The sequence below is a fragment of the Eurytemora carolleeae genome, unplaced genomic scaffold (assembly GCF_000591075.1).
Source record: "Eurytemora carolleeae unplaced genomic scaffold, Eaff_2.0 scaffold166, whole genome shotgun sequence".
Taxonomy (NCBI): Eukaryota; Metazoa; Arthropoda; class Copepoda; order Calanoida; family Temoridae; genus Eurytemora; species Eurytemora carolleeae.
The window spans coordinates 107,841-179,647 of record NW_019396125.1 but is presented as its reverse complement, the minus strand read 5'-3'; the positions used below and the strand labels follow the sequence as shown (position 1 = coordinate 179,647).

The 71,807-nt window shown below is 33.2% G+C and overlaps 5 protein-coding genes and 2 long non-coding RNA genes across 15 annotated transcripts; 4 read left to right on the top strand and 3 right to left on the bottom strand.

Moving 5' to 3' along the window:
* The first annotated feature begins 1,274 nt into the window (after positions 1-1,274).
* LOC111695688 (protein neuralized) lies at positions 1,275-3,323 on the top strand. The gene is made up of 2 exons (XM_023465092.1): positions 1,275-1,498; positions 1,805-3,323. Exons 1-2 carry the CDS (start codon positions 1,356-1,358, stop codon positions 3,141-3,143), a joined length of 1,482 nt encoding a protein of 493 aa, XP_023320860.1. The 5' UTR covers positions 1,275-1,355; the 3' UTR covers positions 3,144-3,323.
* Positions 3,324-15,103: 11,780 nt separating this feature from the next.
* LOC111695676 (uncharacterized) lies at positions 15,104-19,056 on the bottom strand. 3 transcript variants are annotated; one of them, XM_023465080.1, is made up of 7 exons: positions 19,032-19,056; positions 18,388-18,428; positions 17,101-18,187; positions 16,463-16,628; positions 16,277-16,381; positions 15,739-16,170; positions 15,104-15,486 (listed from the first exon to the last, which is right to left on the bottom strand). In XM_023465080.1, exons 2-7 carry the CDS (start codon positions 18,426-18,428, stop codon positions 15,140-15,142), a joined length of 2,178 nt encoding a protein of 725 aa, XP_023320848.1. In that variant the 5' UTR covers positions 19,032-19,056; the 3' UTR covers positions 15,104-15,139. The 3 variants fall into 3 exon arrangements, with proteins under 3 accessions (XP_023320848.1, XP_023320847.1, XP_023320850.1); XM_023465079.1 differs by having other exon boundaries at positions 18,984-19,039; XM_023465082.1 differs by lacking the exon at positions 19,032-19,056 and having other exon boundaries at positions 18,388-18,453.
* Positions 19,057-22,294: 3,238 nt separating this feature from the next.
* Positions 22,295-23,016, bottom strand: LOC111695677 (uncharacterized). The gene is made up of 2 exons (XR_002763923.1): positions 22,680-23,016; positions 22,295-22,419 (listed from the first exon to the last, which is right to left on the bottom strand). It is a non-coding gene; the product is annotated as an uncharacterized LOC111695677 (long non-coding RNA).
* An 8,510-nt stretch (positions 23,017-31,526) lies between these two features.
* Positions 31,527-35,600, top strand: LOC111695682 (uncharacterized). Its single transcript, XR_002763925.1, has 3 exons — positions 31,527-32,002; positions 35,001-35,058; positions 35,268-35,600. It is a non-coding gene; the product is annotated as an uncharacterized LOC111695682 (long non-coding RNA).
* A 3,299-nt stretch (positions 35,601-38,899) lies between these two features.
* LOC111695672 (sodium/potassium-transporting ATPase subunit beta) lies at positions 38,900-46,589 on the top strand. Of its 2 annotated transcripts, none has more exons than XM_023465072.1 (10): positions 38,900-39,100; positions 39,661-39,801; positions 40,059-40,180; positions 41,533-41,633; positions 42,833-42,958; positions 45,115-45,196; positions 45,557-45,640; positions 45,826-45,910; positions 46,082-46,170; positions 46,231-46,589. In XM_023465072.1, the coding sequence occupies exons 1-10, from the start codon at positions 38,947-38,949 to the stop codon at positions 46,243-46,245; spliced, it is 999 nt and encodes a 332-aa protein (XP_023320840.1). In that variant the 5' UTR covers positions 38,900-38,946; the 3' UTR covers positions 46,246-46,589. The 2 variants fall into 2 exon arrangements, with proteins under 2 accessions (XP_023320840.1, XP_023320839.1); XM_023465071.1 differs by having other exon boundaries at positions 38,901-39,100; positions 41,533-41,636; positions 42,836-42,958.
* LOC111695673 (leucine-rich repeat extensin-like protein 3) lies at positions 46,587-56,375 on the bottom strand. 6 transcript variants are annotated; one of them, XM_023465074.1, is made up of 8 exons: positions 56,098-56,375; positions 54,406-54,603; positions 53,938-53,988; positions 52,975-53,086; positions 49,696-49,857; positions 49,288-49,374; positions 48,058-48,176; positions 46,587-46,775 (listed from the first exon to the last, which is right to left on the bottom strand). In XM_023465074.1, exons 1-8 carry the CDS (start codon positions 56,110-56,112, stop codon positions 46,755-46,757), a joined length of 765 nt encoding a protein of 254 aa, XP_023320842.1. In that variant the 5' UTR covers positions 56,113-56,375; the 3' UTR covers positions 46,587-46,754. The 6 variants fall into 6 exon arrangements, 5 of the variants coding, with proteins under 5 accessions (XP_023320842.1, XP_023320844.1, XP_023320845.1 ...); XM_023465076.1 differs by lacking the exon at positions 49,288-49,374; XM_023465077.1 differs by lacking the exon at positions 49,288-49,374 and having other exon boundaries at positions 49,696-49,770.
* An 8,551-nt stretch (positions 56,376-64,926) lies between these two features.
* On the top strand, positions 64,927-68,813 carry LOC111695668 (protein atonal homolog 7). Its single transcript, XM_023465066.1, has 6 exons — positions 64,927-64,931; positions 65,084-65,093; positions 65,758-65,847; positions 66,658-66,785; positions 67,314-67,407; positions 68,069-68,813. The coding sequence occupies exons 1-6, from the start codon at positions 64,927-64,929 to the stop codon at positions 68,186-68,188; spliced, it is 447 nt and encodes a 148-aa protein (XP_023320834.1). The 3' UTR covers positions 68,189-68,813.
* Positions 68,814-71,807: the final 2,994 nt, after the last annotated feature.

Here is a 71,807-nt window from a genome sequence, read left to right as displayed (position 1 = left end):
CAGGGTTAGATGTTAAGTAGAATAGAGTAAGTAACAATGACGGATTCAGAAGGATTAGGGTTAGATACTGAGTAGACTAGAATATGTACCAATGACGTATTGAGAAGGATTAGGGTTAGGTACTGAGTAGATTAGACTTATTACCAAGGACGGATTTAGAAGGATCAGGGTTAGATACTGAGTAGACTAAAATAAGAATCAAGGATGGATTGAGAAAGATCAGGGTTAGATACTAAGTAGAGAAGAATAATAATCAAGGACGGATTAAGAAGAATCAGGGTTAGATACAGAGTAGAGTAGAATAAGAACCAAGGACGGATTGAGAAGGATCAGGTTTAGATACAGAGTAGAGTAGAATACGAACCAAGGACGGATTGAGAAGGATCAGGTTTAGATACAGTGTAGAGAACCAAGGACGGATTGAGAAGGATCAGGTTTAGATACAGAGTAGAGTAGAATACGAACCAAGGACGGATTGAGAAGGATCAGGTTTAGATACAGTGTAGAGTAGAATAAGAATCAAGGACGGATTCAGAAGGATCTGGGTTAGATACAGAGTAGAGTAGAATAAGAAACAAGGACGGATTAAGATTTGAGAATAATCAGTTTTAGATACTGAGTAGAGAAGAATAAAAAACAAGGACGGATTCAGAAGAATCAGGGTTGATGCGGAGTAGAACCAAGGACGGATTAAAAAGGATCAGGGTTAGAAACTCAGAATGGATGTAAGTAAGTTAAAATTGTGAAATCCAATTTATCCAAAGAGATATAAAATTGAAGATCTGTTTAGGGATAAGGATAGAAGGTGATATCATATCCGTACTAACAAACCTCACGTGTTCTAGTACTAAAGCTTTTTCAAGGCATATTAGGGACCGGATAACGAAGCTCCCGGTTTCCCCTTCTTCCCCCCCCCCCCCAACCCACTGCATTGTCTGGCACCTGGTGCTGTAGTAGCAGATGTACGCCGGCTGTCAAGAGAAGTTGCAACTTCTAGACCCAAAATACAACTGATACTAAAAATAATCTTTTTATTAAACCATAATTATAATTAATTTTAATATTTTTTAATTCACTATAAATTTGGCTCCAATTTGTTTAGTAAAATTGTACCAAAAAGTTTTTTTTGTCTGGAAAGGAGAAAAAAATCATTCTTTGTGGACAGAGATAAAAAAGTAAAATAAATTTCGCTTAGGATAAAAAAGCACTTTTTACAGATAAACATGAATATGGGTTAGAATTGTAAGGTTTAGAATGAGAGTTGCAACATCCCGTACCGCGGAGTAAGCCGGACGGATCGGAGAGAGCGCAGCTGTTAAACTCTCTAAGGTTTAGTTCGCTCCGCGACATCAACCATGAAAGTTCTAAAGAAAATTAAAGCTAGAATCGGCCTCAGCCATAAGCAAGGGTTAATTTGTCCTCCAGGACAACCTCTAGAGTTCCATCCTATACATGGAGATAATGTTCAGCTTACACAAGGAAACACTATTGCTGCTAGGTAACAATTTTCTCTTTATAATATTTTTGTCGGACAAAATCTTTGTTAAGATTTTTTCTTTTTTAAAAACTTTTTGTTCTATTTTCTCTCTTTTCTCTTCAAAGGTTTGGTGTGTGCTCGTCTGTACAAAGACTATTGTCTCCAATCTTGGATTAATTAAACCAAGGATGGAAACATGTTGTAGAGCGGAGTAATGTCTCGCTCTGCTGCTTTAAGTTACGCCTGGATACAACCGTAAATTGCGGTCATACATTAAACCTGAAACCGGGAGTCATTTAACAAGTTTTTAATATTTTTTATTTTCAGAGTTGAGAGTTTTTGCAAAGCAGTCGTCTTCACTCACAGACCTGTTAGAATCAACGAGAAGGTCTTCATCCGGTTTGTTGAGAAGTCGGAGAGTTGGTCCGGATCCATCCGGTTCGGGTTCTCCGCTGTAGATCCGCGGCAGCTGAGCGGAAATTTGCCAAAATACGCCTGCCCAGACCTGACGAATAAACCCGGGTTCTGGGCCAAGGCTTTGGCGGAGAAATTTGCGGAGAAAGATTCAGTGATGTACTACTACGTGACAAGTAGTGGAGATGTAGTGTTTGGTGTAAACGGAGAGGATAAAGGAGTGTTTTTCTCCGGAGTTGATACCCGGAGACAGCTGTGGGGACTAGTTGATGTATACGGAAACAGTAATGTGATTGAGTTAGTTGACCCCAGGAGAAGTTTGAATAACATGCTCTCAAACCAGGCTCCCAAATCTCCGGCTCCACAACGGATCCAGGCTCCAAGGATCCCTGAGCCTAGGCTCCGTAGATCTGAATCCTGTGGTAGGATCCCCAACTATGTTGAGAGTAGTTACTATGGCTCTAAGAGGCTAGCTCGTGCTGCCTTCCATAGAGGTTGTGTGGGTCAAAACGTGAGCTTGAACCAGACTGCTTCTATTGCTACCAGGACGGATACTGAGTTCTGCAATGGTTACGTTTTCCTTGATTCTCCTCTCCAACCTGGAGAGAGTTTAGTGATCAGGGTTCTAGAAACGGAAAGCACTTACATTGGGAGCTTGGCGTTTGGTTTAACCGGAGCTGATCCCAGAAACCTCACCTCCAGTTCTCTGCCAGAGGACTCAGAACTTCTCCTTCAGCGACCAGAGTACTGGGTTCTTTCCAAAGATGTTCTGGCCAACCCCCACTCGGGAGATGAGATCTGTTTTACTCTGGGTCTGGACGGAGCTGTACTTTGTTCCATCAACAACGGTCCTGATAGGGTTATCTTTCACTCAGATATCTCAATACCAACCCGACCCTTCATTGATATCTACGGAGTTGCACAGAGGATCCAGCTGCTTGGAGTAGCACCTGCATCTCATCCAACTAGTCACACCCCAACCATCCGGAGATCCGTCCGACCATCCAAAGCCTCCCCTAGACCTAAATCCTGCTCCCCCCAGTCCCTCCCCTCCCTGGATATATCCCAGGACTCCGGTATGGTTCAGAACGAATGTGTGATTTGTTACGAGTCTGATGTTGATTGTGTTCTTTACTCCTGTGGACACATGTGCATGTGCTTCTCCTGTGCAGTTCAACAGTTTAATAGTTCCGGAGAATGCCCCCTGTGTAGAGCCACAATCAGAGACGTGATTCGAACCTACAGAGCCTAGATCTAAACCATGATCTGAGAGACAAGTCAGAGCTTGAACCCGGAGTAAAGATGAACTCCGAACCTAGACAACACACGAGATTACACGCTGAATACCAAAGAATTTGCATATTGTCAAATATAGTCACATATATAATACTCTTGCTTAGATATACTAAATAATAAAAACTGAAATCTATAACTTTTCCGACTCTTATTATTCTTTCCCATGGGTTAGGTTTAAAACCGTGAGAATTGTTTGGACAAAGACAGGAAGTTGGAGAAGAATGAAGGGTAGGTTCGGAGTTCGACTCCGGGTTTAGGATATAGTAGGGTTGACCAGGACGGGTTGTGCGGGGGTGGATAATACATATCGTTCTCATAAATATTGGTTGTAAATGTCAGATAGAGGAAGGAAACGTACTAATGGTTTTATCTGAAATAAACAACATAGTTTCTCCAGGTATATGTCAGGGTTTAAGAACCGGAGAAGAGATAAAACCTGAATCAAGGTTCCAAGAAGCTGCTCAGACCGACCATATTTTATCAAGGGGCAAATTAGGGGTGGTTGCCCTTATAGCTAGTAGTTTTCAATACCTATTATTAGATACTATTCATAGTAACGNAATAATTAAAAACATGGTTCTACAATAAGCGCGGGTACCGTCAGATGAATTATGATCCTTGGCTATTCTTAGATTTAAACTGCGGCACCTTTATAATTGTTCTTCTTTATCATCAACACCCAGTATTTTGTAGGATCAGATCCTTTAAAATAAAAGAGAGTTATTTTCAGATTTAAAACGATGTTTCATTATTAAATGCTAGATAGGAAAAAAATGTTTGAAGAAAGAGGATTATAGAATTCAAAGACATTTTTGCATTTTTATTGTAATTTAGCAATGATAATTTAAACTTTAAAAGTATTTTAATGACATACAGTGTACAGTGTACATGTTCTACGTTATCGCATTTTAATTATGAAAAAAATCAAATATCTTTAAGCTTAAAATTGAAACTTCTACGGTTTAAATGTTAGAAATAATGTTAGAAACTTTAAAAGGATAGAAATAATTGTTCTAAAACTGGAATTCTGATTGAAAACTAAAGTTTTCATTTTATTTTACCCTTTCTTGAGATTTGTATCTTTTAACATAAAAAAGATGATTGTATAAGACTATTTTACATAAAATTATTACTTTAGCCCCCCCTTTCTAAAGTCGACACGTGTAACTGAACAATAAAACAATAATGTTTTATTAAGTTTTAAATATCAGTAATATTCAAATAAAGTTGTATAGAGCAAGGAAAGAAATCATGATATTTATATTACCATTGTATAATGTTCAAAAATAAAGTATATGATGCTACAATGGTCAAAGTCATTAAAACTCTGACAGTAATATATTTAAATTATGTAAAAGACCCTTCAGATAAAATTTTTATGTAAAATGTCCTTATTGTGGTTGTTTTTCATGATCGATCACATTCCAAGATTTTTTTAAATTCATTTTTTTTGACACTTCCTATGTTAGATAAAGTACACAAACTTATTTAAGATCTGTGACAGGCTGTTTAATAAACACATGGAAAAGAAATGAATACAGTTAGAAATTACAGGGTGTCCAGTTGGTTCCTTTGAATGACAGGGCGAATCAAAAAATAGGTTTACAACTTATCAGCCTTTCAAAATGTTTATGAAATCATGGAAAGTCGTGCCACATTTTATAGTGGGACACCCTGTATATTCAAGTAACACAGATCAAATTTATGCATTAACATATATCTATATAGAGACTAGTTATAAAGTACAAATAGCTGAAATTATATAGCAGACATTTAACAATAATATTAAAACAAACTCAAGGCCTCAAGATTGGGGCCAATGCTTTGCTCCGTGGGCAAAGTACAGGATTAATCAAAATAGTATTCAGAGACAACTCATCATCTAAGCTACAGCTTTTTATATTTAAAAAAACCTTATCAATATCCTTAGTTGGGATTAAATAGGTATTTCAAATCTAAACAACTTTGAGAAATATTTTTTTCTGTAAAATCAAATTTTCCATTTTGAAATGATTCTTATTTATAAAAACTTTTTATTTTTCAAAAATCTAGATTTTTCAGAATTCTTTAATCTGATGTCTCCAACATCAGATTTCAAAGACATAAGGATTAGAAAATTAGAGTTTGAGCACAGTATTCAGAACCTTTAATTTTGTTGTACATGAAGAGTTCTCTAGTGGTAGGTTGCGTGATTTCTACTCAGAATATTTTAAATGTTAAAGGGAATGTAAAGGAAAAATTAAAGGGGGTATAGGTTGAAACCTGCGAATATCAGGTTTTGAACGATACCTATAAGACATCTATCTGATGTTCCTGTCTAGAGAAATTGACATAAAACTGCGGCAAAATTATACCAAAAGGGCATATGCCAGATTTTGTATAAAAGTTGTAGTATTAAATAGATCATATTCAACAATTTCGCAACCAATCTGAAAACGACTTACAAAAGTTTTGTCTGTTCAAGTTTGAATTAGATATCAATGTTTAGGATTTTGTAAACGGATCATTTTCAATTGTGGTTTCTCTACAAAAATGTTGCGCATTTCTACTGCAGGAAAACATATAGGACTCATCAGAATTAAAAAACTAGACAAACGACAATATCTTCCACATTATTGATCAGATCAATGTTTAAATGGTACCGTTGTGAATCGGACATTGCATGGAGGGTCACTTGAAATTTTGTTAACAATGGATGGATACATTTCTTAAGTTATATATAGATTACTTTGGTATAGTTTTTATTATATCTTAAAAATAACGTTTTTTTATTCATTTAAACTTTATTTATATAGTTCTTTGCACACATATTCTTTAAGATTTTGAAAACTTTTCTTTTCAATTTTTCCCTAAAACTTGAAAGATATTTTTTTAATCTTTAAAATAAGTTTCTATGAAATATTTAAAGAAAAAATTTGTTTTGTTTTTCATGGAATGTTTTTAAGATTTTGGTACATTATTTAAGTTTGTATACAGTGATAGGCGATTTTATCAATACAATGAAGACGACTTTCGATTTCAATTTTGATTTATATCAAGCTGTTACACATCAACATCAAAGTCAAGAGAAGCTGTCAATCAAAAAAAAACGTCTCTTGATTACTTGTAAACTTGTATTTCGAAAACAGCTTGTTAACAATCAAAACTTAAATAAATAAGTCGTCTTCATTGTATTGATATTATCGCCTACCACTGTACGTTAGGACGTCATAGTTTCTTTATCTTAGGATCCTAAGGATTTTGAGCATTTTTTAGTAAATTTTTTGCCTTAAACTTCAAAATGAGAAATTTTATAAAACTATTGGATTGAACTAGTTCTATAACCTTCTCTACCATCTAAAATACAATACAAGGAAGTTAGGAGACAATATACCTTGTTTTACTTCGGCTAGGAGAAAATATACCTTGTTTTACTTCGACCAGGAGACAATATACCTTGTTTTACTTCGGCTAAGAGACAATATAGCTTGTTTTACTTCGGCCAGGAGACAATATACCTTGTTTTACTTCGGCTAAGAGACTATATACTTTGTTTTACTTTGGCTAGGAGACAATATACCTTGTTTTAATTCGGCTAGGAGACAATATACCTTGTTTTACTTCGGCTAGGAGACAATATACCTTGTTTTACTTCGGCTAGCAGACAATACACCTGTTTTACTTCGGCTAAGAGACAATATACCTTGTTTTACTCCGGCTAGGGGACAATATACCTTGTTTTACTTCGACTAGGAGACAATATACCTTGTTTTACTTCGGCTAGGAGACAATATAACTTTTTTTACTTCGGCTAGGAGACAATATACCTTGTTTTACTTCGACCAGGAGACAATATACCTTGTTTTACTTCGGCTAGGAGACAATATACCTTGTTTTACTTCGGCCAGGAGACAATATACCTTGTTTTACTTCGGCTAAGAGACAATATACCTTGTTTTACTTTGGCTAGGAGACAATATACTTTGTTTTACTTCGGCTAGGAGACAATATACCTTGTTGTTGGTATTGGTAAAATTTATTTAAAATCAAAATCAATTCATACATTCAAAGCGCCAATAGTCAAGAGAGGAGGAGATGTAGCAATAATATGAACCTGTTTTTTACAAGCAGCTAGATTTTAAAAAATTAATGTGTACTTGATTATGGAATGGAAAGTAAATATTTACTGGATAACAATTAATATTTGAAAAAACATGTGATCGACTAAAATTTAAGACAGACGCGGCATTTTGTCGCTATTATAAGAATTAATGATGAGATTAAGATATTGATGGTTTAGGATTTCTCCGAGTGTATTTAGTTACATTGGTGGGAGAAAATGTCCTGGAGAAATCTTTAATCTTCTCACGACTTTATAGTTCCTGGTTCTAAACAGTCCTCCCCACCCCCCGCGACCCCCTCCCCCCCCCTTTATTAGTTAATCTCTTCCTGAACCTGTCCTAAACACTTTCACGGACACGCCCCCATTTTACAAATAGAACAAACCGCCCCACAATGACACGCCCACTTTTTCCCAACTCGACTGTCGACATAGCTTCAAACTAAAAAGGGTACATGCCCTCACCCTCTAAACTTCTATCTGAGTTAAAAATCACTTTTCAGATAGAAACCCGAGGATATCTCCATCATTTTTGCTCATACAAAAGCCTAATGAATATCGGCTGTAAATCAGGTAACTTTTAAGTTTTGCAAACCTTCTGAACTTTAAATAAGTTTCTTAATTTCTGAACATGATTGGACATCTCTCCATCCCCTGCTCTGGATACTCGGGAGCCTGTACTATATTGATACTCGGAGTAAGGATCGGGTTGAGCTGTACTATATTGATACCCGGAGTAAGGATCGGGTTGAGCTGTACTATATTGATACTCGGAGTAAGGATCGGTTGAGCTGTACTATATTGATACTCGGAGTAAGGATCGGGTTGAGCTGTACTATATTGATACTCGGAGTAAGGATCAGGTGGAGCTTGTAGGATATTGATACCCGGAGTAAGGATCGGGTTGAGCTGCACTATATTGATACCCGGAGTAAGAATCGGGTTAAGCCTGTACTATATTAATACCCTAAGTAAGGATCAGGTTGAGCTGTACTATATTGAAACCCTGAGTAAAGATCGGGTTAAGAATGTACTATATTGATACCCTGAATAAGGATCGGGTTGAGCTGTACTATATTAATACCCGGAGTAAGTATCAGGTGGAGCTGTACAATATTGATAACTTGAGTAAGGATTGGGTTGAGCTGTACAATATCGAAACCCTGAGTAAGAATCGGGTTAATCCTGTACTATATTAAAACCCTGAGTAAGAATCGGGTTGAGGTTTACTATATTGATACCCGGAGTAAAGATCAGGTTGAGCTTATTCTACATTGATACCCGGAGTAAGGATCAGGTTGAGAGTGTACCATATTGATACCCAAAGTAAGAATCGGGTAAAGCCAATATTATATTAAAACCCTGATTAAGAATTGTGTTGAGGTTTACTATATTGATACCCGGAGTAATGATCAGGTTGAGCCTGTTCTACATTGATAATACCCAGAGTAAGAATCAGGTTCAGGATCCTGTATTATATTGATACCAGGAGTAAGGATCGGGTTGAGGTTTATCAATGGTTTGATTTATCCGGTTGTTTATCCAGGAAACCTTTCATTTAGCACCGCAATATCAAATCATCCAATTTAATTTCGATAAATAGTGAATCCAATTCACGTTTCCGGACCAGGAGCTAGGTATGGAGGGGGTACAAGCCGTGCCCCCCCTCAGATTGGGTCAAGGGGGGGGTTAGGATATGATTTTACTGATGAATCGATCATTTATTCAAAATGAATCGGAAATTTTACAAATGAATAAATCAGCTGAATAGTTACTTGCTCAATTCACAATGATACCCTAGCTTTAAACCTTAATTAGAATAACAAAAAGTAAGATTTATTTTTTCTTGAAAACAAAAAGAGATAAATTTTGTAAATATTCTTCCTTATCTTCACTGTATAAAAGCGAAACTCCAATTAGAAATGATAAATTTTCTGAGGATATAAACAAAGATATCTTCATCATTTTTGCTAAAACAATTTGGATGAATATTTTAAGAATAAATGAATTGAATTTGATGAATAATTCAAAAATGGATTTAGACTATATATCTAAATAAAGAAATGTTTGCAGAAATAAGAAAGAAAAAACTAAAAAGAATTAAAAAAAGAATGAATTATGCAATTGAATGAATAATTGAATACTTGCAGAGAAAGAATTTGTAACTATCTATTCACTGTATTCTTCATTCTTTAAACTTGAGCAATACTATTTCTGTATTTACTTAGGTTGAATTTAATAGAAACATGATTACGGTATTGTGCTCATTTCCGTTTTCTCCCCCCCCCTCTCCGCCCTCTCCCCCTCCCTCTCCCATTCAAAGAGCAACACAAACAGTTTGTTGAATTTTTAGCTCAAAAGAATGAACTTTGGCTTAAATCTGTTTCGGGTTCCGCTAGTTTGTTACGTTTCTCTGGGTCTTCAATCTTCAAGGATCGATCACGGTAGTTTAAGATATTTTGTTTTTCCTTGTTATAATAGTTTATTTCTTTTGGTTTTTGTGTATTTTCTTCTCTTGGTTCAAATGGTTCTTCAGTTTCTTTTATTTTATCCTAGTTCTTCTAGTTAACCTGATTCTCCTGGTTCTCCTAGTTCTCCTGATTCTCCTGATTTTCCTAGTTCTCCTGGTTCTCCTGGTTCTCCTAGTTCTCCTGGTCCTCCTAGTTCTTCTGATTCTCCTAGTTCTCCTGATTCTCCTGATTCTCCTAGTTCTCCTGGTTCTCCTGGTTCTCCTGGTTCTCTTGGTTCTCCTGGTTCTCCTGGTTCTCCTAGTTCTTCTGGTTCTCCTGGTTATACTAGTTCTCATTGTTCTCCTGGTTCTCCTGGTTCTCCTAATTCTCCTGGTTCTACTAGTCTTCCAGGTTCTCCTGATTCTCCTGGTTCTTCAGGTTTTCCTGTTTCTTATAGTTCTCCTAATTCTCCTGGTTCTTCTGGTTCTCCTGGTTCTCCCTCCTGGTTTTCCTAGTTCTCCTGGTTCTCCTGGTTCTCCTAGCTCTCCTGCTTCTTCTGCTTCTTCTGGTTCTCCTGGTTCTCCTAGTTTTCCTTGTTCTCCTGGTTATCCAGGTTCTCCTGGTCTTCTGGTTCTTCTGGTTCTCCTAGTTTTCCAAGTTCTCCTGATTCTCCTGGTTCTTCAGGTTTTTCTGTTTCTTCTAGTTCTCCTGATTCTCCTGATTCTACTGGTTCTCCTGGTTCTCCCTCCTGGTTTTTCTAGTTCTCCTGGTTCTCCTGGTTCTCCTAGTTCTCCTGCTTATTCTGGTTCTTCTGGTTCTCCTAGTTCTCCTGGTTCTCCTTGTTCTCCTGGTTCTCCTACTGGTTCTCCTGGTCTTCTGGTTCTTCTGGTTCTTCTGGTTCTCCTGGTTCTCCAGGTTCTTCTGGCTTGGTAAGATATCCTGGGAACCTGAGTCAGGTGACCGCTAGCTGATGGTAAAGAAACCATCTGGTCTACAGATGTCAGTAGAGGGGGTGGGGGTGTGGGAGAGGGGGTCAGCTNCCTCGGATACTGGGGGGAAGGTCAGCTGCTGCAATATGGTTTGGGTAAATGGTTTATAGAGAACGGTTTATATAACAATATTACACCTTGGTGTTATAAGTATAATAGATCCATAACTATAGAGAAGGGATAGACCATATAAAATAACAAAACACTGGGCTTTTAACTTCTTTTCTACTTTTAATGTTTAAAGATGTCAAAATTTCTAAAATCTATAAGAGACACGTCTTTAACACATTTACCTTTAAGAAAAAAATCTCGGGCACTGTGCAGCGTTTTGGGCCCTTTTTAACAAATGTCAAAATTGTTTGCGTTCTAACAGTTTACCCTTATGTATAAAATTTTGCACATAAATTGTTAACAAACGATTTAGTTTTTCCACTTAGCTTAACGAAACATAACGTTAAAAAAGCAATTGATAAGACTAAAATTTTGAAATATGTGAAATCAAACCTTAAAATTTTTTTTTAAAAAGCTACGTTTTACCGAATAAGTTCCAGGAAATGTCTGAAATCAAATGAATGAAATTTATTTAATTATATAACTCATCTCATGATTTGATTTTTCAACAAAAGCCAAGATTTGTCCCAAGTAGAAAGTTAATCTGATTCTAGATCTCAAAAACAAAACGCGGAAGATCAGAGGTTAAATGTAGTTGAACTTAGTATTGATAGTTGAACCACTTTTTGATGTTCATTAATTCCGACCTTAAGTAATGTTCTCAGATCCGTATCTACTTATCCGTCTAAGGACCGAGTAAGAATGAAAGGAAATGCTACATGGTTCTTCTTTCACCAAAATTCTAGAATAAATAAATGTTTTTTTAAAATTTTTTCTTTCAAAATTTTTCCCCGTGTTATGGCGGTTTCCTATTATGCATGCAAACTCCTCAAATTGCGGTAAAATACCATCCCACCGGGATACCAAGATGAGAATACGATTGTACAGAACCTTGTACAGAACCTTGTACAGAACCTTGTACAGAACCTTGTACAGAACCAAAGTGATTATTTATTCACTTTGGTACAGAACTATGCAAACAGATTTCTTTATGTGTTTATGAATAAAATAAACTATACAGACAGGTTATTATACTTTCATTATCAAGGGATGTAATCCGTCCAATAATAATGAGTTATGTACAATTCCCCTGTACAAACTGTTTATCAGCATTCTATACTCTAACCTTTCTCCGATTGACAGCTTCAGGCGACTTTATATATCTCTGGCAATTTTAAATGCTATAAAAAGGCAGACCATACTTTGTAAATGGCAGGACTAGGGCTATTTGTGACAATCGTTTCATCAATCATATTTGTGACAATCGTTTCATCAATCATATTTGTGATTATCGTTTCATCAATCATATTTGTGACAATCGTTTCATCAATCATATTTGTAAAATTAGACTGAAATTCATTGAACAGTACATAACTTATAACAAGTACACTACTACTCTATTCAATTATAAGATCAAGCCTCGAAGTTTTCCCTTTGAAAATCGTTTGATCAATTGTATATTAATTCCGGGTCTTTCTGATACTGTACTGTACAATACATGTTTCTGATTAGTACTGTACTATACAATACATGTTTCTGATTAGTACTGNTTTCGTTCCAGTATACAATACAATACGGATATCACAGCCTGACATGGGATCCATCTTTCACATAAAAAATCAATTAAATATTCTGGTCATAGGAAACTATTATGTGAATTATCAAAATTATCAAAATTCGATGCTTTTATTCTCCTCGGATACTAAACAAACACTGATGCATCTATTCTTGTTTACAAATTCCGCCCAGAGAGAACTGGTTTCAAATCAATATGTACGCAGACTCGCAGAGCATACGCAACTGCAATTAACTTTCCTTGCATTATAACCTTGATATGTTGTTGCAAACTTGCAAGGCATCGAATGAATATAAGGAAACAAACAGTATTAATTCCGCACAGTATAAAAGGGTTCTTAACCCATTCTTGTAACAGTCTGTATATTAACTCTGCCTACTTGATAATAGAGCTTGTTCTTAAGGTATATTTTTTGATTATGAAACCGAGAGAGTCTTTTATTTGAGCTTATTATATAGAAAGAAAAGAGTTATAAAAAGAGAAACAGATTCAAACATGATTAGAGAGATCAATAAATAGAGTTTATTTTTTGTATAGAGTAATAAAAAGAGGAACAGATTTATTAGAGAGTTATAAAGGGCTCACTGATGATCATAGAAAGACTATGATTTTTATATATTTTTTGATTAAAGTAGTGTAAATCCTAAAGGTTTTGACAAAGTATAAAGAGTTATTCATCGTCTTTAAATCCTCATCCTTTGTGGTTAACCCTGTACTTATTGAAGTACATTGCGTTTAAAATAAAATAAAATCACGCAGCAACAGTTAATATTATGGATGTGCGACAGTAAAATTTAAATTAGAATTTTATTTTTACGTTTCATACAACAGAATAGGATTAATTGCGTATTTTCAATGATTAAATTGATTTTTCTAAATAAGGAATTTTATGAAAGACATGAAAGAATATTTGATTTTTTTTCTGAAAATTTTAGGATATGGGATCGAGTACATTTCGAGTACATTTTGAAGGTTAAAACGAAATTTTAGAGCAAAATATTTCAATGACGACCCCCTAATTAATGGACATTGTACCCAACAGTTTCACTCTTTAGTACAATTAAACGACGTTTAGTGGATGTAAACGCAATTAATATTTTCGAGAATGGGACCGAGCACATTTTCGAATATAAGGCCTGATTTTGAAGGTTAAAGCGGTATTTTAGAGAAAAGTGCTTCATTTATGAAAAAAGAAGCCGGAGCGCTATTACATATGTAACACAATACAACTATGTTTAGTAAGCAAAAAAGCCTAAACTGAACTTTTTTTCAGAGACACCTTGTGTATGTACAATGTACAAACACACCTACAATATATATATTTAATTGTATACATCCAAGGATGTAAGGCAAGGAAAGTCATTTCAGAAGTGTACACATCTTTAGTACTGCAGTGTGCTGTCTCTGGGCGCTAATGTAAACACAAGACGGATGTCGAAGCCTGACATGGGATCCATCATTCACAGAAAAAATCAATGAAATATTCTGGTCATAGGAAACTATTATGTGAATTATCAAAATTATCAAAATTTAATGCTTTTAACCTCCTCGGATACTAAACGAACACTGATGCATCTATTATTGTTTACAAATTCCGCCCAGAGAGAACTGGTTTCAATATGTACACAGAGTATACACAACCGCAATTGACTTTCCTTGCCTTACATTCTTGTATACATCCATCTATAACCACTCTGCTTTATGTATAAGAGTGTCCTAGTTAAAATGGAAACGAGTGAGTGAGTGAGTGAGTGAAAGTGTGAGTGAGTGAGAGTGTGAGTGAGTGAGAGTGTGAGTGAGTGAGTGAGAGTGTGTGTGAGTGAGAGTGTGAGTGAGTGAGAATGGTAGTGAGAGAGAATGTGAGTGAGTGAGGGTGTGAGTGAGTGAGTGACGACTTTCACATTGTCTTAAATCAACTATGAAAAACTTTATTTATTTTATATTGTTTTGTCTATTTATTATTTAACTTATATAAAAAGCGTAATAAATTAATGTATCAATTATGTTATTTTGAATAATTCCTGTATGCTTCTTTACTAATTAATATTCGCCACAATATTATTATAAGAACTTTCTTATCAGATGCGTAGTCAGGTGGGACTATGGGGGCTCATCCCCCCTTTGAACAGTGAACTCTATGGTTTCTAGGGGGTTTGGAGCCCACGAAACATGACAGTAGCAAGACAACTTAAAGGCCGTCTTTGATCTCTGACATTATTTGCAGCATTCATTCGTCAACATGTATAATTCTTGAAACAAAAACCACAAATTTCCAAAATGTGGTCTTCCTTTTTTGTACTGTTGTGGCGGAAGACAATATCTAATGGGTTTGAGAACTGGACGCGGCGGAGAGATTTGATTTCATGTTTCCTACATGATTTAAATATACCACATTTTTAAAACTTTATTGCTTCAAACTTGTCATTATTTGAGCGTAGCTAAACTGTCAATATTACCCGAGATAAAAAGAATATTTCGTTAAGATTTCATCTATATAAAAACAAAATTGTCGAAATCTGAACAAAATTCTTTATTTCTCCAGTAATATTAAAAGCGGCGTGAAGATTTCTAGCTACAGAAACTATGAAGTAAATGGTCAGAATCAAACATTTTTCAACATAATTAATCAGATAAAGTTTTAAAGGTAACATTGTAAATTGGACATACCTTTAATCTCCAATTGATATAATAGTAAGTGCCAATAGTTTATTGAAACATCTAATAACATTATATTCCCATGATTCTTAAATGTTCATTTGAACATGATATAGCAGGTATACCATAGATATATTCATCTCTATATTTCTTCACGCTCATGCTGCTAGTTGGGTAGGCAATATGACTAAAGTCAATATAAATAAGTTTACGAGTCAACAAGACCTCTGAAGAGTGGAGAGGATGTTGTCCGTCTATGCAAATAACCAGAGTGTCCTCAAAATAGGGAGTAGAGGTTGTATAGCTCTCTACTTGATCGCATGTTGGAAGTTTCGTTCCAGCTTGGCCAGTAAACTTATACCAGAAGACAGATGTTCCTTGACTTTTTAACAGTTCACAATCATTAATGCCACCAAAATCTAGACAAACATATTTTCTGATTTTTCAGTAAAAATTTTTTTTTTCATCTTCTGGTTAGCTTTTCAAGGGTTAAAATATGGTTTCAATCTTAGAGTCTCTCATTTTAGTTGCAGGTCTATAAGTTCAAAAGTAAGGGGATTATTAAAGACTGTTAAAATTTAACTTTGTGGTCTAGTCTTCTATCAAAGAAGCCCTACTGACTCTGGAATCCTACACTTGACAAATTTTTGATCAGAAATATATATTTTTTCCTTTATTTTTCAGGTTTCTGCTTCTTTCATCAAACGTAGAAATTTGAAATTGTTTAAAGTTGTCTGCACAGTCTGGCAATCCAGTATGACAGTCTGTACACTCCTCAGATTCTTCTTCACAATCAGCATAGAGATAACACTGAAATTTAGCAAAGCTGGTTTCATCATACCAGGTGTACCTAGTGCAATCTGGAGATTTCTTGCAAAGCTGTTTGCACATCCGCTCTGTAGGGGTTGAGATGCTGAAAATTGGAGAAATTGACTTGTCTTTAGATATCTTGCAGGCCTTGTTAGCACTGCAGAGACAGTCCCTACTGCCACTGATTCCATCAGAGGGAACAGAGATACCAACCGAGCTGAACAGTTTACACACATTGGTTGGTTCTGTTGTATCTGCCTTTAACCATGTATAGGCCATACACTTAGGATTCTCTACAGTAAAATCATCATCTATAAAGAAGGAACTGTCCTAAATATTAAAATAGTCTTTCGTAAATAAATTTTTTTCGAATCAATCATATAAATTGTAATGATTTTCCTAAACATTTGGATAGACATGCGAACTGATTCATGTCTCCTCTGATGAAATCAATGTCATATGTATTGTCCCAACTGTATCCCTTGTTGAAGCAGTTCTCTGCATCTAAATAACAAAAATAAGTTTGTAAAAAATAAACTGCTTTAAAATGATTCTCTTATAACAGATCTCCAAAAGTACTTTTACCTGAAAACTCGATATTGTTGCAAGGTTGCTCTTCCTCCATAGTGTCTGAGCAAGGAGCTCCCCTGTTTTTAGGAAGAATGCAGTGTCTATGCCGCTTCTTGAAAGAAATTCCATTCCTCCAGAAGCATTCACTCCAATCCGACCAGCTAGTTACATACCCATCTTCCTGTGAAATCAAAATTAAAAGGTTTTGCATATGATGGAAGTTCAACAACTTTATCTACAGCTTTATTAGCAACCAAAAATTGGATAATAAAACTTGACTCAATTTTACATCAAAGGTAGTGATTAGTAGTTACAAAGGTAGGTTGCTATTGAGTACATTTAATAACTAAGTCAGTTGGAAGAATACAAAAAGTTATTAATCTATGTAATAATTCAAAGCTTAGGAAAAGGTATGTATGGGTGTATGCACTTTGTTACCTAATGCTGGCAAAACGGCAAAAAGTTGTAAGTTCAAAAAAAAGTTACATTTGACATAACAGAAAACATGAGATAGCTGTTTGAACCCTCTGCCTAACATTATGACAAGGGAGGTTGTCATCTGCTAAGATATCCCCTTCAAATTGATACATTTATTCCTATACCCCTAAGAAGAACCGCATTACAATAATCATAAAGGATTAAGCTCTTTTTACCTTTGGTCCTAAAATCATCTCAGAGGACACACTCTGACTTGAAGCATTAGCATATTTACATGTGTATCTACCCTCAGTAGCATCATTCATATCAAAGGAAAGGATGGAAGTCTCCACTGTTGACTCATTGAAATACTCGATGCTATAATTTCCCATAACATCAACATCAATGGGCTGCTCAGATGAGTTGGCATAAATAACCCAGCTCAAAGACAAATCCTTATTTTGAACAGTTGGTGAACAGTAAGATTGAAGCCAGATTGAACATCTCAGATGCACTTGTGATCCTGGTTTTACTTTAACTAGTTCTGAGCTGTGTATAATTGGATATTTCATTTTATACCAAAGTTTCATTCGCTCCAAGCAGTCATCAGAACAAACATATTCCATTTCTGCTCTCATCCAACTATGTAACTTTGTTATTTCAGCCTCTTGTGTACTCTTTTCAACAGAATCAGCAAGCACAGGCATGTAAAGAGGATCAATGAAGGTGGTAGGAATATCATGTGTTAAATTCAACCTTAATTTGAACTGATCATTCCATGACTTTGATTTTTCTATCATTGTTAAATTTGCCATTTCTCTAAGAAGTCTAGATCTCTGATCATGACGAAAGAATGTAAACTGTATGATCATGCTTGAATACAGATCATTACCAAAGAGTTTTTGAAACATTTGAATCATGCTCTGGCTTCCAGTGTGAAACCTTGGTGCTGTTCCTTTGAAAATCAAGATGAAAAGGTCAACCTTTTTAACATCCATGATTGTCTTGACTATGCCCCGCATATGCTTTTCATCTCTGCACTGAGTATCTCCAAGGCCAGGAGTGTCTGTAACCGAGATGCATAAGTTGGTCTTGTCTCCCAAGAAGTATCCAGTAAGTGTCTCAGTGCTGACTGTTACTGAGTCAGCCCCTACTCCAACTTCAAAACCCTCGGAGGCATTTAGTCCTAAGATATAATTACCAAACGTGCTTTTACCAACTCCAGTTTCACCAATGAGCATAATATGATAAGAGTTAGCCTGAGAACATTGTAAAACTTCTTCTGTGTCTCCTATACCTTCAGATGCCTCTAGGTCAAGGGCTCTACATATTTTGAATGATTATTGATTATTGATTGAGTGATTATGTAGAATAAACCAAAATTTAAAACGCTTATAAAGATGTGCAAATCAAAACCAGGTTTTTTTTTGCAGAAACTTCATGATTATTTTGACACATTAATAAGGGCTTTTTGAGCAATAATTTCAAAAATTCTTTATCCTAATCTTAATCATTTATCAATCCTGAGGCCACCAACAAACAATAAGATCAGCAGTGGCAGCATCTTTTATTGAGATATATATTTTCTTCAACTATTTTGAAATTGAAGAATAGAGTCAGTTAAAAGTGTATTAGTGTGTCCACAAAATATTATAACTTAGATAAAGTTTAAAGATCAACTGTGATATCTATGCTATGATAGCATTTTTAAAATGTAAATCAAAAGAGGTTCTAGATATAACAATGGTGTCGATCAATGATATGATTATAGATTAAAAATCATAAAAAAAAGACTGCTGCAAAATCTATAAAAGACGACATGTCATTCTCTTCTTTCAAAGAGAGGATTACATGTTTACTGGAACACACTATTACACAATGGGAAAAAAACTATGGAAAAGGAAGACGACATTAAAAGACTCAAGTTAGATTTAAAAAAGTCCAATAAAAATGAAACACAGCAATTGTAAACTGATTTTAAACTATTTGCTTTGTGACAACATCAAATACAAATAATGATTGATTTAATGTCATCTTCCTTTTCCACAGTTTTCTGGCTCTCACTGTCCATACATTTCAGAAGTTTCAAAGTGTTTTGGCAAAAATATGAATTTCAAACCTAAAAGATAAAAATATGTAGATTCTGTTTTATGAAAAAATATCTTTCCTCAGAGCTTGCTTCTTCTGAACTGAGAATTTAAGAGTTTTTAGCCTGGTTTATATCAGAATTCTTGTCCTCTTTATGTAGACTAAACATTAAACATATGTGCTCAATTCAAGTAGCAATAGAGATAGGACTGCTACATATTTGGTGTAGTCAATTCAAAACAAAATAATGGTAAATTTTTTAATTCAACATTGAAAGGCCTCTTCCCGCACTTATATCAAAAGTTACTTTTTCTAAACCTTACATTCAATGTTTATATGAACTAGGCTTAGATTAATAACAATACAGATAGAACATTAGATGTCGTCTCTTCAAGATTTAGGGGTTTTTCGTTCACAATAACCCCTAAATCTTGAAAAGACGAAATCTATTGTTTTATCTGTATTTTTATTAATCTATGGAACTAGGCTTTGAAGGAGCTTCACGTCTCAATTTCTTATAATGATTTTAGCTTTTGAATAGCGTATTCTTATTTGTATAATGCATGCATTTTAAAGCAAAAAATTGTTCCTGGATTTTCCGGTTTTTATTGGCGGATATCCGAAATCTTCTGGGGCAAATTTTTAATTTTGATCTGCTATAAATCTTTGTGAAGTCCTGCTAAAAATGTTGGCCAAAGATAATCACAATCATAACTTTAGTCTAACAGTTTGTAAAATGGTTTAGCTATGATTTATACAGTGTTAACCAGAAAACAGTAGAATCATATTTATCTTGAATTCTTTAAATTATGAATTAGTGGATACAGATGTTGTAATTTGAACTTTTTTTTAGAAAAATATGTCCAATAAATAATCAGTCATCAATTACAAATTTGAGAAAAACTAGAAGAAACTCAGTCTTCTGGTGAGCAAGAGCACAGTATGTTTTTACAAATTGACAACTTGTAAATATCGTAAGTTAAAGCCCATCTCTATGCTAGCCTACCCTTTGGGGTCAAAGTTTATCACACGAAGACTCTTCGAAGGCTATATTTTTTTTGCAATTTAAAATACTTAGGGTTTTTATCAATATTTTGGTAACAAAATACAGAGATTCCCACAAAGGATGACAACTGCACAGAATTTATAGTTGGTAGTACCAAAATTGCCGAAATCTCAACAACATTTTTCATATCTCCTGTAATATTGAAAGCACAAAAATGCAGACTAAATTTGGGAATTGCCGGGATTAAGTCGTCTTCCTATTTTCAAGTTTTGTAGGACAAATCGCGGGACGTGTACTGTATACGTTGTACCTATACTCTACCCTTTCTCCGCCTAGAACTTTTCAAATGACGAGTTCATGATGTACAAGGGGTTGTACACTTTTCAGCTTTACAGTCTGCATTAGCAATCTATATTCTTGTATATCTATGGTTGTATAATTAAAGAATAAAAACAAATTTCAACCTTAAGGATCGTTAGTCTTGATCAATGATCAGTTCAAGTTTTTTTTGTGAGACAAACAGTAACCTCCTAAAACTGTAAAATAGGAAGACGACACAAGTTAAAATTTTAATTAGTCCAATGAAAATGAAACACAGGTTAACTGTCCTGTGAACTTTTGGTATAAATATAAGCTTTACAACAACATCAAATACATACAAACATTGTTAAATATGGTCTTCTGTTCCATAGTTTTATGGGGCTCAGGGTGTCCCAATAAACATGGGAATCGAGAGACAACTGGAAAGTCGTCTTTGATTTATGGTTTACTCTGTTGATTGAAGTTTAACAATTCAAACAAAATTTTAAGAATTAAAACATTATGACAAAAATATAATAATGGTTTAATGTAAAATGTGCCCCCCCTCACCGCTCTTGTCATTTCCTAAAATAAATTTGTGCTTGCAGAAGGTTGGTTCAAAAGTCGTCTTTAAAATAACTAATCTTTAGTTGGTTAGAGGATGTAGAATGTTGATTGATCCCAAGGGCGTACAAGGAGAGGGGGGGGGGGGCACAAGCTGCACGTGCACAACCACCCCACCCCTCTGTGTTATATCAAGTTTAATTTTGTAGATAAAATTTAAAGTGTAATTTTGTAGACGAACTTTTAAGTGTAATTTAGTAGACGTAATTTTAAGCGTAATTTAGTAGACGTAATTTCAAGTGTAATTTAGTAGACGAAATTTCAAGTGTAATTTTGTAGACGAAATTTCAAGCGTAATTAAGTTGACGTAATTTCAAGTGTAATTTAGTAGATGTAATTTCAAGTGTAATTTAGAAGTTAAAATTTCAAGTGAAATTTAGTAGACGAAATTTTAAGTGTAATTTAGTAGACGTAATTTCAAGTGTAATTTAGTAGACGTAATTTCAATTTCTATTTACAAAAGGGATTTTCCCGATTTCTAACGGTACTCTTTAAGCAATGATCTGAAATGTGGAGATATCGTCGTTTTTCTTCTTGCTTGATTAATTCCGACCATTTACTCAATTCTTTCTAAAGCAGAAATGCGCAAGTGACTGAATTGACAACCCAAATTAAAAATAATTAAAATTCAAAGAGACAGGATGAATATTTCATTCATAATTGACCAGACAAAGGCATTTTCTTCAAACTTAGAATAAATAAAGGATTGGGCAACTTTTCTTTGTTTTAGAAAATGTTAGGTTTAAAATCATTTCTAACAGAGACTAGTACCTTTTATCAAAACCAAAATGGTCCTCATTATCCATCAACAATCATTGCTCATCAACCATCATGATCTATCAACCATTATAATTCACCATCCATTATTATCCATCAACGGTTATTATCCATCAAGCATTATTATCCATCAACGGTTATTATCCACCAACCATCATTATTCATCAACGGTTATTATCCATCAAACAGCATTATTCATCAACCATTGTTGTTCCTCAACCATCAATCTTCATCAACCACATTATTAATCAACCATCATTAACCATCATCATTCATCAACCATCATTGTTCATCAACCATCATTTTTCATCAACCATCAATATCCATCCACCATCATTATCCATCAACCATCATTATAATTTTTAAACAGATCATATTCAACAAATACGCAACCAATCCGAAAAAGATTTTATCCCACAGGAGCCTGAGAATTTATAACTGTTGAAAAATTAAATAAAGACAGTTTTTATAAAACATTGACACATCAGTTCAAACCCTTAATTGAATAAGGCAGAGAGCGATTAGTTATAAACAAAATATAAAATTGTGAACCAAACAAAAGGATATAGGCTCGAAATGGAGATAAATAGGAGCTAAAGCAATGCAACTCGAAGCAGGAGGTAGGAGAATAAAAGTAAGAACGGGATATATATTCTCCAAGGTAAAGGCGCTTCTCAAGAATTACAAACTCTAGGCGGAGTCCCACACATATACGTAGACGATAACTTCTGGTGAAAATATATTTCAGTAACGAGGTTTCCTACAAAATACAGATTGTTATTGACGAACAAATGTGAATAATAATTGTTAATAAAATGTAACTATTTGATTGACGAACAAATGTGAATAAAATGTAACTATTTGATTACAACTAATTAAATGTTTATTGAAACTGATAAATAGGAATTTTAAAGGAAAGGTTCTGTTGTGAATCGACCAAGAAATATTTTAAGGTACTGATGGGAATTAATAAATGAAATATTTTAAATGGGTACTATTGTGAATCAAACATGAACTTACGATCTATTGTCGTATAGTACGGGAATAGTGGTTGGAATCGGAGTCTAAACTATTCAATTTCTGAAAAAAAATATTCATTTGGTAAAAAATTAATTCACTATTAGTTTGCAAAATGATTCACTGAATTTTAAGCGTAAATTGTTTCTATTTTTTTACGAATTTAAATCTTATTGTTGCACGAGGATTTTGTTTACGTTTATGCAGAAACCTTGAACAGTATTTGGTTTGGAGAAGAAAGTGGACGGAGGTCTGACGGAGATGTAGTTTGTCAAAGACGACTTTTACAACAGGGTAGTTTATGGGATATGGTTCACAAAAATATATACCCAGACTTGTTTAAAACTAAATAAATCTATTTATCCATATTTGTTCCAATATATAACGAAAATTGTGAACGTGAAAAATTATAAAAAAAATAATAAAAAAAATGTGTCTGAGAAATTAAAATTTTAAGAATAAAAAAATAAGAAAGAAAATATCAACTGTAAATTATCTAAAATCAATAGAAATTAAGTATTGAATATTTCTTATATTATGAAGAGCCATGGCGAGAAAATCTGTTAAATCTATGGAGGATGGAGAACAGAGAAGAGATCCAAACCATCAGATGGTTAGCAGGGGTGAGTGAAGTGAACATACAATCCATTATCTAGAAGCTCACACTATTGATCGATGTGAAGCTCGGGGTGCCGATCCTGAGAATTATGTCGAACAGAGCGGCCATAATGGACAAAGTCATCAACATACTGCTATTGGAATCTGAAAACAAGGATACAGAAAACCAAGGAAAGGGAAATGACTATGAGGATGACACATACCCTGAATCAAAGAATAAGGATATTCTGAGTATGCCTCTGTTCACATCATTATATATTCTTTGATAGTCAGACACCTACAGGACCTCTGACACTCTCAACTGTTAACTAATGAGATTGTTGAAAACAAGGAGATATTGAATAGAAAGAGGGGGCGATAGGGTTTCCGTACACTTTGCTGTGACGTTTTTGGACTGCTGAAGAACTAGTTTTTGCGTAACAAGAATAATAAAGATTGTAAACAATAACACAAATGATTAACAAACATCTGGCATCTCTGGCGTATTTATAAAGGGGGGGGGGAGGGTGGATAACCTTGAATTTGATTAAAAATGTCGCTGTAATAAGGTCCTTTTCGTATAAAACTAAAATCCTTAACTTTTTCAATATTTTTTTAACAAGATAATACTACTTTCACAGTTTACTAACTCATGTTTGTTTACATTAGATCGGCTGTCTTTGTTATTGTTGTTACACAAAAACTAGTTCTTAAGCAGTCCAAAAACGTTACAGCAAAGTGTACGGAAACCCTATGGCCCCCTCCTTCTATTTAATATCTCCTTGGTTGAAAACATCATAATCTTGGAATGGTTCGACATCAAGTTCAGCATGAAAAACAAGATAAAAATGTTGAACAGTTAAATTAAAAAATATTTTTAAGATTGATTAAGATTAAAGTCAACGTACAAATTCCGATTTTTTGAGCCCAATCTTAGGCTTGTAACAAATAACTTACTCCTAAATGTCTTTCTAAGATAGTATACTCAAAGCTCTCAAACTTTGTCTTCTCCATGACACGACAGCATTTAAATTTTTTTTAAAAATAGGCATTTGGGAAATTTCCCAGATACCCAGGCATTTGGAAAATTTCCTAGATACCCAGGCATTTGGGAAATTCCCCAATTGCCTGGGTATCTTGGAAATTTCTGCAGTCATTTGAGAAATTTCCAAAATCTTGAAAATATACCACCCTCAAATATCTGTAAGCATTTGGGAAATTTCAAATTGTTATTTTCTAATGTTTTTTCTAAACATTTGTTTTTCTTCCCCAACAAAAACCAAAGGAAGGTGTTTTTCCTATTTTAAAACTTTTAATAAACGCAAACTTTAACATTTAATACAATTTTGAAATGTTGGAAGTTTTACTCGAAGTTTTAAAAAACGATTAACAACCCTAGTTCCAATATGTTTACAACAAACCGATGATGTAGTTGACAAAGAAAAGATTGTGTTTTAATCTATTTATAAATTTGGCTTGTCTCTTTGTCTGTCAGTTTGTTTGTATCCAATAAACGTCAAAACGGCCGAACCGATCGGGCCCAAATTTTTTGCGGGACATCATGTTACCACAGGGAAGGTTTATGACTGATAAAAATTGAAAAAAATGTGTTTTAAAGGTTTTTAATTTTGCAAGAAAATTAAAATTCTTAAATCCGCGAATTTTTTTTTAAAAATCCGCAAAATGTTTTTCTTCTTTGTTTTAAAATGTAAACAAAAAGAACATGTTCACAATTTAAATAGAAGATGGGCGCGAAGCGCCATAAAAGCCTAGAAAGAAGGGCGCGAAGCGCCTTGAATTTCTAGTTTTGATAAATATTATTGTATATTCACGATGAGCAGTTCTAAAGTTCCAGGATCAAGCTGATTCAAAAGTTCATGTGTTTGACTCAGGAAAACCTGGACTTTTAATCACAATTTGACATTTTGAACCTCTTTTCGCCGTTTTTTTTTCGGCTTTTTAATTAAGAAATACTACTCCGTTGGTTTAAAAATTAAAATGTATGTGATTAAACCCAAATTAAAAAAATCAAAACACTGCTCGTCCTGGTTAGTCCAGGGTGAGATAGCACTGCTTGTTACTTCAAAATGCAAATGCAAATCCATCTGACAGACTCTGAGTAATTACTTCAAAAACAGATAAGTGAAAATAGGTTCTAAACTAATTAAATGTTTATTTCACGCTAAAATAAATTTCATCTATATATATAAAGTTGTGTGTCCGTGTGTTTGTTTGTCCGATCATAACTCAGTAATTCTTAGACCGATTTGCCTCAAATTTTGATCTGGGAACTCGGGAGGCCCACGGAAAATTTCTTTTCTTGGTTTTGAAATTATTACTTTAGTGTGTCGACTTTAACAGCGAAAATTTAGTTTCCCGACAAAATCGTTCAAGTGCGGGTAAACGGCGGGAGTAACGTTGGCAGCGCAGCGATAAGAATTAAAACAATTGATTTTTTTGTATGCAACCCTATAAACTAGAAAAGCTATTAAATCAGTGTACAAAGAATTTCGTATAAATTTTACCTAAAGGAATTGAGTCTTCGCCACAAACTCTGATTTTCTAATCTCTATATCTTTGCAGCAACCTGCAATGTCGTAGACCTTAGATATTTCAAAATATAAATTCTAATAGATAAAATAATCTAGGTTTGAAATATCAAAGGTTTTATTTTAGTTTGTGGCAAAGACTCAATTCCTTTGCGACTATTTGTATGGTTTACCCTATCCGTGTGGTGTACATTTTTTCTTGGAATTTCGAAAATTCATCAGAACTAGACAATTTTGAATGAAGATATAAGCGACAAAGACTTAACACAATATCCATGACGGAAACGTATGAATTAAACAGCTTACTAGTTTGATAGAAAAATAAAATTCCAATCTGGACAATTATTGATGAAATCATCGAGACTTTGTATGGGGTAATGTATTTTTCGACCTACGCAAATCCGCTATACTCCACTTCTGACCTACGCCAAATTCACTGTACTTCACATCCGACCTACTAGCACGTGGTTTTACAGCTGCTATATGGACTATGTGGCCACAGCGCCCGGCCCCCTAGCCTGTCCTAACCGCGGTGCTCGGCCCTGTAGGTCGGAAAGTTAGTAGGTCGGAAGTTCAGAAGGGGGGATGTTGCGTATAGACAATGTAATATTACCTTTAAATGGTGCTTCTTGTGTTCTAAAAATGTGTTCTTTAATCTAAAATCGCGAATGCAAGTTTTTATTGAGAGAGTTAGCTAGGAAGGGGATGGGATTATTGCGACCCCCCCCCTCATCGGGCGAGGTTCCATTTTGGCAACAGCTTTCGTCTGTTTAGTAATTTTAACTTTTTCCTGATTATATACAGGGTGTCCCAAAAAACATGGGAATTCAGTGACGAATTGGATATCGTCTTTGTTAAGAATTAGCATTGTAATACCTGATTTCAAAAGCCATAATATTATTATGTCTGTTAGAGTTTATTTTATGAAAAGGGTAAAATACTGTAAAGAACTGCCTATAATGTCTCCGCAAGATGAACAGTGAAGACGGACAAGTTTACTCTGTTTGTATACGGCAATTTTCTTGTTTTACTAAGTACAATCGTCACTAAATTCCCATGTTTATTGGGACACCTAAAAATCGGATTCGGCCGTCTACAAATACATGCTTGGTGTAGAATGTGGATAGAAAATCTACCAAAGATCTAATACGCTGTGTTTGTCCTATGACTAACAAATATAAGGATTGTGAATTTGTGACTAAGTTTAAACTCAAGGGAGTTCTAAACCCATGATTATGTAAAGACGACTTTTGTTTCGTCTTTGATACAAGCGGTAGTTTTTCACGAAAACAAAAAAGGGGTTTTCAGTTTAAAAAAAATACTAAAGCACACTTTTTCCTTTATGAAGGTATGAAAAAATGGCCAGATTTTAATTTATAAAAATTAATCAAAATTGTACCATAAATATTTAGGATCTCCGTTAAATAAAAAAAAAAATCCAGTCATGTAAAACCTTGCCTTCGCACGCGGGGCAATTTTTAATGAGTCCACATCAAAATTAATTCTGTATGTATGGAACAGTTATGCCAAATTAGCACTAAAAGGGGGCACTTCGCACCCTATCAGCATAATATATTTATAGATAAAAATTTAAATAACAAAATGAAAAAAAGATATTTTTTGGCATATGAAAAAAATCCGTGAAACCAATATTTTTGTGACAAATAACTTTTTCTTCATAATTCAAAATGATAATGTTAATTCTAATTTTGTTAAGTTAGACAAGGCTAATCTCATTTTTTACTCCTTTTATTCAGGTATCTGACAGTCCATATCTAAATAGCTTCTTTTAAATATAACGGGTTGACAAACACACTCCGCTTTCTGTGGGTTCCCTTTATAAGGGAGACATGGAGTCTTCATTCTTCAGTTCAGCTCAGCCTTTTCTTCTAGAGACTTGGGAAAGAGAATAAACCATCTGGGAATCCTATTCTTTATTTCTTTAATTAATATTCTTTAATTAAGTTTCTTGATCAGAAATTGGCAATAACTATGCTTTTAGGGCGCCCATCTTCTAATTCAATTGTGAATGTGAACATGTTCTTATTGTAAACATTGAAAAACAAAGAAGAGGAAAATTTTGAGGATTTTATAGAAGAATTCGCGGATTTTAAAGAATTAAATTTTTTACAAAAATAAAAAACTTTAAACATAAATTTTTTAAATGTTGATTATTCATAAACCGACCCTGGTGTCACGTGATGTCCCACAAAAAATTTGGGCCCGATCGGTTTAGCTGTTTTGACGTTTATTGAATACAAACAGACAGACAATCCAAATTTATATATAGATAAATAGAAGATGAATCCGACAATTAGTTTTAGTTCTGATCTGTATGTCTTCAGCAATAGAAGCTCAACCATCTGATATCTTCAGGAGGCATTCAATGCCATCATTATCTAGTTCTTCTGATCGCCAGGGAAGAAACTTTAAGGATATATTAGGACTGAAGAAAACTGTAACAAAAACCAACTCTGAAACTTCATGTCAGAATCACCCAGAGAAGTTTGTGCAATATCCAACTGTGTATTTGTCAAGAGTGAGAAGACCTGACGAGAGGAAACAAGAAGTCTTGTTCAGAATATTCCAAGCAAGGATTGTGACCTGGCCACAGTTGGGTTTCTCAACTAAATGTCGAGACAGTTCTATAGTTCCACGTTTAGTTGAGAAACCCAACTGTGTCCAAGTTCCAAAGGAGATCTGTTTTGAAGTTAAGACTAATCCAAGGAAGGTATCAAAGGAATGGTGTTACCGCCCTCAGGACTTCAGAGATAGATATACCAAGGAAGCATTAGATCTTGTTCTGAATAAGCTCAACGAGGAGATGAAGATGTTGGGCATTACAATCCTGAATCAAATTCTCTGATATCATAAATCATTTATCCACACATTATTTGTTTAATTATAATATGATGATTAATTCAAACATATACTAATAAAAAATACTGAATTGTGTTCTGTATTATACTGGATATAAATGGTAATTAAAATTCCTTGATGTTAGCTTTATTAGAAGTATTTAATTAGAGTCACATTACTCTCACAGTTGCACTTTAAATCATCGTTAGCGTTTACATCAGTACAATGAAAACGACTTTTCTTCCGTTCTTTTGTTCTTCTGTTCTCCTGTTCTTTTGTTCCTTTGTTTCATAACAAGCTTTTTTCAAATTACAAGTTTACAAGCAAACATAAAGAAGCTGTTAGTTGACAGTTTATGTTTATGTTTATCCTTGCTGTTTGAAAGCTAGGTAGAATTCAAAATTAAAAATCGAAAGTCGTCCTGATTGTATTGATATATAAGACTACCACTGCTTAAATTAAATTATAGCATTAATATCTTCTACATCTATCTTTCTAGAAATATAATTCTATTTATTGAGCTCTCAAGATATGTTTCCAACATTTATCTTTCTAATTCATGTTCTTCTAAACATATATCATACATCTTTGTACATTAATTCCTAGATCTATCTTTCTAATTCATGTTCTTTTACACATTTATCATACATCTCTCTTTGTACATTCATTTCCTAGATTTATCTTTCTAATTCATGTTCTTCTAAACATATATCATACATCTCTCTCTGTACATTCATTTCTTAGATCTATCTTTCTAATTCATTTTCAGCATTGATAAAACCATAATAATCATTTTTTTGCTGATTTACAATTTTGTTTGTGGATTTTAAAAATTTTGCGCAAATCCAAAATTTGTTAAAGAACTTTTTGTATGAGCATCCATAAACATTCTCTGGGGTCAAGTGAGGTCCCACAAAAATTTGACCGGATCGGCTTTTCCGTTTTGACGATTATTGGATTTAAACAGACAAAAAACCAGACAGACAGATTACATCTTTTTCTATATCTATCCATCGATCTATTTATCTATCCATCTATCTATCTATCTATATATCTATCTATCTATCTATCTATCTATCTATCTATCTATCTAATTACATCTATTTCTTGTATCTATCTATCTAATTACATCTATTTCTTGTATCTATCTATCTAATTACATCTATTTCTTGTATCTATCTATCTAAGTCCAGAAGACCAGTTTTTCTGTCTCTGCTGGGTTAATTATACCTGGCAACTTGACAATGTCCTAGTTATATAGTTTGACAAATAGATGGATAGATAGATAGATGGATAGATAGATGAAAAGGTTCTTTTGAACATACTGTTCATTATCTGTGGACCATTCCGCAGAAGTGGACTAAACATTGCACTGTGCGCTGTACATTGTACAGTATATTGTACTGTACACGGTGTTTTACAGTGTATAGTGTACAGTTTACACGGTACTGCACAGTGTGCTTTACACGGTACTGTACAATGTACTTTACACGGTACTGTATAGTGTACTTTACACGGTACTGTACAGTGTACTTTAAACGGTACTGCACAGTGTGCTTTAAACGGTACTGTACAGTGTACTTTACACGGTACTGTACACGGTTCTGTATAGTGTACTTTACACGGTACTGCACAGTGTACTTTACATGGTACTGCACAGTGTACTTTACACCGTACTGCACATTGTACTTTACAAGGTACTGCACTGTGTACTTAACACAGTACTGTACAGTGTACTTTACACGGCACTGCACAGTGTACTGTACACGGTTCTTTACACTGTACTGTACACGGTTCTGTACAGTGTACTGTACACGGTTCGTAAAGTGTATTGTACACGGTACTGTACAGTGTACTTTACACGGTTCTGTACACTGTAAACGGTTAATTGTCATGTAGAGAAACTGTTTACATAGTATACTATATTTAGCTTACTCCGGTTTATTTCAACTGGGCCGAATTTTTACCATCTATAGAGCAAGCTTTGCAGTATAATGATAGACTGCGTACGCCAAATTAATGATCCCCTTCCAGAGAAATTTATGTCAGCTGTTCCAAAACTGTAACCACCAAAAATGTTTTTGCTAAAAAGTCTTAAATTTTCGCACTATAAAAGTCATGTGGAAAAAAGTCCTTTAATTGAAAAGTCTCCGGAAATAAAATCCAACCAGTTGGAGACTTTATTTTCTAGGACTTTTATCTGGTCCCAATATGATTTTATACAAAAACGTCCTCGGAAAACAGTCCTCTAACAAGTGAAAATGCATGGCTATATATGCATATATTTATCACATCAAGTGAAGTTAGCATTTCCCTTTGCGTTTTATTTAAGGAATATGAAACTAGCACTTCTACATGCAATCTACATAGTACCCTTGTACATCCCTATTATATACACAACCTTTCTTAGGACTTTTTTTCTGCAGACTTAAATTACAGAGTTTGAATTTCCAAAGATTTAGGGACTTTTTTCTAGGTTTTTCTTTTTCACGGACATATTTTCTTATTTCCTGAGACTTGAGAAAAAAGTACCAGGAAGATAAAACATAGGACTTTATTTACAGTGACATTTTTCCCAAGGATTTTTTCCAAAGTTTTTTTTCCGGGTTTGTGAGACGCAGAAACTTTTTTCCTCGGGACTTTCTTACATAGATTCGTTACACACTGCTCTGTTTTATATTGTACTGAGCACTCTGTAATGTAGATTGTACAGTACTGCACCCAATAAATGACTTTAAAATATCAAAATGATCTCACTTTAGAGAGTTGCTTTCTTCATCGAATCAGAAGCGAGATATAATACATCCTAAAAAATTGAGGAAACATGGTAGCCGATCAGATTGATATAAAAATCGTCAAGTGTATCCAGTGTTCAATAGATCTAACACAACTATTAGTTGGTTTATTGTAATATTCCAGAAGACAATGAAAACAGTTGTAAATATACCGGCTATGCTGATGTACGGAACAAGCTGTGTAATATTTATCAGGAAATGATTTGAATATATTTTTTTGTTCGCGCCAATTTACCAACAGTATATTCGTCTTTAACCCTTTGACTAATCATAGAGACCAAATACCGCCAAATTGGCGTAAAACGGAAGTGTACGCTAGCTTACAACATGAACTCAACACAGCTGATGTCACATGTATATCTCTAAAATACAGAATATGTTCAAACCGGTTTTTAAAAAATTATAATGCAAACATCTATTTACTGAGACATGACATTCTACTCTGCAGTGTTGTTGGTGTACTGTTGACCTGTAAGCTGGCTGGAATACTGGATGCAGATCCAGCATCTAGGATAACCCCTGCCAGGTTAGAACTTAGAGAGTACATTGTTGACAAGTGTACACTGTACAGTGAATCAAATCTTACAAAGCGTGTATTATGTATAGCAGCCATTTTGTACTTCGGCCGTAGTCCCATCAAAATAATCAAAATAGATCAAAGCTGATAAGCTACGGGTGAAAAATAATTGCTTTGATTAAATTCTTTTCAATAACTCTTCAATAGAAAAGTTATGATTAAAAACATCCATAATTTCATTGTTCCGTGCAATTTACTTTAGTTTGACTTGTTTTTAACTCGAATTTGCCTTCTTGGATTTTAAAGGATAAAATTTAAATCATTTGATAAATTTTGTTGAAAAATATCGTGCAATTTTATTCAATTTTTGTAATTCATTTATTGCTTTATCTTTGTCAAAAATGATTCGAATCATCAAAGTATTCGATTTATTTGTTTTGATATTTATCTGTATAGTTGTTCATATATTATTCAGGACTTTCGTGATATAACAAGAACCTTTGTTTATAATTAGAATATATCTTAACAATAAAACAAGACATTCGTATATGTTCCCTATAGCATGCCAAACAGTAGGACCGAATGGCTGAATTTTTTTTAGGGAACCCATGTGTACCCTGGGTTATTATAGGCTAAAAAAGTTCTAAAATTTATATTTCTCAAAATTCGATTTCTTTTTTAAAAATCTAATTTTTTTAAATCTAATTTTTTTCTTCATTTTTTTCATTCTTTTCATTCCACGGGCAACTCCAGTCACTTCATCTAGTTGTATACATATAAATGCTGATTAAAGAAACAATATCTCTTATACCCGTTGGATCATTTTGGCTTCCTGCAGGATCCTGATCCGCAAAAACATGCGGATCTGCGGATCATGATCCAAGGGGCAAAAAAAACAACCAAAATCTGCTATAAAACTTTTGGGTCTTGAATCAGAAATCTTAACTTTTAAAAAATGGGAGATTTTAAGTTTTTTTTTACCTCTGAATGGCTTTTTTGAGTTTTGGCATTTAAATAAGCGAAACAAAAGAAGAAACTTAATTTGAAAACTCTTTATTAGATAAAAAATTAATTAATCTTAATGAAATATTCATAACCTGGATTTGGATCCAAATTTACTAACTTACTTACTTAAATTTAAATGAAATGGATCTCAGTCCTAAACTTTATTTATCTATTTTTAAAGAAATATTATGCTTTTATACGTTAATAATTTTTATATAAAAATAATTTTTATATAAAAAGACAAAATGTAATAAAAGTAATTAATAAAGTTTACGAAAGGTGGAGTTGGTATCGACTTTCTTCAAACTAAGAATGGAAACTCAACTAAAATTATTGTAGAATTGTTAAATACGAAAGGAACCCCCCAAAAAGGGGGGATCAATATTCTAGTAGGCATCAAGTCACGAACCAATAAAAGAACAAAATAGTTGAACATTTATATTGAAAGTGAAACAAATACTAAACTAAACTCAACTAAACTAAAGGTTTTCCTCTTTTTAGCTGGATACCTCCTTTGGCTAGATACCTCCTTTGGCTAGATATCTTCTTTATTTATCCCCTCTGGTAACATATCCCCTCCAGTAACATATCTCCTCCGGAAATATATCTCCTGCAGCAACATGTTGTTTTCCCACAGGTCCGATCCAACCAAGCAGTTTCCATTCCTTTGGACTTACTGCTTCTTAGGTTGTCCATCCTTCCACTGTGGGGAGTTGGCAAAAGTCTTCATTCTCTCCTTGTGAGAGCTGGTGCACAACTAAACTTATTCTTTATTGGGTCTCCTTTTATATCCTGTGATCCTGTCTTATAATCACATCCATATCGTGTTTGGAAAGCTAGAGTATCTAGATAAGGCGGAGGAGGGGGGTCTACCCAACTTCTTAGGGTGAGGTAGGGGGTGGAGGTTACATTATATTTCATAAAAGTACTGAAAAAGGAATAGACTCTTTGCTGCTACAAACTCTGATTTTCTAACTTCTATATCTTTCTAACCGAATGACGTAGACCTTAGATATTTCAAACTATGAATTCTATTAGATTAATCAATCTAAGTTTGAATTATCAAAGATTTACACCATCAGCCTGCAATGATATAGGAATTAGAAAATTTGAGTTTGTTACAAATATTCAATTCCTTTCAGTAAATCATCTTTTTCATGATTTAGCCAAAGCAAAATGTGTTTTTTTGTTTTTAAAAGGATGTAATTCCTTAAAAATAAATGATGTTTTCTGGAATTTTTACCTCTGCTTTTAAATAGCCATTTTGAACATTTTTTGCAAGTAAATCAACATCAGTCTTTGGATGTTAAAAGTTTATCATTAGACTTATATTTCAAATCTTTTTAAACATAGAGCATACTTTACTTTATTAATTTCCAAATCATCTATAATAATAGGTTATTAAAAATACAAATAAAAGCTTATTTTTGTTGTTATCCAGTAAATTTTCTTTATAAACCACCTATAATTGATTCGCAAGCGAAAAAAATTCTACATTAAAATTGTTGACGATAAATACCTGAATGAATTATTAATGACCAGCTTTCCTTTTTGATGCGACTAACTTACTTTGCTCCTATTGATTAGTTGAAGAATAGTAAGGGGGGGGGGATTATATTCTCTCCCCAACCGAATTCCCCTTGTCTAAAACTAAAGTACCCCCCCCCCTCGATAAACTTTTACAACTAGCATAGCGTGGAGCAATGTCATATGAATCATGTAAAAAATTTCGAAAAAAGGTAAAAAATAAATTTTTTGTTTTTGATAAATTTTAATATGTGACACATGATATTACATACATTTTAAGAGCTTTTCACACATGTATTTTTTAAATTTGAAGCTTAGAAAAAGTGATTTTTTCACCGTTTTTTATACCCGCCCCTCAGCACATTTTTTTTGGCAAAAAATTCTTTAAATTACTTTTCCATAAGAGTAAACCTCCCCTCCCCAGCCTGTTTAAGAGTACGGCATTTACTACAAAGATATAGATTTTATTATTAAGGTGGTTTCGGAAGAAAAAGGTTAAAGTTTTTGATTGCTTCTACACCTAGCAACATCAGGTATACTGCACCTAGCAACATCAGGTATTCTACACCTTGCAACATCAGGTATTCTACACCTAGCAACATCAGGTCTAGCATTCATATTTGCAACATGTAATATTCTAGCATTCATATTTGCAACATGTAATATTTCTAGCATTCATATTTGCAACATGTAATATTCTAGCATTCATATTTGCAACATTAACTCTTGTTTTTATTATAAGGAGACAGCAGTAGAAGAAGAGTATGAAGATGTATTTTCTATTGATATAGATGATGTTTTAAACCAGGAGCAAGAACTTATTTCAAGCACAGAAACTCTTAAAATATTATTAGAATAGAGAGTTAGATATTGTGATTGGTGATCGGCTCGTTCATCTTTATTTCATGCCGTTCGTTCATCGTTCGTTCGTTTGTATTTTTTTCAATCGTTAACAAATTTATTCCGTTTGTTCTCTAAAATTATGGTTCATTTACAATTTATTTCATTCATTTTCTCACTGAACGATCGTTTAGTAAAATTGTTCAGTAATATCGTTCGTTCGATAAAATCGTTTTTTTTAAAAGCTTGATTGAAAAAAAAATCGTTCTTTTAGTAAAAGAAACTGTTTCCAAAATCTTTTGGAAAATTATTCCTTTCAGTAAGAAAAACGATAACCTTTTTTAAGTTCGTTCGAAAAATTTTTAAAAGTTTTGTTTTAAATAAGTCCATTTCAAATAAATTTTGATCAGTAGATTAATCGTATGTATCATTTTTATGGCAGAAAACTATGCATTTACAATGTACAAAATGTTAGTAAATAACTTTTGTTTCACTTTCTGAAGGTGAAGCACATTTTTGCGTTTTTGTAAATTTAAATATCCACAAATTCTTCTGCTATTCTGATATTCTCTTTAAATTTTTAAATTTTTGAAAATATCACCCTGAAAATTTTTTATTTTAAAACAAAGAAAATTTTACAAGTTGTAAAACTTCTGAACTTCCATGTAAATGAAAACAAATTATTGTTATTTAATTTTTCTTTGGCTGCTTTTTAAAGATCTTCCTGTACATCAGGGACCTCAGCTAGGCCTAGTGACTTAACAAATAATTGCAATGCAAAGATGTCCAGACCTGATGAAGGGAATCTTGAAATAACGTTCACTGTTCGTTTAAAAGGTCTAAAATCCAAATATTTCAAGCTGGCAAAAAGATACAATATCTAATGTTTGGTTAAATATTACTATAAGTTATAGTTTTTCATGTAGTTTATGCACTTATTTATAACGCAGGGTTGAAAATATATAAAGATCATTTCCTTAAATGACTTATAAGATATATATATCTAAAAGATATATATAACTATAAAGCAATAATCAGAACAGCTTCTCAGTTTTCATATTTATTAATACAAATTGTTTCAGATCTCTCGATCCTCATCAGTCAATATTGTTTTCTGTTTTCTGTTTTCTGTTTTCTGTTTTCTGTTTTCTGCTTTCTGCTTTCTGTTTTCTGTTTTCTGTTTTCTGTATTTTTAATTCTGTATTCTGCTTTCTGTTTTCTGTATTCTCCATTCTGTATTCTGTATTCTGTGTTTTGCTAAAACTGTATTATCAGAACGAATCTGAATCTGTTGTTTAAAAAGTTTCTTGTTAAGCTCTACAGAAAAGTTTAGGCAAGGATTTGACGTCACTGGAAACAATTTTACGACACAATTTAACCATGACGAAACATATCAAACTTTGACAAAACAAACCATATTATGACAAAACAAACCATATTATGACAAAACAAACCATATTATGGCAAAACAAACCAAATTATGAGAAAACAAACCAAATTATGGCAAAACAAACCAAATTATGAAAAAACAAACCATATTATGATAAAACAAACCAAATTATGGCAAAACAAACCATATTATGACAAAACAAACCAAATTATGACAAAACAAACCAAATTATGGCAAAACAAACCAAATTATGATAAAACAAACCAAAGTATGGCAAAACAAACAAAATTATGGCAAAATAAACCATATTATGATAAAACAAACCAAATTATGGCAAAACAAACCATAATATGATAAAACAAACCAAATTATGAGAAAACAAACCATATTATGACAAAAACAACCAAATTATAACAAAACAAACCAAATTATGGCAAAACAAACCATATTATGACAAAAACAACCAAATTATAACAAAACAAACCAAATTATGGCAAAACAAACCATATTATGACAAAAACAACCAAATTATAACAAAACAAACCAAATTATGGCAAAACAAACCATATTATGACAAAAACAACCAAATTATAACAAAACAAACCAAATTATGGCAAAACAAACCATATTATGACAAAAACAACCAAATTATAACAAAACAAACCAAATTATGGCAAAACAAACCAAATTATGACAAAAAAAACAATATTATGATAAAACAAACCAAAATAAGGCAAAACAAACCAAATTATAACAAAACAAACCAAATTATGACAAAACAAACCAAATTATGACAAAACAAACCATATTATGACAAAACAAACCAAATTATGACAAAACAAACCAAATTATGACAAAACAAACCAAATTATGACAAAACAAACCAAATTATGACAAAACAAACCAAATTATGACAAAACAAACCAAATTATGACAAAACAAACCAAATTATGACAAAACAAACCAAATTATGACAAAACAAACCAAATTATGACAAAACAAACCAAATTATGACAAAACAAACCAAATTATGACAAAACAAACCAAATTATGGCAAAACAAACCAAATTATGGCAAACCAAACCAAATTATGACAAAACAAACCATATTTTGACAAAACAAACCAAATTATGACAAAAAATCAATCTATAATAAAACAAACCAAATTGTAAAAATTACAAACTAATAAACCAAATAAATTAAAAACACAAATTGTGACAAACAAACCAAGTTATTCTCAAAACAAACCAAATTGTGACAAAGCAATCCAAATTGTGACAAAGCAAAACTACACATAATCTGACAAACAACAATCAAAAATTATTTTGAAAAAAGTCCCAGAAATCTCAAACCCAGTACAGTGTACAGTGTCTATACAGAGTACAGTGTACAGTGAACACGTGTAAACTGTACAGAATACACGTGTAAGCTGTACAGAATACACGTGTAAACTGTACAGAATACACGTGTAAGCTGTACAGAATACACGTGTAAACTGTACTGAATACACATTTAAACTGTACATAATACACGTGTAAACTGTACAGAATACACGTGTAAACTGTACAGAATACACGTGTAAGCTGTACAGAATACACGTGTAAACTGTACAGAATACCCGTGCAAACTGTACAGAATACACGTGCAAACTGTACAGAATACACGTGTTGGTGAGTTAGAGTGGATTCCAATCTATAGAAATCAATTTTGTTTTCCAGGAAACTTAAAGGAAAGTTATACCATGCAACCAATCCATCCAATCCATCCAATTCAACTAACCAATCCAATCCATCCAATTCATCCAATCCATCCAATCCATCATATCCAACCCAACCAATCCATCCAATCCAACCAATCCATCCAATTCATCCAATCCATCATATCCAAACCAACCAATCCATCCAATCCAACCAATCCATCCAATCCATCCAATCCATCCGAATAAATCTATAATGTACAATTTATACAGGAAGCCCTAAACCGGAAGGAATTTGATCTGACAAACACGGGACAAATTATTATATTTCTAAAATATAAAATCATAGTTTTTATCATACTATAAAACAATATAACAATAATTAAGCTTATTAATTAATTATATTATAAAATAATCTGGCCAAGATTTCTAATACTTCATATCCGAAGGGGAGCCTCCTCCAGTGCGCCCTACATCTGCACCAAGATCACAACCATGGCGGGGGGAGACGGCAAGGACAAGAAGGTTGAACAGACTGAATATAAGTTTGCAACGAAACCCGTGGAGAAGACAGGATGGGAGGGGTTCACCACGTTTCTCTGGAATTCAGAGACCAGCGAGTTCTTGGGCAGAACCGGAATGAGCTGGCGTAAGTTTTTTAATCCCTCTCAACCCCCCCTCTCCCCTCCTCTCTTTTATAGTGTCAGCTCTTAAAACCTTAAAATATGTGATTTGTAAAATTAATTTTATATATTTAAAGTGATAAATTTATTAAATTCTTCTAAAAAAAAGTTTTTAATGTTTCCAGGGAATAGAGCTGAAAATCAATACTCTAAAGTACAAGATATCAGTTCGGATTATTCCTTTCAGGGTTGGTTTCAGGGGGACAGGGGGGGAGGGCGCCTCACCTGAGCCACCCTTGAATATTATCAATATTTTTGACCGCAATATTAATAAATACAAATTGTGACGGCTTTAGGCCACTTTTAGATTTCTAAAGATTTGGAAAAGCCTGAAATTTCAAAAAAATACTTCCCAAAAAATTACAATAAAGTGACTGTTAACTGAATTTCCAAAATGGCATCCACTTCTATTTCTATTTTTATACACCAAAAACAGTTTTAACAGTTCTGGATAGTGTCACACTGTGAGTTGTGACTATCTCAAAAATATTTTTAACAAATCGTAGAAAATAATTTTTTTTTCTAGTTAAGATTGGTGTCTTCTATATTATATACTACGCCTTCCTCGCCGGGTTTTTCATGGGAATGCTCTGGATCTTTTATCAGACTTTAGATATGAAGGAACCAAGATGGTTAAATTCAAACGGAATCATTGGATCAAATCCAGGTTAGTAAACCTCTTTCAGACGCATAATGGGAACTATAAAACTGTGAAATAGGAAGACGACATTTAAGCAGTCTATCTGTAGATTGTATTTGTATTGTTATAAAGGAAATCAACCTATAAAACTGCACAATGGCTACGTTTTATGTTCATTAAACTAATTATAACTAATCTTCTTTTTCCCTATAATTTTTATCCAGCCCTTTTTTATGTTTTCCCAAAGCCATGTATTGACTGTCTGTTAAACCTTAATTATCTAGGGGTCGGGTTCAGGCCCATGCCGCACACCAATGATATTGAATCTACCCTGGTCTGGTTCAGACACGGAGAAGATAATGGAAACTGGGAACCATGGGTCGAGAGATTAGAAAAATTTCTCAAGGTATAATATAGATTTTGGTTATTCTTGTTGTTACTTCTCTTGTTCTTCTTGTCATTACTTTTCTTGCTATTCTTGTCATTACTTTTCTTGTTCTTCTTGTCATTACTTCTCTTGTTCTTCTTTTCATTACTTCTCTTGTTCTTCTTGTCATTACTTCTCTTGTTCTTCTTGTCATTACTTTTTTTGTTATTCTTGTCATTTCTTCTACTGTTCTTCTTGTCATTACTTTTCTTTTTCTTCTTGTCATTACTTCTCTTGTTCTTCTTGTCATTTTTTATATTTCACAAGTTCAAATTAGTATTTATTAACTTTAATGTTCTTAAAAAATCTGTTACAATTAAGCTCAAAATCAGCTAAATATTTAAATGTAAAAAATTGTAGAATATTATTTACCTAACGATAAATTTCTAAAAAATAACAATGGTCAATAACATTTCTAATATCTGAATCAAGTTCTTTATTGACATTTCTGAAATCTGAATCAAGTTCTTTATTGACATTTCTAAAATCTGAATCAAGTTTTTTATTGATATTTTGAAATCTGAATCATGCAAGTTATTTATTGATATTTCTGAAATCTGAATCAAGTTCTTTATATAATTCTGAATCCTGAATCAAGTTCTTTATTGATATTTCTGAATCCTGAATCAAGTCCTTTATTGATATTTCTGAATCCTGAATCAAGTTCTTTATTGATATTTCTGAATCCTGAATCAAGTTCTTTATTGATATTTCTAAAATCTGAACAAAATTCTTTCTAATTATTTTATGAAAGCAAAAATTCATGATATTCAAGAAACTCCTGATCTAAGCTTTTAGCTAAACTTTTTTGCTCTCTCTCATACCCTACTCTCAAGTTTAATTATTTTGAAACTAGAATCAAAGAGAATAAATGCTAGACGGGGTTTGGGAAAGGTTGAAAGAGAAAATGAAAATAATATTCTGGAATCCATTTATATTAGGTACTCAAGGCCTCTGCTTAACTAATATCTTATGATATATGCTTAATGTATAAACATTTCATGATTAGGGTTGGATAGTACATGATAGTTATACTGAGAATGCAGCAGTATAGAGAAATAATTTGGAAAATATAGTCTCAAGACTAATCTGCCATTAAAACTGAAATAAAGTCCTGAGATGTGTTGGGACGTATTTTACTACGAGTTGAGTCCTAATATTAAACCAGTAAATCACTTTATCAAAACTCATCAAGTCGAGTCTAACTTTGAATGCTAGAGACTCAAGAATAAACTTTGAAATATTTTATCTGATTTAATTTGTTCTGAATTTTTAATTTTTTACTTTTTGTAAAATGGGTTTCAAACTGTGCCTTACTTGTTATTATTTAGGATTATAAGAACGACACAGTAACCAGCGACATGGTGGATAGAGTAGAGTGCGGAGAACTGGCTTCAAGGCCACCCGGAAATAACCAGATATGCAAGATTAACAGGAATAACACTCATTTTAGATTTTTGAATTATATCGTCTTCCAAATCTAATATTACCCAATCAATCATTTAAATACTTATGCATTTGATTGTAACAACTTTTCTAAGAAAACAGCCCTGAAATGATTTCAAAACCAATTTTAATAATAAATACCAATCATTGTATGAATCCATGCTCTAATACCAATACCAACCCTACTAAAGCTGAACACCCAAAAATAAAGCAAACTCAAATGAAAAATGCTTGATGGTTCATTCCAGTTCTCATTTACATCCATTACTTTCTAGAAAAAAAAAATTGTGCAATCTTATAAATCTATCAAACCATAGATAAAAAATCATTGTATCTTTTATGAAACTTACTTCATCGTGAATTTCATAATGAACTTGCTATAAAGTAATCATCGTGCTATAATATTAAATTAACTGTACATTATAGCACGTGTGCTAATAAGTTTTGATTGGTTCCCGGATTTTCTCCAAAAAATCTAGGCTATTACCAAAATATTTTTTTCAAATGAAATGAAAATAAAATTGAAATCAACCTTATATTTTGACTTTTGCTTTGTTTTAAAGCTTATTTTATCTAGAAACAGCCATTGAAATAAGACAAGTACACACACCTTTCATGAAATTAACTATAACAGTATTATTTTGGCACGACGTGCTATAAAGTTTTTGGACTTAAATTTTTTCTATATCTCAAAGGTTCTCTCTCGCCTTTTTGATTATATTTTGTCCCTCGCTAAAGCTCGGGACAAAATTCAATCTAAAAAGAATTTAACCTTCTCGATAAAGAGAAAATTTCTGTCCAAAAACATTATAACACTGCGAACCAAAATAACACTTTTATAAATAGCTATTGAATATTTCCAATCTGACCTCAATTTTTCAAATTTATTTCTCAATTTTTCAGTTATTTTCAATTTATTTTCTTCTATACCTAAGCTTTCAATTTTTTTGCTCACTTTTGTCACAATTAGCTTTTACTTCAGTGGAATAATCAAGTTTGGGGTAACTTATTCTAATTTAAACTGCTCTGGAATAGTTTAATCACGGGAGGTTGCAATATTTTAGACGAGGCGGGAGGGGGGGGGGGACATGCATCATCAGACATGCAATTGCAATGGCTGTCCTTTTAGTCATCTTTTTTTCTGAATGTTCTTTTTTTTAATCCTTTTCTGAGTGTTTATCCTTCTAGAGAAGAACTGTTCCAAGGTGACTGTACAGCTGAAAACCATTATGGATATAAGAATGGTCAGCCTTGTATTCTCATTAAACTAAACAAGATATATGGCTGGGTGCCAGAGATCTATAACGTCAGGTAAGAAGCAGACCCATACCGTTATGTTTGTTTGTCTGTATTGTGTCTGTGTCAGTGTACTTAGATGTACAAATGTTGAGACTTTTATGTAGACATAAAACGCATTGAAACTTATTCTTTCGATGATGTAATATATGATTTGACAAAAATATTAATTATAATCAATTAATATTGAACTTAAAAATGGAAGGAAACAGGCTGGACAACATGTGGACACTAGTTGTCATAAGTCGGGTCAGGGCCATTTCCATAACTTTTATTCTTTACATAGGGTGTGTTGACTAACTCTGGTTTTTATACTATACAGGGTTACCCACAAAGGATGAGACTTCAGAGACTACTATTAGATTACTATATCTCAAGTAGAATACATAGGTTAACCTTGGGATCGTAGCATTTTAAGAGTTTCCGGTCGTCTTTGCAGTCTCATCCTTTTTGGGTAACCCTGTATATGAACATTATAAATATATTTAATCCCTCTTAAACATTTTCCTTAAGTCTTTACAGGAGATTAATCTGATAGAGATTAGAGATTATAAGTAGAGTTTAATGAATCTTAATAGAGGTCAATTGTATTGTACAGTATACCATGTACTAGAAGGTCATTTGTATTGTACACTTTAGTATGTACTAGAAGGTTAATTTTTTTGTATACAATAGTATGTACTCGGAGGTTAATAGTATTGTACACTATAGTATGTACTAGAAGGTCAATTGTAATGTACACTTTAGTATGTACTAGGAGGTCAATTGTATTGTACACTATAGTATATACCAGGAGGTCAATTGTATTGAACACTATAGTATGTACTAGGAGGTCAATTGTATTGTACACTATAGTATGTACCAGGAGGTTAATTGTATTGTACACTATAGTATGTACTAGGAGGTCAATTGTATTGAACACTATAGTATGCACCAGGAGGTTAATTGTATTGTGCACCATAGTTTGTACTAGGAGGTCAATTGTATTGTACATTATAGTATGTACTAGGAGGTCAATTGTCTTGTACACTATAGTATATACCAGGAGGTCAATTGTATTGAACACTATAGTATGTACTAGGAGGTCAATTGTATTGTACACTATAGTTTGCACTAGGAGTTCAATTGTATTGTACAGTTGTAATGTAGTTTCAAAGCTTTGTTCTTCAAACAATCTGTGTTAAAAGTTTAATTTGCTCTTTTAAATTAAAAGTTTTTGATTTATTTTACAATTCGAAGTTTTACTGTGACGTCAGAAAAGAAAACTTAATTTGACAAAATATATTGTATTTTTTTCCGGAGAGCAAAAAATAGTATTTTTGAGTACAATTTGTGTACATAATACATGTAAAACAAGGAGATACTTCTCTAAAATTCTTTGTAGATAATAAGATGTCTTGTGTCAACCGGTCTTATTGTTTAGTTGTCAAGTTGTCTAGTTTTCTACTTGTCTATGTTGTCTAGTTGTCTACTTGTCTAGTTGTCTAGTTGTCTAGTTTTCAAGTTGTCTAGTTGTCTGGTAGTCTAGTTGTCTAGTTGTCAACTTGTCAAGTGTCTAGTTGTCTATTTGTATAAGCGTTAAACATTTTTTATTTTAACTTCATCAATTATAAAACCATATTTCTATCCCCTGAAATCTATATATAAATTTGACTTGTCTGTTTGTTTGTTTGTATCCAATAAACGTCAAAACGGCTGAACCAATCGGCCCAAATTTTTTGTGGGACATCTAGGGACCCCAGGGAAGGTTTATGAATGATCAAAATTTTAAATATTTGTCTCCATCAAAATTCGATCTTCATTAAATTTTTTAAAATTTTGAAAATCCACGAAATTTTTTGTGAAAATCCGCGAATTATTTTTGTTTTGTTTTACGATGTACACAAAGAGAACATGTTTCACAATATATTTAGAAGATGGGCGCGAAGCGCCCTCTAAGGCTAGTGTTATTAAATATAAATATTTTGTAGTTTGAGCTAAAAATAAAGTTTCTGTTTTAAAGCAGAATACTGCAGTATAATATAATCCTACAGGGACTCCAACTTTTATTCAATTAAATAGAATTCTTTTGGAAACAATCTTAAACCTTAATAGATCAAAACATTTTTGTAATTAATATAATTATAATGATAACAAAAATTAAATGATAATAATAATAATGATAATTTCAGTAAAAACAATCTGCCAGAGAAATTCCCCGCCAGCATCAAGAAGGCTATGGAGGAAAATGTTAAGAACGATAAGGACGCCTTGGTAATTATTATTTTCCCCCTTGTTGCGCAAAATCCTTTGACCCGTAATTGTGCATTAAAATTTATGGCAAATTATTTATTAAAATTTCCTTTTTTATAAGAATTATTGTTTTACAGAGTGCAGACAGTTAAATAAGGGTTTCGTGGTTTCATATTCCATTCTTTCCATGAAAAATGCATAGATATTCTTTCGGAAACTATTCCCTCTTTCAAGGATGGGCGCCGCCATTTTGAAGAAATCCGCCATATTTATTTCCCCCCAAGCAGCAGCTGTTAAGAACTTTAAACTAGATTATAAAATAGATTAAAGATTACATAGAATTTATCATTTTACTAAATTCTAATTATTATTCTTGTTTAGAACAACAAGGTGTGGATTGAGTGCAAAGGTGAGAATCCTGCAGATGTAGAGAATGCTGGGGAACTGATATACTATCCTGATCAGGTAAAACTTTCGTGCATTTACAAAAAAATAAATTTTTCCCGCGCATTTACAAAAATTATATTATTTCCTCGCATTTACAAAAATTATATGTTTTTCCAAATCATTTACGAAAACTTTTTTTTTCTGAGCAATTACAAAAATTCTATTTTTTGGGTTAAATCTATGATTTATTTTAAATTAATCAGGGAGTATCGGCAAACTACTTCCCGTATCGGAATCAGGGAGGATATCTGAGCCCTGCTATCTTTATCCAACTCACGAACCCAAAGAGTAAGTGTTTTTACCGATACAAAAAATACAAAAATCCCTCTTTAAAAATGCAAAAATTCTTCAGTTGTAGGCCTATTTACCAACTAAATGCTGACAAATTATTTTTACAAAATTTTCATTGAAATTTGAAATTTGAAATTTCAAATTTATTATCGCCACTTGCTTTTGCAGAAGGTGTCATGATTGCTATTGAGTGCAAAGCTTATGCCCAGAACATCGTGCACGATTCCATGGAGAGAAGAGGGCTGGCACATTTCGAGGTAGAACAAACAAATACAATTTTTTAAAACTTTTTGTTTCTAAAATGTTTTTTATTCCAGGTGATGATTGATTAAGTGATTAGTTGAGGTGTAGTCAATGGTTAGATAACTGGCGGTACAACTCGTTCCAGAATTTGAAACAAAATGGCGCCGGTTAGCCACGCCGTAGTTTCAAATAATGACGCTAGAAGGTGCTAGTGCTGCTAGTGTATTTTGTGAATAAACAATTGCCAGTTTGCAACCAGTAGTGTTAAACATATAAGAAAAGGCAGCTCAAACCACATTTGAGAAATTAGATCTTAAAGTTTTGAAACTATGTTGTGTTTTATGCAATATAGTTAGGAATTTTAGCAAAAGTTTTATTATTTTCAACATGTTGAATGTTAAATCCACCCCGTTCAATAAACGCTATATTATTATTAATAAAAATATTTATTTAGTTTGAGTAGACGATAAATAAAATAAATACAATAAATTATTTATAAGTATGTGACTAGATCATAGATAGCTGGAAAACTGCTTTGTAGCTAGATAACTTCTAGCTCCAACAGAACGCTTTTCAACCTGGGTCAGTAAATTCGCATCTATTTGCCATTTTGAGTCGCCTAAAAACAGAAAAATGTTTTAAAAAATGAAAATAATTTAGTTTATAAAAACATGACGTTGAGAGACGACCCAATTCGATCGTCTTTATTTGCTTCATAGCTATAGCAGTACTTCATAGCTTTTCAAGATGTAACTTCTGTATCAAAATAACAAAGAAATCGGAAGAAAAAAGAGTTTTGGGTTATTTTTTTATTTTTCATATAATTCTTTTAAGTACAAAAAAGGCAAACCCCATTTTGAAAATGCCGCATATTATTGCAAATAACAAAGATGACCTTAACGTCGTCTCTCAAATATCATGTTTAGCGGGACATTTTATATATCAGACAGAAAAAAGTACCTATATCAGATAGGGAAATGTACCTATATCAGACTGGGAAAAGTACCTTTATTAGACTGAGAAAGGTACCAATATCAGACAGAAAAAGGTAGCTATATCAGAATGAGAAAGGTACCTTTATTAGACTGTGAAAAGTATCTATATCAGACAGGGAAAGGTACCTATATCTGACACGGAAAGTACCTGTATCAGACAGGAAAAAGAACCTATATCGACTGGGAAAGGTACCAATATCAGATAAAGTAAGGTACCTATACCAGACTGGGAAAGGTATCCATATCAGACTTGGAAAGTACCAATATGAGATAAAGTAAGGAACCTATTTCAGATTGAGAAAAGGTATCTTTATCTGACTGGGAAAGGTATCTTTATCTGACGGGAAAGGTACATATATCAGACAGGGAAAAGTACCTATAATATCAGACTGGAAAAGGTACCTATGTCAGACCAGGAAAGATACATATATCAAACTGGGTAAAATACTCATATCAGACAGGAAAATATCCCTATATCAGACAAAGCAAGGTACATATGGTTATATCAGAATGAGAAAGGTAACTTTAATAGACTGGGAAAGGTACCTATATAAGACTGGGAAAGATACCTATATCAGACAAGAAAATATACCTATATTAGACTGGGAAAGGGACCTATATCAAACTAGGAAAAGTATCTATATCAGACTGGGTCAAATAGGTTGACAACCTATTTGGACTGGGTAAAGTACCTATATCAAACAGGAAAATGTCCCTATATCAGACTGAGAAAGGAAACCACATCAGACTGAGAAAGGTACCTATATCAGACTGGGAAAGGTACCTATATCAGACTGAGAAAGGTATCTTTATCAGGGGAAAAGGGAAAGTTAACCATATCTGACAGAGAAAGGTACCTATATCTGACAGGGAAAGGTACCTATATCAGGGGAAAGGGAAAGATACCTGATTGATCAATGTTGTAACAAGAGCTCCCTTGATTACTCCAGCTCCAAGAAGAAGACCGCTCTTGATCAATTCTTTTCTTTTGATGTAAGGATCATCAAAACCACCTCCAAAACCTCCTAAAATAAAATCGGAATATGACCCCAAAAACCTCCTGAAATACAGTCGGAATATGACCCCAAAAACCTCCTGAAATACAGTCGGAATATGATCCCAAAAACCTCCTGAAATACAGTCGGAATATGATCCCAAAAACCTCCTGAAATACAGTCGGAATATGACCCCAAAAAGGGAAAATTTTTGTATTGATTTAAAGACTTTTTTGTTCTTTTATTTGGTTCGAAATTATTCTTACAATAAAAAAACACAAAAATATTTAACGAAATTTTTACCAATTTCATCAATGTTTTCTTTTTTGATGAATTACAGAGACTGTGACGTAACTTCAAGAGTGAACCTTCATTTAAAGATTGGCAAGCTCAATTCAAAACGGAACTCTTTTTAAATGTTTATCTGAGTAACATTGGGAAAGATAATGTCATTCTTCGACCTTGGAACATTATGCAAATTTCGTTATTTGTCTTTGTTGCAAAATCAGTAACCTTCATCGAGAAACCACGACTAAAAATTATCAATTTTTAATTGATAAAAAAACAAAGATATTTTCTCCATTTTTGCTCAGGCAAAGGTTTAAAGAGTACCCTTGTGAATCGGACAAGCTTCTCTTTTTTAAATTACGTCAACGATCCCTTTAATCACAACGAATCATACGTTATGAGCCCAGTCGTGTTAGTAACAGTCATGTGTGTTGTTAGATTTATACGACTTTAATTATCGTTTGTATAAACTAAACACCATCGAAGTCTGAAGGTGTTTTAAAGTCAAATTATCCATGTATCGTCTTCAGTCTAGGATATTATAGGGTAGTGGGGAGTAGGAGTAGATATTTACAGGGTAGTGGGGAGTAGGATTAGATAGTTATAGGGTTGTGGGGAGTAGGATTGGATAGTTACATGGTATTGGGAGGTAAATCGGGTGGTAGATGGGGTAGGATTGTGGTGGAAAGTTTTAGATAAGGTACTTATAGGGGTAAATAGAGGTAGATGGGATAGGGATGTGGTAGGAAGTGGTAGATAAGGTACGTATAGAGGTAAATAAAGGTAGATGGGATAGGGATGAGGTAAACAGGGGTGGCTAAGCTGGTAGGGTCGGATGAGGTTTTATATTTACCTAATCCTCCTCCAAAAAGAGAACCTAATCCTCCTCTGAAAGGAGAACCTGCATAAGGAGAAGGACCTGGATACTGGTATGGGGCTGCTACAGGAGATAAAAAAGTATATAAGGTGAGTAAAGAGGTAAATAGGAGTGGATGAGGAAAGTATAGAGGTACATAGATGGGGTAGGTATAGAGGTAATAGGGGTAGATGGGGAGGACAATGATGTAATTATAGAGGTAAATAGGGTAGATGAGATGGACATGATGTAATTATATAGGTAAATAGGGGTAGAATGGGTGGGCATGAGGTAATTATAGAGGTAAAAAGGGGTAGAATGGGTGGGCATGAGCCCTGGTAAAGAGGAGGAGGTAAAATAGAGTGGCTGGCAAGCTGGGATGGTCGGATAAGGTTTCATATTTACCTAATCCTCCTCCTCCGAAAGGAGAACCTGCATAAGGAGAAGGACCTGGATACTGGTACGGGGCTGCTACAGGACCTTGATAAGGATGAGGAATGGGAAGACCAAAATCTCTGCCAATGTTTCCCAAACATTCCAAATCATAGTCGTAGCATTCAGATCGGTCTAGGACACGAGGATAGGAAGGACGGGGGATATGTACAAGGAATATAGGATATGTACAAGGAATATACAGGGTGTCCCAAACAACATGGGAATTCAGTGACGAATTCGATATCGCCTTTATGAATAATTCTTTGATTTAGTATAGTGATACCTACTGAGAAAGCTGTAATCTGTAAGAGTTTCGTCTGCTATGTTTACATTTTGTTTGTTTATGTTTTGACTGCAACCGGTTGTACTTAGTAAAACAAGAAAATTACAGAAACTTGTCCATATTCACTGTTCATCTTGCGGAGACATTATAGACACATCTTTTCAGTCTTTTACCCTTTTCATTAAATAAACTCTAGCAGACATAATAATATTATGGCTTTTGAAATTAGGTATTACAATGCTAATTCATAACAAAGACGATATCGAATTCGTCACTGAATTCCCATGTTTTTTGGGACACCCTGTAGGATATATACAAGGAATATAGGTTACGTACAAGGTATATAGGATACGTACAAGGAATATAGGATATGTACAGGGAATATAAGATATGTACAAGGAATATAGGATACGTACAAGGAATATAGGACATATACAAGGAATATAGGATATGTACAAGGAATATAGGATATGTACAAGGAATATAGGATATTTACAAGGAATATAGGATATGTACAAGGAATATAGGATATGTACAAGAATTATCGAATCATTATATGTACATTGGTACAAGATGAAATATGATTTGGTACGGGGCGGTGTCTGAAATCATATTGGATTTTAAATAGCTCTACATTCGGATTTCAGGACAGTATACTTTAAAAGATTGAATCATTTATAAAAATTGTATATTGCTAATAAAATTCTACGGAGTAATTTGCATCATTTTTAGCGTTAGGTTTGGAGATAATCTAATATGATATGGGGCGCTCTGTACGTTTAAAAAGAAGCACACTATATCTTTTCACAATATTAAGTTAAGTTTTAATTTGAAGATGCATTTTGTGCACTTCTGAATTTTCGTTTGTTCATGCATCACTGAGCATTGATTTATGCACCTGCATTGATAGTTTACGAAGCAATTACAATGTTTAATTCGATTCTCCAAATTAAATCCATCTTTTGATTCTTAAACTTTTATGTTGTATCATACAGCGGAGCCCTTAAAACTGTGAAATATTAAGACGACAGCAGTTGTACACTGTGCTGTGTACACACTACACAGCACATATTTCCCTCGATAAAAACATCAAAAACACATAAAAAATAATTAGCTTATAAATATCAATCTAATTAATAAAGTTCAAATGTCGTCTTTCTAGACTCAGAATTTGGAAGTTCGGATCTCGAAATTGATCATTATTTGTCTTTTGAAATAGTTTCAATTCTTTAGACATTCTTTTTATCAATAATCTTCGCCTTTTACTTTCTAATCTGTCCATGCAAGCCTTTCTTTTTGTACATTTGAAATAAAACTCTAAAACATTTCGAAGACTTTGCTAAACATTATTTGAGAATTTTACAGATTATGAATTAAAAAAAAAATTGGATTGATCTTTTCGAATACTTGAATTTGAATAATGTAAAAAAAATAAGAACAATTTTCTCTAATTACATAAACAATTATCCTTAATTCAATTTTCAATATAGACCCTATGATTAAGGATGATTGACAAAAAAAGGCTTAATCCCATATAAAATCATGCTTACAAAAAGATTTAAGAGAAATACTAAAAAATAATAAAAAAATGGTTAGTGGGGAGAAGTAAAAAAGTTAATTACATAGAAAAGGAAAAAGATAGAACTATGAAGAGAGCTAATAATACTGAAAGAAGAAAATGTAATTTTTTAGTTGGAAAAAAAGAGCTTTTAATAATATGTAGTGTAAAAATCATATGGGTTTACAAAATGATAAACATTTTCTTAGGATAAAATATGCAATTATTAATATTCTTGTATCAACGTTTCTTCAAACCCTTTTTTTTACTGGAGCTGATAGTTTGTAAATAAAAAAGAACCCTTGGACTACGCCCTCGGGTTTATCTTTGAATCCCTCTGGAATTTCCATTTCCATTGGTTCTAACATTCCTTTGTAAAGAGCTGTTTTTAATATGGATTCAAAGAACATTTTTGAATTCCCCCCCAAAACAGCTTTTTATAAAGGAATGTATGTTTACCAAAGGTAGAGGAGATATGGTACAGTCGTTGACGTATATAAATACAATAAAGACGACTTTCTACTTCAATTTTAATTTCTACCAAGATTTAAACAGCATGGATACACAAAATCATGGCTTCTCTTCTTTACTTGTATCTTCTCTTTCTTTATTTGAAAACTTGTAATTTGTAAGAAGCTTGTTAGCAATCAAAACTTTAATTAGAAAAGTCGTCTTCATTGTAATGAAAAAAATGCCGACCACTGTTTTTGAAAGCATTTGACTGTGACGTATATGAAGACTGCAGAGGAACAAGTTTTATCAAAAGAAAGTTCCGAAAGGAAGGCCGGTGTCATGCGTGGGAAGCCTACCCTCCGTGGAGACTGAGCCTACCCTTTAAGTGTTTTAGTCATTTAGACACAATTTTAGACATCGCAAACAATTTTAAATCATTTCAATTTATTAGTTTACATGATTAATGCGCATTTATTTATAAAATGTATTTTTGAAGGGAAAGAACGCAAAAATGTTTTTTTTCGCAAATGTCGTCGTACTTTCAAATTATCAAACAATCATTATTTCTTCTGGAAATAGAAAATTTTACATTCTTTGTCCAATCAAAAGTGGATTAAGGAGGATCGAAATTAAAAGTGTTCACATTAGATATTCAGATTAAGCGCTCGGGATTAAAGGTATCCAATTCAATAGATTTCAGCTCTTTTGACTATTCTCCTTAAACCAGTTCTTGAGCGGTTTTTGATACGTCACAATAAATAAATGTAAATAAATAAACCTTGGAATAAACCATGAAAATAATGAATACGTGAGATTAAATTAACTGAATAAATAAATGAATCCAAGAATAAATAAATGAATCTATGAATAAATAAATGAATCTATGAATAAATAAATGAATCTATGACTATGTTTGAAAGGATAAATTAATGTGTGAATGAATAAATGAGTATACCTGGAAGTACATATCCCTGTTGAGGAGCTAGGTGTACAGGAACAGTTTGATACTGTGGTGGTGGAACATCTACATTGATGGGAACAAACTGAACTGGAACGTTTTGAGGAACCTGATCAACGAAAATAATAGAATTTAAGGAACATCGGACCAAATTTAATTAATCGGAGAGGTAGTTGAACTGCCTACCATCGGTTCAAATCCAGAATCCCCGATTCACTCTTTAATTTATTATCTGAATCTGAATGCAACTTTAACTTTGAATCGGCGCGGCGGTAGCTGCTCAACGATTCCTTGCAATTCATTAAATCCGGAAGGATATTAACTGTTTCTCTCCTTTTAATAATTTTTTTTTCTGCGAACAAATATGATATATCATCACTGCTATGCTATCGGGCCGAAAAAAATAAAGTCGATTCGACTCGTTTTTATTGATCTTTTAGTTAACATCTCTTTTAAGTTTTTCCGATCATAGTAAAAACAAGCCTGTAAATAGGGTTTCCAGCGAAAAGGGGAAATCGCATTTTTTCGCATTTAATTCACTCGCAATTTCGTTGTAATCTTTTCGCGAAAAAATTAGAAATTTTTGCAAAAATTTCGGGGGAAAATTACGAAAATTTCGTGAAGAAAAAAATGTGAAAATAACGCGTAAAAAATGTTAAATATCAAACATTATGAAAGTAAAGGAATAGAAATTATTAATTATGATATAATAAAATTTCTAATGCTTCGAGCTCTCAGAGCAGAGAATTCTTTATTTTAATTTTTAAATTTTAGTTTGAAACTTCTCTCCAATTTGGAGGAATTTCTTACTTGTGTTGATTTACTTAAATTTACACTTTTGTCATTTTGTTACAAATATGAGCAACTGGGAAATAATTTTGGCTTCATTCTACATTAAAAAATACTTTAAAAAATTATCCCTCTTTTAATATTTTTTAAAATTTTTTTTATTTGATTCACCTGAACAACATATGGCTGAGGAGTGATTGGAACCTGAACAACGGGCTGAGCCTTTAAAACAACCAGACAATTATTTTTTTTTTCAATTTTTTTTTACAATTTAAAAAAAAACTTACTTATGTTTAAACTAAAACGATTCTTGTGTGCATGTCCTTTTCAAGATTTTATTTCTTATAAATTCTTTCAAATTATATATTTTGGGGTCTTCAAACATAAAAATTAAAAGATGCTTTTTAGGGATATATATAGTTTTTTTTATGTTCCAATTTTTTACCAAGCTTAGAAAAATAGTTTTTTTTTGTTGCAATTTTAATTATAAAAAGTTCACATAAATGTCTCCAACTTTGAGTACGACTCTGGTATCCAACGAAACATTGAGAGGCGACATCAATTAGGCGTTGATCTATTTAATAAAACTTTTTCAAACCATTTTTATAAAATTTTGCATTATGAATAAGTGTACGGTTCCTGGTGATAATAATGATGATGTACATGAGAATCTGGCGGGTTAACGTACTGCTGTTGAGGTGGGTAGTACTGCTGTTTAGCGTAGGTTGGGGCGGGGGGTGCACTGTAACTATCGTACACTGGCGCATGGGGAGCTCCGTAACTACTACTAGAATCTGGTTTCGGAGCAGCTAGCGCCAAGGACGGTAAAAACAGCAACTACAACAAATACAGTGGTAACAAGAAAATAGTGGAAGAGTGTCGAGAAATGTCGCTAAGTATTTTATAATTATTTTTTAATTAGCACCAAAACTATTAAAAATATTTCGGTCATAACAATAGGTATCACAAAATTTCATAACATCGAGATCAAGTTCAATAATAATGCTGTTGGGACTCGAAGCGTGTTAGAAAGTAACCATGACAAAATTAAAATCCGTTTTTTTCTTTTAAAAAGTTATATGAATAGCATAATATGTTTTGTGGTGATTAGATCATATTTTGTATGTACACGGAATAAAATAAATTTGCAATTTTTAAACCATTATTGCATTTCCCGCCCTTTCTTGTATTACGTCATACCATGGGTTCTGTATCATCTTGTGCTTTTGTAAATCACAAAGTTTAAATATTTGACCTTTTAGCTTCAATAATGATAATAAATATTAAATATTTTTGTCAGAAATAAGAATCTTTTTTTAAAAAAAGATTCTATTTTAAGTGGATATATTCTATGGCCTAAATTGCTTTTTTTTTTTGTGATTATCCTTTTATTAATAAGATACAAGAAGCTAAGAGGCTCAGGCAAAGAGGGTATTTTTTTTGGACACTCAGTATACTACAGATAACACTGAGCAGGATTTTTAGCTTCCTGTACTCCTACGCAAGCAACCCTGGATACTAAACCCAACCTTCTGTCCAACCCACGACAAGACATGGTTTAATTATCAAAACTTAGATTGGGCAGTACATGGTTTTTAGTATACTAGGCTTACAGGATGCCTTGCACCACCCACATTTTGTACAGCAATAATATTTAGTTTGTTCATTTTTTCTTTCTTCTAAATAATAACAATAAAAAAATCTTCCATTTTCATTGAATTTTCAAAATTAAATCTTTTTTGATGCAATGACACTTCAAATTCTGATCGGCCAACCTTCAGTCAGTTTGACGGTTGTTAGGTACAGGGTGCCCCAATAAACATGGGAATTGAGAGACTACTTGAATATTGTCTTTGATTTCCGTTAATTGATAAATGACATACAGTACATCAAAAAAACTGAAAGTCTAAAGAGCTTTCCAAAGTTGTATCTTTAAAATTGACGTAGAAATTAAATATTTGAACTGTTTTAGGCAAATTTCCTAATGTCTGTGTCAATTTTGGAACGTAAAAAATGGTAGACCACATTTTGGAAATCCTGAGACTAGTAGTTTTCTGTGTTAAATGTTTTAACTGTGATATTACAATATTGTGTTAACGAAAAAATCCCGCACAGAACAATAACATTATATAAGTTATCTAATTCCTATGTTTATTGGGATCAAAAAATCTTGCACAGAACAATAACATTATATAAGTTATTTAATTCCTATGTTTATTGGGATCAAAAAATCCCGCACAGAACAATAACATTATATAACTTGTCATTTAATTCCTATGTTTATTGGGATAAAAAAATCAGATTTTTAATATTTTTAATAGAAAAACCTACCACCAAGCTCCTCATTTTATCTGAAATAAATATACATTAAAGAAAAAGTTTTAAAATGCAGATCTTGTAAAACATTTTAGCTCTTTTGCCCCTCCTTCTTTCTATATGGATCCAGTGTTCCCCAGGAATTCAGATATTGAGATGCACCAATACCCCTTAAGAAATCGAGATCAATTTTTTGTTCCTAGATGTAAAAATTTATTTATAAATAGATTTCCCTTGTATTCTTTCACTTCCTGTTGGAATGAACTTGACCCAGATTTGTCTTGTATTGCTAGCAAAAAGCAACATTTTCTGGATAGATTATCGAACTTTGAATGCAATCGGCTATTTTGCTATACCTGTTCAACTCTAGTTTCTTAGATTAAATTGGGGTTTTCATGGACTGCAATATGATCTGTTCATATTTTTTAATACTTGATACATATAATGAATATCATATATATGTATCCTTGTCAGAAGAAATATTCAGCTTATTCTTGATCTCTTATCTTGATTAGAATAACATGTAGTAATAATATTTCTTGATCAAGAACAATCTTCTACATTATTGAGCCTAAAACTTTTTGTATTTGTGACTGTAAAGATTGACGCCATGTTTCCGCCTCCTGTTCTCCAACCGCCACCGCCGCTACTCTTCGCCATTTTTGTGCTCCATAAAGGCACATTGCACAATGTTTGAATCTAATCATTATTTTTCTGAACCAGGGGAGCTCGTGTGAAAACAGCCTGAGCTATCTTGTAGCTCCCCGGCCACAAAATATATATATGTAATTGTATAGTCATTTTTATTAATATGAATATTGTTAACTTGTGGCCTAATAAATGATTTGATTTGATTTGATTTGATTTAAAACCTTTTTCAGAAGAAATAAAGAACACTGTTTTTGGTCAGAATCGATACTGTAGTAAACATAATCTAATATTTAAAACAAGGATTTTTAAAAAGGTAAAAAATAAAATGAATCGGAATAAATAATTTAAAGTAGGGGTTGTTTTCTTTTTGTTTTTATGTTTGAGAGGGCGGGAAACACAAATTTTGAAAATTCGATCATCCATAAACCTTCCCTGGAGTCACACGAGGTCCCTCAACGGCTGAAGTGATCGGTTCAGCCGTTTTGACGTGTCCGGGATACATACAAACAGACACTCAGACAGACAAGCAAAGTATATATATATATATACATATATATATATATATATATATATATACATATATAGATAGATAGAAAGAGAGAGGGCAAACCTTTGGAAAAAAGGCTTAGAACAAGCAAACACAATTTCATTCATTCAACATCGGACAATAAATTTTGACATACTGCAAAAGAATTATATTTTTTTTTATTTCTGAAATTTCATAAAGGAAAGTGAGAGGGTAAGATTAGGAAGAATTTATCACTTAAAAAAGTGATGTATAGAGTGTTTACATAATTTCAAGTCCCACTTGCAACAGTATAACTGAATACTTTGTCTGAAATCAATGTTTTTCTCTTTTAAAAAACTGAATGTTTAATAGTAGTTTCCACATAAAAGTGATTTGCGCAATTCTAGTACTGAAACAGTGTCGGAATTGTCGGAATTAGATACTTTTTAAGCTAGCTTCCATATTATCGGTCAGATAAAATCTATAAGGAATGAGAATGGAGGGTCACTTAAAATCTCAACGACAATCCGTGTAAAGATGGCTAAAATATATTAACCGGTTCATAGTCCAATTGCATAATTTAGTGGTTTAAATTGAACCAGGATATGTAACAAAACCATGAGTTAGATATATTCACTTGATGGTTCATTATGCATAACACGTAGAAAAAAGTTTCAAAACCAAATAAACATCTTTTAATGTTTTAAACTATAAAAGACATCAACTTCCTTCCCCAATTTGCACTATAAACCAATTCTATTTTGTTTTATGACGAAAATAAGTTTGTGTTGCCTAAGAAGCCGGCAATAAGATGTAACCATTGTAGATTTACTCGTCCGGAGGTGTCAACGACTGGCTGACCAAAACACAACTGAGAAGCGGCAGCAGCATAGTGTGTAGTATCCGCTACAAACTTCTATACGCAGTTAGCGGGAATTCCAAGATGTGTGGGATGAGATAAATCATTTTTATATATTTAGTTCTCTAATTCGGAGCTTTTTCTTTTCGACATTTTTTGAGAATTAGATATAATTAATGTAAAATGAAGATACTTAAAAAAGATGGACAGATGGACAGATGGACAAATAGATAGATAGACAGATATACAGATAGACAGATATACAGATAGACAGATAGGCAGATAGACAGATAGACAGATATAGACAGATAGACAGATAGACAGATAGACAGATAGACAGATAGACAGATAGACAGATAGACAGATAGACAGATAGACAGATAGAAAGATAGACGGATAGACAGATAGACAGATACACAGATAGACGGATAGACAGATAAACTGAAGAAACAAGAAAAAAGGTGTATCCCTAGCAAAACAAGAGAGAAGTAAATAATACATATGAGGAAGTAATGTATTTATTTATCTATATATAATATATCTCTTACCATTTTTCCTTATAAAGTTTTTTCACCTTTTTTGCACTGGAATTGATCTTTCTGGAATTGATCTTTCTGGGGTTGATCTTTCTGGAGTTGACTTTTCTGGAGTTTATCTCCCTAGAGTTAATCTCTCAGGAGTTTATCTCTTCGGGGTTTATATCTTTGGAGTTTATCTCTCTGGAGTTTATTTCTCTAGAGTTTGTCTCACTGGAGTTTATCTATCTTAAGTTTATTTTTCTGGAGTTTATCTCTCTGGAGTTTATCTCTCTGGAGTTTATCTCTCCGGAGTTGATCTCTCTGGAGTTTATATCTTAGGAGTTTATCTCTTTGGAGTTTATCTCTCCGGAGTTGATCTCTTTGGAGTTGATCTCTCTGAAGTTTATATCTTTAGTTTATCTCTCCGGAGTTGATCTCTCTGGAGTTTATCTCTTTGGAGTTTATCTCTCTGGAGTTGATCTCTCTGGAGTTGATCTCTTTGGAGTTTTTCTCTTTGGAGTTTATCTCTCTGGAGTTTATCTCTCTGGCGTTTATCTCTCTGGAGGTTTATTTATGATATTTATCTCTAAAGTTTCTCTATCCTGAGTTTGACTCTCTGGAGTTTATCTCTCTGGAGTTTATTTCTCTGGTATTTATCTATGATATTTATCTCTAAGGTTTCTCTTTCCTGAGTTTGTCTCTCTAGACTTAGTTTTCAGTTTTTTTTTTTCTAGAAATCGTCCTGCCGCCAAAACTCCAACTGCCACTTCAACTTTCCTATCTGCTTCTAGGGACCTTAAAGACGTAGCTTTAAGTGACCCATCATTAATGTAAAGCGTGGAAGATTTTGTCGTTTTTCAATCTTGAGACGTGTTAAGTTCTAACAATTTCCTATCATGTCTTTAAAGCATAGATCCGCAATCAATTTGTTGAAGAGAAACCACAATTGACAGATCGATGGATTTCTCATTCATTTTTCATTACAAAATAGGTTTAAGGGTTTCCTTGCAATTGTGCTATTCTATAAATGTTGGGCCACTTGAAATTCTTTAAACAGTTTTTACAAGAAATATTCAGATATTGTTTAACCTTGATATATTTGATGTGTAGGCGGGTAAAAGGGATCTGAGTAGGATCAGATCTTTAAACACACGTTTATTTCAAGCAGCCGAAGAAAACTAAATTATCGTAAATTGGAGGAAGGGAGAATACATTTAGTTTTTTTAAATTTTGAACAAAATTCCTTTATTTACTTTTAGCCTTCTTCTGATAGACTTTTATTTGTAACTCTAAAAATAAACATAGAAAGTACTTGCAGTGTCCTGCAAGAAAAATTAGCATGATTTAGAAACCATTATTTTCTAAAGAAATAATAATAGCAGGAAATAAAAAATAATTCTCACTTCATGATATGATATGTATAAAATATAATCGAAATGTCAATGTATAAAATTCAATCCATATATTTTTATCCCCCCCCCCCTTCTTAAATCCTGAAACCGCCCTTGCTAGAAAGAAGGAACATTTTAGAGCTATTAAGCACTTGTTTTTAGTTTTCAAGGCGTAATTGGCAAAATTCTCATCGATTTCTGCGAGAGAACTTGCAATCTTTGAATCAATGTGGGAAGAATTGGACGGACTGTCGTAAATTAAATCAAACCTCCAACAAAAGGCAATGTCGGATTCACAATAATTTGGTTATTATTTTAAAAATAAATTCTGACATTTCCTCCAGAGGTTCTTCAGTCCAGAGAAACCGCAAAAGAAAAAATCAATTGTTAATGAAAATATGATTTTTTATCATACAAAGGTTGTAGGGGTAAATTCCACAGTATAAATCGATGTTCACTTGAACGCACTTGGAATTCTAAAGTTCCTTTTAAACAAATTCAAATTATTTTAATAATTCAAAGAACTGATTACTTCCCAACAACTCCAATTTCTCTCTCCAATATCTTTAAATGGTAAATCTTTTATATTTCAACTTTATCTTTCGAGTTTGAGGCAAGTATCCACATGGTTCCAGACTGCAAGGAAAAGTTGGATAAATTTTCGGGACTTGATCGACTTTAAAGTGTTGCCACGCCTTGGCCTTTGATTTTACCTCAATGATTTACAATACTTTTTTGTAACCTTAGACATGTACCATTTAAACTTGAATGCACTTTAGTTTTTAAGAAGTAGTTGGGAAAATTCTCATTGATAATTGAGTGAGAGCTTGCAGCCTCCTTGATCACTGTGAATTGCTTCCTATTCTCTTTTGTTCGTTTTTAATGGACAGCAACTTTATTTCAAGTGACCTTTTACAGAGTGGAAAGCATGAGTTATATCCTCGTTTTCTAGCTAAGAAATAATTGTAATATCTCTACATATTGTAAAATCTTGATTTTTGATGTGCATATCTTAGCTCACAGTGATGTAGGTTAAAATGTATTTATAGTATCTATATATATAAAGTTGTAATCTCTGTCTCACTGTGATTTAAAAGGTCTCACGTTCTCAAGCAAATATCGATGAGAGTTTTGCCAATTATTTCTTAAAAAGAAAAGCTAACAACAAGTGCTTTACAGTGCTAAAATGTACATGTAAAGGGCTACAGAAAAGCATTTGTGAGTTTTAGAGCGGTAAAATCTAAGTTCAAGGCATTGCGAAACTAAAGCTTTATAACAACAAGTGCTTATAGTGCTAAACTCTACACGTAAAGAGCTACAGAAAAGCAAAAGTGAGGTAGAGCGGTAAAAAAAGTCCAAGGCGTTGCAACACTTCAAAGTCGACCCTATCGTAAAAATTGATGAGACTGTTTATAAGTAGGCTGAATCTATGTGGTACGTCTATCTGTCTGTCTGTCTGTTTGTTTGTCCGATCATAACTCAGGAACCCCTGCAAATTTTGATTGGAGAACTCGGGAGAGCTACTGGAATGTTCTTAGCTTGGTTTTGAGATTCTAAGTCACTGGGTCGCAAGGAGTATGAAATAGAAGGGAGAAACAACTGACGCGGCCCGCCCTACCATATGATTATTCATGCTTTACAGACGGGTTCTCTACTTGTATAAGAACTTTTTTTGTCTGCTGTACAATTACTGCGTATACAATAACCTATTCTGAATATTTCTTATACAAATGGAGTACCGTCTGCAAAGCATGTATATTTCATAATCATATGGTAGGGCGGGCCGCGTCAGTTGAATCTCCCTTCTATTTCTTATTCCTTGGTGGGTCGACTTTTGTAGCGAAAATTTAAAAATTTAAAAATTTAATTTCCCAGTAAAAAATCGTCAAAGTGCGGGTAAGCAGCGGGAGTAACTATGGGTATCCTGTGCAACCAGCCTATTTTATAATTTGGTTTTCTTTTAATATTAATTTTAGATTTCCTATAAAATGATATTCCAGGGCCCAAAAGGTTATATAGCGCAAATATGTGAAATACACCTGCAGTATGGAAACAGTACAACAAAATGGCCGTTTTACACTTTTTTTCTAGTAAATTCACCTCTAATATATATCCCAAGCTCGTTCACATATAAACCCTATGTATACGTAAAAGTTTCTGACACACCCTGTACAAAATACTGTCATCGTGATTTTTTTTGGTTCCCCCTGTATGCAGTGTTGATGTAGGCCTATCCTCAAGGTCGGCTTAATGTTACAAGATTAACCATGGGAGTAGCGACGTGTTCAAGTCCTAAATTTGGGAGATGGGGGGGGGGGGGCGTAAATCAATCAAGATGTGTAAACTGTGACGCAAAAATCGAGAAGAATTTTTCCAATTACTCCTTTTAAACTGTAGCTGGAAGCATGGCGTGACATTCTCCAAATATATATGTATTGCAAATTAAGTGGGGTAGTGTATTATCGGGGGAGGGGGGTTGTCTTATTAAAACGGGGTCATTGTACTTAACATTATCCAAGTTATTCCTCCTGAACTAAACATTTACTTTTTATGAAAAAAATTCCCCCTTTGCCTCTAAAAAATCCCCCCTTTACCCTGAAAAAGTCCTCACTTCCCCCCCTTTTCCCCCACGCGCATGCAGTTCAATCAATTACTAATGATCGAGTTTTAAGATAAAATCTTTCGATTTCCTGTTGTGATATCTCTCTCTCTCTCTCTCTCTCTCTCTCTCTTACCTTCCCTGTGGTCACGTGATGTCCCACATAAAATTTGGGCCCGATCGGTTCAGCCGTTTTGACGTTTATTGGATACAAACAAACAAACAGACACCCAGACAAGCCAAATTTATGTGTAGATATATATGAGCACTTTAAAATATTAGAATTTTGAAGAGAAAACAATGAAAGTTTTTAGGCTATGTTACCTCCCAGGGTACCCAGGGGTTTCCTAAAACAATTTCAGCCAATTTTGTCCAGCAGTTTGGCCAGATATAGCTAACATATATATATATATATTAGCGAAGAGATTTTTAATATACAAAATACAAATAACCTAAAAGTATAAATCTTATTTAAATATATTGAGAACATCTATTGTTTATAAAGATAGGTTAACCCTGGACACGATGATTCACGTTTGACATTTATCATGTATATATGTATATGTATAAGTAATACATATGTATATGTGTATGTGTGTATGTGTGATATGTAAATATATATACATATATATGTTTTAATATATACATATATATGTATATATTAAAACAAGATTTTTTACAATTAATTATAGATTTCTGATAAGCTAAATAAGAAAGACAATTTTGCTGAGCTGAGAGAAAAAAACTGACTCATCTCTTTAAATATTAAATATAAAAAGTTTGAAAAGTTAAAATAAAATCTCGAAATAAAAGACAACCAATCCTGTTAATTAGTACCCCTGGTCCTAAGGGCAGGTGGATCAGTATGCGGGTTTACATGAACTAGATTTTTATATTTTCATCAGTCAACTCTAGATACTCTAATCAGTTAGCTCTAGGTACCCTAATCAGTCAACTCTAGGTATACTCTAATCAGTCAACTCTAGGTATACTCTAATCAGTGAACTCTAGGTGCTCTAATCAGTCAACTCTAGGTACTCTAATCAGTCAACTCTAGGTATACTCTAATCAGTCAACTCTAGGTACTCTAATCAGTCAACTCTAGGCACTCTAATCAGTCAACTCTAGGTACTCTAGTTGCAAAGATATAGAATTAGAGTTTGAAACGAGAATTCAGTTTTCTTTGTTATTTCCACTTGTGTTGGTCCAGCACTATAGAATGCTGTCTAATACTGATATATTTACAAACTTTTAGATAAACTTTCTAGTGTATATGTGATTAAAAAGTAGAAAGTAAACAAAGAGAAGAAAAACTTGTAAAAATGGTGGAATCCATTATACAGGGTAGGATATATTATTTATCAGAATTTTTTTTATCATGCATGTGATATTTTTCAACCTCATTTTAGAAATAATTTTCATGAAACAATCATAGACAATAACTCTATGTCCTGGATCACTTCCCAAATGTGTTGTGCCTTTTTTTCCTTTCATAATTAGACAATTTTGGGGTTATTTAATAACTTCAAATCTTTACAAAATTCTGAATGAATGCCGCAAACGATTTCGATTTTAGAGCATTACTCAAAAGGACTTTCGACATAAATTCAAGAGGTTTCGATTCAAACATTTCCTTTCGTGTCTCACATAGATCCAGGCTGCGCTGAAAAATTCCACCAATTTGCACTAATCTGTGAGTCATTTTAATAGAAAAATTATAACTGAAGATGAACAACTTTCAGATAGAAAAACAAGAATATCTCCATCACTTTTTTCATTGAAAGTAGCTTGAAATCATTTCGACAGTAACAATTAATACTAATACATACAGAGTTATCCAAAAAGAATGAGAACTTAATGACGACTTAATGTCGAGCTAAAAGTCTTTAAACATAACAATCAGAAGTATGAATTTAATCCTAGGACTTAGGGTAAACTAAATAATTTGAGAAAAAAATACCATGACAGATGCGAAGAACTATGTATATAGGCAAAAAGATTGAATACATTTGGTACAGTCGTCTTTGAAGTCTCAACCTTTGTAGGTAACCCTGTATAGCATAAAATAATCTATAAAACTGATTCTAAAATCCAAATGTTTTTTCTCCTAGATCTGGGTATAGGAGGAGAGGGAGGTTTAAATCTAAACCCTAGTTCTCCGGGTGGTCTACTCAACCCTGGAGTAGGAGTAGGAGTAGGACTGGTTGGAGTAGGAGAACCTCAGCATATGATGAACAACAATCTTGGGTTTCAAACACATATTCTTCCTGATATGATTGACTGTCAGGGATACAACATCTTAATTTACCCCTTTTATCATGATGTTCATCTTATTTTACCCCTTTTATCAGGATATTCATCTTATTTTACCCCTTTCATCAAGATATTCATCTTATTTTACTCCTTTTATCAGGATATTCATCTTATTTTACTCCTTTTATCAGGATATTCATCTTATTTTACCCCTTTTATCAGGATATTCATCGTATTTTACCCCTTTCATCAGGATATTCATCATATTATACTCCTTTTATCAGGATATTCATCTTATTTTACCCCTTTCATCAGGATATAATATCTTATTTTACCCCTTTCATCAGGTTATTCATATTATTCCCCTTTTATCAGGATATAACATCTTATTTTACCCCTTTTATCAGGATATAACATCTTATTTACCCCTTTTATAAGGATATAACATCTTATTTTACCCCTTTCATCAGGATATTCATCATATTATACTCCTTTTAACATGATATTCATCTTATTTTACCCCTTTTATCAGGATACAACATCTTATTTACCCCTTTTATAAGGATATAACATCTTATTTTACCCCTTTCATCAGGATATTCATCATATTATACTCCTTTTATCATGATATTCATCTTATTTTACCCCTTTTATCAGGATACAACATCTTATTTACCCCTTTTATCAGGATACAACATCTTATTTTACCCCTTTTACCAGGATATAACATCTTATTTTACCCCTTTCATCAGGATATTCATCATATTATTCTCCTTTTATCATGATATTCATCTTATTTTACCCCTTTTATCAGGAAACAACATCTTATTTTACCCCTTTTACCAGGATATAACATCTTATAAATATATTTTCTTATTAAGAAAATGATGTAATAGAATTTGAGCGAAGTTGTTCATTTTACTTATGAATATGAGCAAGACCAATCGGATGAAATCTACTGGTGTTCTTTACCCCTGCCAGAGGAGGTAGCATTTAAATATGTATAAAAACAATAATTTATTTATACACATTAGATTTAGCATCTAAAAGTTCTAACAAAATTGGGATTCTTCAAGATTGATCTACTGGGACATCTATCATATTTCAAATTATGGTTGATTACATTTTTGCTAAGGATTTATTAACACTTAGCAAGTGAAGCTTTTAAATAGCATTCGATCCATGTCACATATATTCGTAAACATAAAATCCAATAAACACTTTATTTCTCTTAAAACTCTGGGATTTACAAAATGTAGTATTTTTTTCTTTTCATTTTAAAAATCATAGACAACTTTGATAATTTCCCCCAATTCTGATGTTTATTGGGACCCCTTGTACTTGTCAGGTTGAACACGTGGTGTACTCTGTACTTGTCAGGTTGAACACGTGGTGTACTCTGTACTTGTTAGGTTGAACACGTAGTGTACTCTGTACTTGTCAGTTTGAACAAGTGGTGTACTCTGTACTTGTCAGGTTGAACACGTAGTGTACTCTGTACTTGTCAGGTTGAACATGTGGTGTACTCTGTACTTGTCAGGTTGAACACGTGGTGTAATCTGTACTTGTTAGGTTGAACATGTGGTATACTCTGTACTTGTCAGATTGAACACGTGGTGTACTCTGTACTTGTTAGGTTGAACATGTGGTATACTCTGTACTTGTCAGGTTGAACACGTGGTGTACACTGTAATTGTCAGGTTGAACACGTGTTGTACTCTGTACTTGTTAGGTTGAACATGTGATATACTCTGTACTTGTCAGGTTGAACACGTGGTGTACTCTGTACTTGTTAGGTTGAGCACGTGGTATACTCCAGCGGAGAGAAGAAGGGACGGAGAAAACGTGGAAGAAAACATTGTATTTATAAACATATCCCGCATAGTGAGAAACCTCCTCATGTGGTGGAGAAACGTAATGCTAGGTAAAAGTAAAAAATCTGAAATCTTTAGAATTGGATTTATATCCTTTAGATACAAATGTGGACACTTTTGATTTCTGCTTAATCCGCTTTTTCTCCCTCTTTTTGGATTCCGACCAATGACAGTTCTCTCACTAATGGGCGAGCAAAATTTCAAATTTCCCAGCTTCTGATTGACTGTTTGGGATTCTGCATAAGCCACTCGAATTGGTTGAATTTTAGAAACTTTTCGGAATACAAAAGATTAAAATAATCCTAAGATTAACAAAAGTAGGAGATCAAGCATTGATCTGAATATCCACAATTCATAAGTTTTCAGCTCAGGACTCATAGAAATGTGTTTTTTTGTTCCTATTTACCAACAAAATCCAGTTGTTCCTCTTCCTCTTCACCATTAATCTTGCAGAATAAGAAATCAGCCTAAAATACCTACTCTAGCTACTCTAGCAGACATCCTTGACTTCACCTATTAAAATCACAATATCCATTCCTTTTCTAATTAAAGTTTCTAAATTGCGGTTTTAAATTTAGAGAACGAAGACGAGTGGAAGCAGTGAACTCGGCATTTGTGAGATTACGGCGCGCAGTCCCAATAGAGAATAAACGCGGCAAAAGAGTCAGCAAGGTAGGTAACATTTAAGGCAGAAGCCCAAGGAAGTTACGTGCGCATGCCGCGTTGAATTGAAAAACAGAGAGAGAGCCTGGTCTAGCCGCGGCGCTCGGCCCTCTAGCCTGTCCTAGCCGCAGCACTCGGCCTGCAGAAAGTGTCTTTACCTGACCTACACCTAAATATATACTAATATCTCTTTTTCTTGTAACTCAATGCGGCAAGCGCACGTAACTTCCTTGGGCAACTTCCAAAATTTAAACTACCAATGCTGCAGACTTCAGTAGTTTAACCAGAAAGCTGTGGATTTATTGTCGCCTTTTGTTTAATCCTTAGCAACATTGTTTAAATAAAAATAACAATTATAAGATGTTTTGCGATTAATTTCCTTGCAAGAATAAGAGCTTCAGAATTTTTTCCATAGCTTTGGAAGATTATTTGAGACAGAAATTATCTACAGAGTGTTAAAAAATTAAGATAATCAAAATCGTCTTTGATATTAATGATAATTAATAAATGATAAATTTAGTTCAAAACAGTTTAAACAACTTTTGTTTAGAAGATTGACAAATTTAAAGGTACAAACAGGCAGACCACATTTTGAAATTATTGGGTCAACTTGTTAAAAACATTATCACAAGTTTGGTGTTATATGTTCTTAATTATGTTTTGTTTATAGGTAAAAGTTCTACAAAAAGCAATTGACTACATAACTTCACTACGGAGCATGATTAGCGTTCATGATGGGGTTGAACTGGAGGAGAGTATTGCGATGCAAGATGTTGTCTTCGCTTTCTAGAGGAGGGTATAGCAATGCAAGATGTCGTCTTCGCTTAATAGAGGAGAGCATAGCGATGCAAGATGTCGTCTTCACTTTCTAGAGGAGAGTACAGCGACGCAAGATGTCGTCTTCACTTTCTAGAGGAGAGTAAAGCGATGCAAGATGTCGTCTTTGTTTTCTATAGTATTGCGATGCAAGATGTCGTCTTTGCTTTTTTAAGGAGAGTATATCGATGCAAGATGTCGTCTTCGCTTTCTAGAGGAGAGCAAAGCGATGCAAGATGTCGTCTTCACTTTCTAGAGGAAGGTAAAGCAATGCAAGATGTCGTCTTTGCTTTCTAGAGTATAAATGCAAGATGTTCTCTTCGCTTTCTAGAGGAGAGCATAGCGATGCAAGATGTCGTCTTCACTTTCTAGAGAAAAGTTAAGCGATGCAAAATGTCGTCTTTGCTTTCTAGAGTATAGCAATGCAAGATGTCGTCTTTGCTTTCGAGCGTATTGCGATGCAAGATGTCGTCCTTGCTTTATAGAAGAGAGTAAAGCTATGCAAGATGTTATCTTCACTTTCTAGTCAAAACTTAGTCTGAAAGTTTTAAGAAGGACTAGGGAAAAAATAAATTTGTCAATAAAATATAAAATATTAAGATATGCTTAAAAGAGGAGACTTCAGAGACGACTGTACGGAATTAATTCATTGTTCCAAGCTGCTCTTGCAGGGCAGCTGAGTAATATGTGTGTTTTTCCTTTGCAAAAAGGAGTTTTTTCTTAAAGGAAGTAGACCCACTTCAACCCTAAAATTGTCATATCTATTGAATTTCGGGTCGTTTTTAAAGAAGCTTAGCACACAAATTCCTGAAAGCCAAATAAACATACATTTATTAAATTTATAAAATTAAAGTGAGACGTGCGAACCTAGTCAATTGTAAACTATAAAATGTTGCACTTACAGTGATAATAGGAAGACGACTTTAAGACTCCATTTATAACTTTAAACAATCCAATGAGCATGGGAAACAGCAATTGTGCAGTTTAAACAGACACATTTCACTTAATAAGTGGTTTAATAAGCGTCTAGTGAAGCTATTTGTTTTGTAATAACATCAAATATACTTATGTACCGCTGTACATTCGTCTTCATATTCCAGAGTTTTCTGGTTCTCACTGTAATTAACATATAATTACATGATCCCCATAAAACGATCTTTAACTGTTTTTCTTGTTATCATAATTGGCATATTAGTTGTACCAGCAGCTTAGAAATCAACATATTAGTTGTACCAGCAGCTTATAAATCAACATATTAGTTGTACCAGCAGCTTAGAAATCAACATATTAGTTGTACCAGCAGCTTAGAAATCAACATATTAGTTGTACTAGCAGCTTAGAAATCAACATATTAGTTGTACCAGCAGCTTAGAAATCACCATATTAGTTGTACCAGCAGCTTATACGTATTTAAAAGTATCGGATAATGTCAAAATGGTATAAACAATACCTTTTTACAGGGTAAATGTACGTTAAAGAACTGATGGGTTCTGCATATTTGCTGTGTCTATGTTTATTTGAATACATAAAATCGTATTTAATCAAATAGTCGTCGTTACATTCTTATAGTTGTATAGGGACTACTGTATCTCCAATTACATTTCTAGCGTTTTCTTGATCATAAGTATCAACTTTTAGTCACTTCTTGGGCATTTAGTTATTTTTATTATTCCTTTGGCATTTTTCAACTTTTAGTCACTTCCTTGTCTGTTAGTGTATTTTTTATATTTTTTACTATTTATTCCCATTCAGCTATTTTTGCCATTTCTTGACTTTAAAAAACTTTTTTTGCGATTTCTTAACTTTTAGTAACGTTGTCATTCATTTATTATTTTATTAATATTATTATTATTTTTCTGTATGAATTATGTAAAAAAAAATCCGAAATAAAATTATTAAATATTTGTTCTTTAAAAAGATTACAAAAGTTTCCTGTACCAAATCTACAAAAGTTTCATGTACCAAATCTACAAAAGTTTCATGTACCAAATCTACAAAAGTTTTATGTACCAAATCTACAAAAGTTTCATGTACCAAATCTACAAAAGTTTCATGTACCAAATCAACAAAAGTTTCATGTACCAAATCTACAAAAGTTTCGAGTACCTAATCTACATAAGTTTCATGTACCAAAAAATTCTAAAATTTGTATTTTTCAAAAATGGAAATTCATTGTTTCAATTTTTTTGTTAATTCCTCGGGCAACGCCTGGCTCTACAGTTAGTATATACTGTGAATATGGATAATAATATTTAATGTTGAATATGAAAATTTGAAATATTTAAAATATGACGTATTTTGTCCGCAATCCCTTTAAGAATGTTGATTTGATATTATTAAACCTAATATTTGGTTTACTAATCCGTCTTAGTAATTTTAGTTTTAAATCTCTTATTTTAATGTTAAATTCTTCAAGTAGGAGTCGTCATGTTCTTTAACCCTATATCACTTGGCCATGGCAGGTCCTCTTTCGAGCCCCCCCCACATCCCCATAGGGGTAAAAAGGGGGTCCTGGTTATCACATTAATGACATCCGTTTTCACGTGTTTAAAAAATCTTTTTTTTTTGCATTTACTATTTTCAACTTTTTTATTGGCCTATATATAAAAGACTGATGATTGCCACAAGGCATGAAACAATATAGTAAGCGCCTGAAATATATTAAGATGTTTTAATTTAAAGCTGATTCTTTAAATTTAAAAGAATATATATAATTTTTTTACGCCATTATCGATAGATTTTGAATATGACTGAAATTAGGAAATTATTTGCGTCAGGGTTGTAGTTTTTATAAAAACTGTATAGAATGAAGTTTGGGGTGCTTATTTTTTGTAATTATATCGCTGAAATATTCAAAATATTTAATTAATAAAATTTTTTATTAATTTTGATAAAATAGGGTTAAATGTTGAAGATTTTTCCAAATATGTGAGTTGAGAGTTAGTTGTAAACTACTCTTGTATACAATATCATTAAATATCATTCTCTCTTAAATATTGTCAATAAGAGTAGAGCTATGGGGAAGATCCCCCGAGTGAAAGTCGCGTTTAACTCCACTTTTACCATCCAGAAGCAGAGTTTTATTCTAGTTTCAAAGCGGAGTTAAACTCTGCCAAAACTGAGTGCTATACCGACTTTTTAAAAAATTTCGAAGTCCACTAACTGGAGGCAAAAACTCGACTTTAACTTGACTCGTTTGTAACTTGGTTCAATTTTCAACACCAAGTTATGGCGCAACTATTGATCACTTTAACTCCACTTGACAACTAGGTGCATCAATTCAGTTCTTTTTGGTGTTATTTATATTTATATAGGACAGATCGGGAACTGCAGTTAAACCCTAAATATAGAATTTATAAATTCAGAGTTCCGATCAGTAGTAAGGGTTTTCTTTATCCTATACTCTAAATAATATTTAGAGTCTGAGTAAATAAGGTGTCAGTGTTTAGAGATAGGGACGTTCGCTTTTTTCATTTCGTTCGTTCATCATTAATGAACTTCGCATTTCTTTCGATTTCTTTTAGATCGTTGAAAAAATTGATTTCGTTTGTTCTCGTTTTCTCACCGGGCAATCGTTAAGTAAATATTTCGTT

Coding starts and splice junctions, on each gene's coding strand:
- LOC111695688 (XM_023465092.1), top strand. CDS start 1,356: ATGAAAGTTCTAAAGAAAATTAAAGCTAGAATCGGCCTCAGCCATAAG. Junction 1,499..1,804: donor GGAAACACTATTGCTGCTAG/GTAACAATTTTC, acceptor TTTTATTTTCAG/AGTTGAGAGTTTTTGCAAAG.
- LOC111695676 (XM_023465080.1), bottom strand. CDS start 18,428: ATGCTGCCACTGCTGATCTTATTGTTTGTTGGTGGCCTCAG. Junction 16,629..17,100: donor AGATGATTTTAGGACCAAAG/GTAAAAAGAGCT, acceptor TTGATTTCACAG/GAAGATGGGTATGTAACTAG. Junction 15,487..15,738: donor CAGAAACCTGAAAAATAAAG/GAAAAAATATAT, acceptor ATGTTTGTCTAG/ATTTTGGTGGCATTAATGAT.
- LOC111695672 (XM_023465072.1), top strand. CDS start 38,947: ATGGCGGGGGGAGACGGCAAGGACAAGAAGGTTGAACAGACTGAATAT. Junction 39,802..40,058: donor AATCATTGGATCAAATCCAG/GTTAGTAAACCT, acceptor TTAATTATCTAG/GGGTCGGGTTCAGGCCCATG. Junction 45,197..45,556: donor AGAACGATAAGGACGCCTTG/GTAATTATTATT, acceptor ATTCTTGTTTAG/AACAACAAGGTGTGGATTGA.
- LOC111695673 (XM_023465073.1), bottom strand. Junction 53,087..53,937: donor CTCAGCCATATGTTGTTCAG/GTGAATCAAATA, acceptor TTCGTTGATCAG/GTTCCTCAAAACGTTCCAGT. Junction 49,375..49,695: donor TTTCGGAGGAGGAGGATTAG/GTAAATATGAAA, acceptor TATCTCCTGTAG/CAGCCCCATACCAGTATCCA.
- LOC111695668 (XM_023465066.1), top strand. Junction 65,848..66,657: donor CTTTACCCCTGCCAGAGGAG/GTAGCATTTAAA, acceptor TGTACTTGTTAG/GTTGAGCACGTGGTATACTC. Junction 66,786..67,313: donor GTGGAGAAACGTAATGCTAG/GTAAAAGTAAAA, acceptor TTTTAAATTTAG/AGAACGAAGACGAGTGGAAG.